At 36.7% G+C, this 58,444-nt stretch overlaps 2 protein-coding genes across 4 annotated transcripts; one reads left to right on the top strand and one right to left on the bottom strand.

Moving 5' to 3' along the window:
* Positions 1-4,365: 4,365 nt before the first annotated feature.
* Positions 4,366-37,580, top strand: LOC129253819 (splicing factor 3B subunit 3-like). 2 transcript variants are annotated; one of them, XM_064095371.1, is made up of 26 exons: positions 4,366-4,478; positions 6,197-6,461; positions 7,581-7,657; positions 9,678-9,944; positions 10,931-11,072; positions 12,095-12,207; positions 13,083-13,145; positions 14,525-14,703; positions 15,201-15,366; positions 16,939-17,034; positions 17,893-17,965; positions 18,651-18,802; positions 20,274-20,429; positions 21,997-22,152; positions 23,401-23,544; positions 23,905-24,027; positions 25,076-25,230; positions 26,241-26,415; positions 28,820-29,025; positions 30,942-31,098; positions 32,063-32,188; positions 32,550-32,762; positions 33,147-33,389; positions 33,927-34,031; positions 35,045-35,140; positions 35,655-37,580. In XM_064095371.1, the coding sequence occupies exons 2-26, from the start codon at positions 6,236-6,238 to the stop codon at positions 35,697-35,699; spliced, it is 3,654 nt and encodes a 1,217-aa protein (XP_063951441.1). In that variant the 5' UTR covers positions 4,366-4,478; positions 6,197-6,235; the 3' UTR covers positions 35,700-37,580. The 2 variants fall into 2 exon arrangements, with proteins under 2 accessions (XP_063951441.1, XP_063951442.1); XM_064095372.1 differs by having other exon boundaries at positions 4,368-4,478; positions 6,194-6,461.
* Positions 37,581-39,378: 1,798 nt separating this feature from the next.
* Positions 39,379-47,803, bottom strand: LOC129253821 (transcriptional adapter 1-like). 2 transcript variants are annotated; one of them, XM_054892247.2, is made up of 2 exons: positions 47,735-47,803; positions 39,379-42,636 (listed from the first exon to the last, which is right to left on the bottom strand). In XM_054892247.2, the coding sequence occupies exon 2, from the start codon at positions 42,607-42,609 to the stop codon at positions 41,596-41,598; it is 1,014 nt and encodes a 337-aa protein (XP_054748222.1). In that variant the 5' UTR covers positions 42,610-42,636; positions 47,735-47,803; the 3' UTR covers positions 39,379-41,595. The 2 variants fall into 2 exon arrangements, with proteins under 2 accessions (XP_054748222.1, XP_063951443.1); XM_064095373.1 differs by having other exon boundaries at positions 47,762-47,784.
* Positions 47,804-58,444: the final 10,641 nt, after the last annotated feature.

The raw sequence follows: 58,444 nt of genomic DNA, 5'->3' as shown, positions 1-58,444 counted from the left end.
GCCAATATTACCTTTGCCATTTTTACCTCTGACATTTTTACCTTTGCCATTTTACCTCTGCCATTTTTACCTCGGCCATTTTTACACCGAGCCGGAGAAAAAGTCATACAAATGTACAAAATCTTTTTAAAATTATAATAAGCCAGTTCGTAGTTCCTCTCTGCGCATGATCAAAAGATTCTACGCATGATCAGAGGAAGGTCATTTGTACTAAAGTGACATGGTGGTTTAAAATCTAATGAGATAAGCACCCACTTTGATGTCTTGATTATTCATATATTCTTTTGAATAGTGGTATTCATTTACATCCACAAAAAACAACAACGCGTCCACTCACGAACGACTGGTTTTCACAGTTTGCCAAGTACATTGTCCAACATGCTATGATATGCATTCAAAGTAGGAATGCAACAAATACCTTCATCTGTTCATAAAGTGTTCATTGGTGTGCTATTCTAGTCACCTGGTCTATTAAATTTCCTCATCCTGCTATGTGTAAGGCAAGCTTACGTAATATTTTGCTTTGAAATCTGCCTATCATAATGAAAGAAATGAAAGGTCATTTGACCGAAAATTGTCCATGAGTAACTACGAACTGGTCTATTAACATAAACATTTGTCTTATACAGAGTGAGTCAGAAAAAATGTCCCACTTTTGTAAAGTTGAATTGTTTAAAAGATGAATATTTTATCATTAGTTTCATGATATGTCTTGATAGAGGTATCCTCCAAGTACATTCAGGTACCATTTTCATTTGATCCCGTGCACGCATGACTGAACATCGGACAATCTTTAGAAGACTGTCAGATCTCACTTGCGCCAAGTTACTGGGTGATGAATAAAACAGTGCTTTAGACAAAGACAGTCAGACAGACAGACTGGCATGCTCACACACACACACAAACACACACAACACACATGGTAATAACTGGTTCATAATTTTCTCTTTTCTGATTAAGCATTGATTTTTAGCAAGATCGCTGAATGTTTAAGTGGCAATTCCCGACAATCTTTACACATTCACTACCACCATCATATCATCATCATCATCCTCATTGTCATCATCTTGATCTTGATCTTGATCTTCATCTTCATCATCATCATCAAGTGCACATAAATCCAATATCCTGGTTATGTCTTTTGTTGGTTAACAATGAAAATTTACAATGGATGTCTGTGCTTTTGTTGCACTTGCCTATAAAAGGGCTTGCCTGATTTGGCAGCAGTCACTTGAGCCTCTTTTTCATTGTTGAACCACAATAAACTACCTCAACAAATACAAAAATTCCCTTTTAATTGTTTGTGTTTTTATTCACCGACGTTTGCAGTAATTGTGTGCTTGTGTGTCTGTGTGTGTGTGCGTGTGCTTGTGTGTGCATGTTTGAGTGGGTCTGCCAGTGCGTGTGCATGTGTGTGTGTTTGTGTGTGTATGTACGTGTGTGTGGGTGTGTGTGTGTGTGTTTCAGTCTGTCGGACTGTCTTTGTTCAAAAGAGTGTTTTATTCCCCACCCTGTAACTTGGCGCAAGTGAGATCTGACAGTCTTCTAAAGATTGTCCGCTGTTCAGTCATGCGTGCAGGGGATCAAATGAAAAAGGTACCTGAATGTACTGGGAGGATACCTCTATCAAGACATATCATGAAACTAATGATTAAATATTCATATTTTAAACAATTCAGCTTTACAAAAGTGGGACATTTTTTCTGACTCACTCTGTAGAAGGCAAGTAATATGGCATCAGCATTGGCTGTTATACCACTATTCAATTAACAGCTCAAAATATTGAATTTCGAGCATAACTTATTTAGAAACGAAGCACAATTTTTTTGCAAAATTATACAAGGTTGGAGCGGATTTCTGTTTTTTCATAATTAAATAGCTGTTTCATTTTTAGTGTATTTGGTCTTTCAGTGTAATATATTCTTCTTTCTTCAGCAAAAGAAGGACAAACGAATAGATAGTGAAATTCCGGCATCACCAATTGAAGGTTAATTGCATAATATATACAAAGCCTCATGTTTCTTTGAAAGTTTTCATATCTTCCTGAGGCAGTAGGAAGTCGATGATTTCCACAACGAAATCTACAAAAAGTGATTCTCTTTTTTTATTCATATTGATGAGGTAACTTTCTAGACGAAGATTTGAATATTCTGTAGTTAACCATACACTGAGAGTTTTCGTTTATAATTAACGTACGTAATTTTGCAACTGTGAATCCTTTATTCGTAGATCTACATGCAGCTTGTTTTACCCAATATCTGCTCGAGGAATCAGAAATGTCAAGTAAATTCGTCATGCCCAATCTATCAAGAGTTTGCTTTATCTTCGTTAACCACCTTGTCTTATATATACCTTGATCAGAAAGTACCTTTACAATCTCGTAAATCATACCAGACATTTTCGTTTTACTATTGTGAACTAATCCATACCAGAAGTTTACCATTCTATTCTCAATATATTTCTCTAATTTGAATCTTCCAAGTTCGCCTAACACCATGCAGTTTGCCGTTGATTTATTAGCTTTAAGAATCTGCTTGCAAAATATGATCATGTGGAACACTTCTAGATCTCTAATCACATCAAAACCCAATATTTCTAACACATATTTTAGAGGAGTATCGGTAAAACAAGTTGATCAAAATGACTCAATTTGGATATCCACTAGTAAATCAAGATGATAAATCTTATTCAACATGCTATATATTGTTCTTCTTGCTTGATTCAGTTGTTTAGCTTGAGCTTTTCGAAATGAATTATTATAATTGAAGGTAATTCCAAGATATACATAGTCTTCTACTACTTCAAGAGCCTGGTCTTTAAATGTAAAAGAACCAGTTTTTCTCACTTTGAGAATATAACACTTATCGTCTTGTCTATATTCACATTTAAATACCATCTTTTACAATAATCTGATACTGCATTGAGCGCAAATTGTGGTTCTTGTTCATATTGTGTCCCCTTTCCAAAAAGTATAGGGGCACGTCCCCTTGTCCCCCTGGGATTTCCGCCAATGCGCCCTGCACACATCAACTCACCCTCTCAAAACGCACACCCACGCGCACGTATGCCTTTGTATTTAGTTTTCTGCTGGTAAATAAATGAAGGAAAAGGAGAGAGAGAGACAGAAAGAGAGAATTAGGGATGGGGGGCCGGCACAGTACCCCCCACTTTTTGAAGCACTGAAAAGGTGCCCTTTTTACGCAAGAAAAATGCCCCCTCACGAACGTGTACTGTGCCCCTTTTATCGGAAGAGAACCCATTTAGGTGTTACCAAGTGCCCTTTCTCGTAGAAGTTCCCATTTTTTTCTTCAAAAAATGCCCCCTCACGAACGTGTTCTGTGCCCCTAGCACCTGAGAAGGACATGTTTTATGTCATCTGCATGAGCAATTGCTCCCTTGCCTTCTTGTATATCCTTTCTTGAATCAGTACCCCTTTTTACCAAAGAAACGTGCCCCTTTAACAAACATGTCCTGTGTCCCTTTCACTTGAGAAGGATCCGTTTTATGCCGTTAGCAAGTGCCCCTTTACCTTCTCAGGGGTGCCCTTTCTCGTATCAAGGCCCCTATTAATTTTTACCTAAGAAAAGTGGCACGAACGTGTTCTAGAACTGTTCACCTTTCACCTGTGAAGGACCTGTTTTATGTCTTAACGAGTGCCCCTTTGCCTTTCTCATAGGTGCATGCCTGTTCTTCATATCAGATAAGTTGTCCTGAAAACGATTTTTTTTTCCCCGTGCTCGATGAGCTCCCGGTTTATTTATTTAACGCCGTACTGCCGGGCGTTGTGCTTCCTAAATTCTGCAAGTGCATAATCAGGGATATTGCATATTCCTGGCATAATGAATAAAAAACTTGTAAAAATAATTCCACGTGCCTTAAGCTTCATGAGTCATGTGAGTGGTGGGGTAGATAGGCAGTGGCGTACCTAGGATTTTCCACAGGGGGGCAAATTCGTCCGCCAAAAAATTTGACAAGCAAAAAAACAAAAACTAGGTCTTCAACCACAAATAAAGGATCTCGTCCGCCAAAAAATTTGACAAGCAAAAAAAAAAAGGTCTTCAACCACTAATAAAGGATTTCGTACCAGAAAAAAATGTTAAAAGCAAAAAAAAAAAAAAAAAGTCTTCAAGACTCGTCAGGGGGGGGGGGGCAGGGATATGTCCCTTGCATGGGTTGTGACTCGTCAGGGGGGGGTACAGTCTGCCCCCTCTGCCCCCCCGTAGGTACGGTAGTGTAGATAGGCCTAAGTCATTTTTTTTATTTGTTTTAAGATCATGGCCGTACGCATGGGGGGGGGGGCGGCCCCTCCGAATTTCGCGAGCTCGTCAAAGACTGAACTGAAAATACGTATTTCCAGTTCAGTGATTAAGGCCCTCTACGTTCGTTAGCGGGAAATCAACATGGCTCCTTACAGGTGTTAGAGTCGAACCAAGAACGATTTGTATGATCAATCCATACTAATCTTGTCAATTATAGAGGTAGATATAAACAATCTTCTGAAAATAATTAGATAGAATGTCGATGAATATGAAAAATTAATTTTTGTTTCAATATTGTGGATGATAAAGTGTTTCAAACGATGTTTTGAAAGGCGAATGTAACGCTAACGTCTATGTTTTGCATTGATAGGCGTGCATGTAGGCTTTTCAATTTTAGTTGGGAGCTCCCCCGCCGAGCGTCGGTGGAGTTCGGGTACGGTGCGCAGGTGCGCTGCATGGACAATGATACTTATCTGGTCTATACCTTCCTGTACTAGACTGATCTTGAGGTTGAGCTGTAACGCATAACAACAAGGTTTATCGTAGACAGCTGGCAGCCGTCTGTTTCGAGGAGTTTTTTAACATTTTTTTTTTTTTTATTTCTCCTCGTACACGGCTCGGAGTCAGACGGCTCGCTATCGTGCAGCCACTGTGGCGCTAATGCAGTTTCGCATCGGCCGATTAATACCAGCATACGTCATACCTCATCAGAGTCATCACCAATACTTGTTCCCAAATGTCACTCATGATAAGTCTCACAGTCACATTTCGAGGTCAATATACCCACCTCTTTTCCAAATATTGCGATCGGGAACGGCTGTATTTCACTATTTTCAGCTTTGATCTCGATGTCGTTCGAATCCTCACTCCTCAGTCTCAGACATCACTTCGCGGATCGCCTGGATTCGCCGTGCGCCGTAATGTTGATATGGACTGAAGTTAGCAACCTAATCATGCGAACATGTGGCGAACATCCTGCCAGCAGAGTGCAGGCGAATCTTTTGGTTGTTTAACTTCAGTCCATATCATCCAGAGTGTCAGGTAGTAATTTTGACACTCTGATGGAATGATTTTTTTTAATTTGAAATTCAGATCTCATTGTAAAATTGTGACAAAGTGAAACAAATAGTGCCAAGCAGAAATTAAATTTTCCGATAGTAAACACATGGGGAAATGGCAATCTCGACACACACAAAAATAAGGATTTGCAATTTATCTCTCAATCCTCATTTCTAATGATCCTATAAACTTGTCTTTAGCATCAAAAGAAGCCCCTGAGTTCTTTTTCCATACGGGTACTGTACATCTTAAATGAGTTGAAAATCAATTCAGATCACATTTTTAAAATTTGCCCCCAACATTGTGCCATTCTTTCCACAAAATCAGCCCGTTTTATGCCAACACTTTTCAGTGTGGCTTTCAGACACCCAAAATTTGCTTTCGTGATGCAATATGGCAGGATGGAAGAATCCTAGAGCTATTTCTCCCTCCATGATTGTAGATCTACTTCTGTGTGGTCTAGGCGCATGGCCAATGTGGGAGACGATCTCCCATATTGAATACTTGCTTTGCAAAAGTACAAAAGAAACAACACCAACAAGAATATAATTTTTTCCACCCAGAATTCAGTTGGTCCGAATCCAGCTCATAAATTTTATGAGAATCAAAGCTCGACCAGGAAGGGCCAGGTAACCTGGAGCAACTGAAACTGATAATTATGGACAGGCAAAAATTCAATGTTTGACCTATTTCTGTTTTTTAAAGAGTGTTCCCATTTTTGGAAATTTTTAGTAATTCCCATTTTTTCGGTCAAAGTTGGCAGCTATGTAGCTGTCATGAATCTGTTTCCTGCTTTCAGTTAGACAGAGTTGTATATAGTTGTAAAGACTTGCTCAGAGAATGAGCGACTTTTAATCAATCCGTCTAATTCCCAGCAGATATACATCTCCTTTGTGGGCTGAGGACAGGCCTGAACCATGTTTCTCTATGCACTAACTCTTCAGCGAGCCACAGGCATCGTCCAGTGCATACATGGAAACTTTGCTGGCACCAAGCAGCAAGAGTTGGTGGTCGGACGGGGTAAACTCCTGGAGTTGATCAAGATAGACCCCAACACTGGCAAGCTCTACACTGTACTGAGTCATGAGATATTTGGGATCATCAGGACATTAATGCCTTTCAGGCTAACAGGAGGAAGTAAAGGTCAGTATAGCACTGGTTCAATCAGCAATCTTCGCAAGGACTGTCACACCATTGGTTTGCCAATATATGCCATGTGAAGCGGCTTTTTTTGTAAATATATCATCAATCTGAATTTCAGAAACTATTCCAGGCCATAAATGATATTTTAAGACCGAGGCCACTTTTTGAAAGGGTACAATTTTATATTTCAGCATATATTGAGAAAATTGTAAAGGGTAGAAAAATATCAAAGGCCAAGACCTTGGATTAATTTAAGCCTACATGTAGTTATTCAGTCACAAAAATTTCAGTTATTAGTGATTGAATATTCTATGAATTATTTTAAAATCAAGTTAAATCTGTTAATATATTACAAACTGTGCTTCCTATGTAATCTCATGATAATTTTCTATGTGAGTTATGGTTCTTGCAACAAATGTGGTGTGTAAGTGTACCAACTTTTCAGCCAAGGTCCATTGATAACGTTTGTTACCTTATATACAAATTATGTTATCGATGACTTGACAATGAGTAACATTAATCCCAATACTAGATTTGTTTAAAGTTTGATGTCATGAATGGTTTCTGTTTTGGCCCACTGGTGTCACCAATGCAAGCGTTTAATGTTATCCTTCTAGTTCATTTATTATATTTTTAACTGTTTTAACTGTTTTAAAGAAAATAACAAAGTATGTGTGATGATTTTAGAGGTGTTTAGTTGATATTTGTCTTCTGACAACATTCTTTGGTTTTAATTGATTAAGAATAAGAAGCACTAGTTGTCATTTCAAGAATTCTGCCAGCCCAGACAATTTGTTATTCTTTGACAGTTATCGTAGTCACAGTCAAAAGCTACTGATTTTCAGTACCAAGGATTTCACTTCTTTAGTCAGAGCTGAAACTTTAGTCAGTGCTGACAACTTTCATTTAAACCTGTAAGTGTCCGACTGTTGCTATGCAAACTGTCAGAAAATGATAACTATTCAGTGTTGTAAACTTTCATTTAAATGTCAATAGAATTCAATAGAATGCTGATTATCTCAAAATTCAGTAAGTTGGTATCCATACTGCTGATTGATGCATGTTTTAACTTTGTCTCATTTTAACATTGTTCCATTTGTATGTTTCTTCTTTGACCAGATTTCATAGTTGTTGGATCAGACTCTGGACGTATCATCATCCTTGAATACAATGCTGCTAAAAACTGCCTTGAACGGGTATGGTATAGGTTACATACTTTAGGATACTTTCAGGTGGGGGGATCAAAGGGATATATATTAATGAAATTTGTCTTTGAAATTATCCGTAATGTGATATTTATCCAATGAGTTGAATCCATGCCCACATATGGTGGGTTTAACTGGTGTGAAATTATTTGATATCACTTTTGTCACATTCAACAGATGCTTGCTGTGAATGTGACAAAAGTGATGTCAAATAATTTCACACAGAAAAAAAGTGATATCAAATAAGTTCACACCAGTTGAATTATTTGATATAACTTTTTTCACATTCACAGATGCTTGCTTAATTTTATTTTGATAAAGAGTAGATACATGTAGGTATGATATCTAATATAGTTCAAGAAAGACTGATTTCATCAACTTTATTTGCTGACTTATTTACATAATATTTTGCTCATTTGATATAAATTCAATGGCTCAAAAGTTGCATACACCGACACCGATCATAATATTTGGTAATGCTACTTCTAGTTTTTTTATGTACCATATACATGAAAAGTGAATGAAGTAATATTCCATTGTTTTTGTGCAGAAATCTTCATGAACATAGTGCAGAGGCCCAGGGAAAAAATTAATTTTTTTTTTTCGGGGGCTCCATTTTAAATTTTTTGTCAAATTTCGGGGGCTCCATTTCTACCTTTCGGGGGCTACTTTTTGCATTTCGGGGGCTCTTTTTGAATGCTACTTTTTTGTATTTTGAGGATTACCTGTTCACTTATTAATGAATCATCACTTTTTGTTTGATATTGTATGATTTTGTAAGTTATTTTTTTCATGCTTAGAATCTTGGGTGTGTGTGTGTGGGTGGGTGTGTGTGTGTGTGGGTGTGACTGTGAGTTGGAATTGGATATAAATGAATTCAATATGTAATTTCTACTCAGTCTATTCCAGTACAATACCCTGTACTCAGCCATGTACATGTAATAAATGCCCACATTATTTATCAAATACCCTAACTTTTTGTGAAGTTCTTTGAAAACGCAGATCTCCATGAAAATTGTATTTCTCTATGGGGGAGTCTAAATTTGGTGAGAATGTATTCATTAAGAACTTAAATATACATGACAATGAAGAAATCATCAAACTTTATTGGCAGTTTTGAATAATATACCCGAAATGTAAACTCTGTCTGAAACAGAAAATCACCATCATTGAGGCCTTTACTGAGCGAATTGTCCCCCAGAGCTCTGGCAGAGAGACATAGCTCAGACTGGCTAGCTAATACAAGCGCCAATGCGTGCGCCTGCCGCCGGCCTTGTAAAATAGATGGAGCTTTGTTTGATGATTTATTGTCTGATATTTACCACATCCCCGAGAAAAATAAAACAAATGATTTTTAAGTTATAATTAATAAATAAGGTAAGTTATTTTGGATGTTAATAGGCCGTTTTGAAAAGCAAAGCCGAATGACAACTCACCAATGATAGGTTACTAGACTCGAATTATTTTATCACAGAATTGTGATAACTGTAGGGGAAACATGTGCATTAGAAATTGCACATGGTGGTAGTCATAATTGACCCCTATACATGCAACTGTTTCCCGACCGTCGCGTTCATTTTTTTTCCATACCTGGTACCATGTGTGTGGAAATACGTGGTACAGGAAAAAAGACGCAACTTCGGAATTTGAAACTGCGCTCCTCGCTATTTTCAAGGCTTATTCATGATTTTGAGTGTGGATTTTGGATGATTTTTAAATGGTAAGCGGAGCTCGAGCATATGGCGCTAGTGGTTGGTTGAGTTGTTATCACTCGGCAATAATTTCGGGGGCGACATTCAGATTTTATGTCGCCCCCGAAAGCATGATTTTGGGTGATTTCGAGGGCGACTTTAGGCATTTCCGGGGCGAATTCGCCCGCCGCCCCCGTGTATTTTTTTCACTGCAGAGGCCCATTTTGACCATATGATGGCTATTATTTGAGATTAAGAAATAGCCCTCACTAGTTAACAGCCACTTTGTAATCCTCACAATTGTTATCTTTCCTTTCAAGGTCCATCAAGAGACATTTGGTAAAAGTGGGTGTCGGCGTATTGTACCCGGTCAGTTCCTGGCTGTAGACCCTAAGGGGCGTGCCGTCATGGTGGGTGCGTTGGAGAAACAGAAGCTTGTATACATCCTGAACAGAGATGCACAGGCTAGGCTGACCATCTCATCCCCTTTGGAAGCCCATAAATCAAATACCTTCTCATTCCACATTGTAGGGGTTGATGTTGGCTTTGAGAACCCCATGTTTGCCTGCTTGGAGATTGACTATGAAGTGAGTAGTACCTAGGGGGTGTTTCACAAAGAGTTAATTATGACTTAGAGTCGCAATTAAATGTCCGGTTGCGTGCCACCATATAAAAGGCATCGCCGCATTGGTCAAATCATGTACAAAGGACACATGCTACTGTGTATTAATGATATTACACGTTGCATATCATGTGCGCGTCAGCACGAAGCATGACTTTAAGTCACACTTAACTCTTTGTGAAACACCCCCAGGGATTGTTTAACACGTGAATAAATGTGCTTAATATTAACAGTTGATTGTAACTTTTTGTCTACATGGTTTGCCAGAGACTCAAGTTATGCTTTGTTGTACAATTTACTGTATCTATTATGTTACAGGCCGCTGGAATGACGTTGGGTTATTTTAAAGTTGATCTTAAAAACTGGTGTTAGTGTTACAGCAATAATTACACCAGCTAAGATATTGAATCTAAAGTGCTGCTAAGATTTATGTGACTTAGGTGTGGGGATATCAATTTCATGATTGGTATCGTATGATTGATATGATATTTTTATGATCCTATATTTAATGCTGAGTGGAGTTTCGAACCTCAAGGTACTGGATTCTAATCTTACCGATATCTACATAAGAATAATCAGCTAATTGCAGTTGGTAATTGCTTTTGTTATTTTCATTTGAGTGCAGAAATGATGTGCTTATGCTTCCGTGTTTCACCTGATCATTGAATTGATTATAAACCTAGCATACTGATCTGCACTTTTGTTAGAACAAAAAAGTCTCTTTTTGGAGAATTTTCGACTGTGCATGATGATTCACCTGTAAACCAATTTGGATTACGATCTTATAATTTGTTTTTCCTTTTTTTTCTGTTTTTCATCCCCCTCTCTGTTATCTCATTTGATATACACTGGCTAAAATTGTAATTTCTTTAAATGATTTTTTATTCATTTGGATGGCTGCACTAATATCTGGTGATAATGTGAATGAATATGATTATTTTTTTGTAATAGGATGCTGATAGTGATCCAACAGGGGAAGCGGCCCTGGCAACCCAACAACTACTTACCTATTATGAACTGGACCTGGGGCTAAACCATGTGGTTAGGAAATACAGTGAACCATTGGAGGAATATGGAAACTTACTTATTGCAGGTAAATATGTGATTTAAAGAGGAGGGGGTGGACTCACACTAGGGGTCCTCTAATAGACTCATGTGCAGTAGGTATAAAATAACACTGTAGCCGTAAAACAAACTTGGATTGAATAGATATGACAGGATAAAGTAGGAAATGTAGTCTATGTCATAAACACTGGTACATGTTGAATTTAGGAGTATTCCTTAGAGAGTGCAGAAATGATGTGCTTATGCTTCCGTGTTTCACCTGATCATTGAATTGATTATAAACTTAGCATACTGATCTGCACGTCTCATTAGATACCTTGTCTTGTGTCTTTCTCCATTTGAAGAGTATATTGATTGGATGAAGTAATTGCCATGTTAATTTCATTATTCATACTGTTATTTGTATAGGGTTATTTAGTTTTTGGATTCAGATCTTACATTTTATTGAAATATTCCCCTTTTTTTGCGACTTGACCTTTGTTTGGGGGATCTAAAGCCTATCCCTCCCCCATTACATTTTTCATACAGTCAAAGAAAATCAGGTTTTCCTTCTATTAGAATTAAACTAAATGTTGATATAACAGTTCCTGTCTGATCATATTTTTTTATGCCTTTGGACTGACTAACCATCTATCCCACTTTTGTTCTTCCGATAACTAAAGAATCCGATTGAGGGATCAATTTCAAATTTGGCATATATGTGAGTGAAAGTGGTCTAATTTGATTCAGGGATTGCAAATTCAAGGTAAAAAAAATCAAACATTCACCAAAGTATCATGTGATAACCAAAGAACAGTTTAAGGTATAATCCGATCAACCTTGTTCATGTATGCATGTGGGAAGGATAATTATATGATTAGATTTTGGGATCACAAGTTCAAAGGTCGCAGAGGTCATCATTTGAAAAGTTGACAGTTTTTGGGTGTGTAATATATGTCTGATCTGGCAATTGCGGAGACACAAATTTCAAATGCATGCAATGAGGAATCCATGGAGTTCGTACCTGAAGTTCAAATAAGATTTATTATGGTCTGTCAACTTTTTCTACAGTACCCGGAGGAAGTGATGGTCCTAGTGGTGTATTGATCTGTTCCGAGAACTACATCACTTACAAGAACTTGGGAGATCAACCAGATATCAGGATGCCGATACCACGCAGGAGGGTAAGGAAGAAAGATGAACAAGCAATTGAAAATATAGGAACATTCTTATTGTGACACATGCAATCTTTCTCTGTAGGTTTCCAAAATTTTATAATGATGATAAAAAGGGAAAAGTGAATATCATTGGCTCAATGATAAGCAAATATACATTTTCCTTGTAATGAAATAAATACAGCTACTGTAATCTTTATTTCTTTATGCCTCTGTCAACAGTGGTCACCAAAAACGTTAAATTTTGGGGACCATTCTTTTCATAATTTGAAAATTGTTCCAACAATTAACTTTAAACTTTTTCTATGGTCAAAGGTCATGTAGATCATTGTATGTATGATAAGGCTGCGCAATGCCATTGCAATGAAATTTTATCAGCAAGAGATACAAGACTTCATATTTTTGCGATTTGATCGCGTTGGTGGGATCCTCACTATTTATCACATGAATAATTGTTCTCAATATCATTTTTGTTTTGGGGAATATAATTCTTTCAATAAATTTCAAATTGATAACTTTCAAGTTTACAAAAACCAAATGATTTCTTGCCTCAATTCATGCTCAGAAACTTTAATTTTCATTCTGGGCCATACTTTTGTACACACTCAGCTTACAATATTTATTCTCCCTTGGCCTTGGTGACTGTGCCTGCGTTCAGAGGCAGTCATCACTGTAGACAGAGGCATACATTTTGAACTTGTTCTTTAATAATTCATTATGTTTATGCAGAAATGATGTGCTTATGCTTCCGTGTTTCACCTGATCATTGAATTGATTATACAACCTAGCATACTGATCTGTACCTTAAACTTATTTGTATTACTTAGTCCCTGATGTTCATTCCTAATAGTTTTCACCTTTATTTCCATTTACTCTTTATGTAGAATGACTTGGATGATCCTGAAAGGGGTATGATATTTGTTTGCAGTGCGACCCACAAAACAAAGGTAAGAACTGTTAATGTTTAGAAACAGGCCAATAATGCATTGACTTCAGTTGGACTAATTATGTATTCATGTGGCCATACATTGGGTCATGTTGAACTGAGTTCTACTAAATTTGGGTTGTAGATGTTTTTCATCATGCTCATCATGGGGGGAGGGTGGGACTGGAGGCTCCCTTCATCACGTTTAACTCTGAAGTTGTTATAGGTCAGTTTTTGTCTCACCTGCATAGCAGAGTGAGACTATAGGCGCCGCTTTTCCGACGGCGGCGGCGTCAACACCAAATCTTAACCTGAGGTTAAGTTTTTGAAATGACAGCATAACTTAGAAAGTATATGGACCTAGTTCATGAAACTTGGCCATAAGGTTAATCAAGTATTACTGAACATCCTGCCTGAGTTTCATGTCACATGACCAAGGTCAAAGGTCATTTAGGGTCAATGAACTTAGACCATGTTGGGGGAATCAACATCAAAATCTTAACCTAAGGTTAAGTTTTTGAAATGTCATCATAACTTAGAAAATATATGGACCTAGTTCATGAAACTTATACATAAGGTTAATCAAGTATCACTGAACATCCTGCATGAGTTTCACGTCACATGACCAAGGTCAAAGGTCATTTAGGGTCAATGAACTTTGGCCAAATTGGGGTATTTGTTGAATTACAGCCATAAATTTGAAAGTGTGTTGGTCTAGTTCATAAAACTTGGACATAATAGTAATCAAGTATCACTGAACATCCTGTGCGAGTTTCAGGTCACATGATCAAGGTCAAAGGTCATGTAAGGTCAAAGAACTTTGGCCACGTTGGGGGTATCTGTTGAATTACCATCATAACTTTAAAAAGTTTATGGATCTGATTCATGAAACTTGGACATAATAGTAATCAAGTATTACTGAACATCCTGTGCAAGTTTCAGGTCACATGATCAAGGTCAAAGGTCATTTAGGGTCAATGAACTTTGGCCAAATTGGGGTATTTGTTGAATTACAGCCATAAATTTGAAAGTGTGTTGGTCTAGTTCATAAAACTTGGACATAATAGTAATCAAGTATCACTGAACATCCTGTGCGAGTTTCAGGTCACATGATCAAGGTCAAAGGTCATGTAAGGTCAAAGAACTTTGGCCACGTTGGGGGTATTTGTTGAATTGCCATCATATCTCTATAAGTGTATTGGTCTAGTTCATAAAACGTGGAAATAAGAGTAACCAAGTATCACTGAACATCTTGTGCGAGTTATAGTAGTTTTCAAAATCAGCACTGCTGCTATATTGAATCGCGTGATGCAGGTGAGACGGCCAGAGGCATTCCACTTGTATGTGGTATATACAATATATTCTAGATTTTAGTGAATGGTTGTTTTCTCTTTCTTACAGTCCATGTTTTTCTTCCTTGCCCAAACTGAGCAAGGTGACATCTTCAAGATCACGTTAGAGACAGATGATGACATGGTGACAGAGATACGCATGAAGTACTTTGACACTGTTCCAGTTGCAACTTCCATGAATGTCCTAAAGACAGGCTTCCTCTTCATTGCATCAGAGTATGGCAATCAGTGAGTATGATATTAGTAAAATGGCCTGAATTATCATTGCATTGATCAACCCTAGAATAACGTAGACCACGCTTTGTGTGCCTGTTGTGAAATCATTCACGTACAGGGGAGCGTTCATGAAACAAATAGTGCTTTTCACTGAACTTGCTCTGAGCCAATCAGATGCAACGATTTTGGTAGTTCAAAATAATATACACTGAATATCACAGACTATTAGATTCATGCAAAGCTCCTCTAATTATATTTTACTTCAGGGTACAGTCAGTTACAAACCTAGACCTCACAGGCCACTGCTTTTGGTAGAAAATTTTGTAATCATTTCGCCAGTGCAAAATTATTTTCAACCCTCAAGTGTTACCAAACCAGTATTTAGCTTACGCATATTTATTTTGTATTTTTCCCAAAATGCATGTAAATTTAATTTGTAAACCCAGCACTGACAAGCCTCTTTTCTACATGGGATTTAAATAAATATTTCTTCTCCTTTTCTTGTTTAGCTACCTGTATCAGATTGCCCATCTTGGAGACGACGATGATGAGCCTGAATTCAGCAGTGCTACACCTCTTGAGGAAGGGGATACCTTTTTCTTTGCACCTCGTACCCTCAGAAACCTTGAAGAGGTGGACCAGTTGGAAAGCCTTTCTCCTATTCTCGCTTGTCAGGTGTGTTTAATAGATCATGGTGGTGTTTCTCTTGTAATGTTATGCACAACTGAAACATGTTCTTGGCTACTACTTGTAAATCGGCTAAGACAGAGATATATAATTTAGCATGGTGCACGACTGGAACATGTTCTTAGATACACTTGTAAATCGGCTAAGACAGAGATATATAATTTAGCACGGTGCACAACTGGAACATGTTCTTAGATACTACTTGTAAATCGGCTAAGACAGAGATATATAATTTAGCATGGTGCACGACTGGAACATGTTCTTGGCTACTACTTGTAAATCGGCTAAGACAGAGATATATAATTTAGCATGGTGCACGACTGGAACATGTTCTTAGATACACTTGTAAATCGGCTAAGACAGAGATATATAATTTAGCACGGTGCACAACTGGAACATGTTCTTAGATACTACTTGTAAATCGGCTAAGACAGAGATATATAATTTAGCATGGTGCACGACTGGAACATGTTCTTGGGTACTACTTGTAAATCGGCTAAGACAGAGATATATAATTTAGCACGTTGCACGACTGGAACATGTTCTTAGATAGTACTTGTAAATCGGCTAGACAGAGATATATAATTTAGCTCAAGAGAGTCACCAGTCCTGTGTTAGGTCTTGCACAATTAAGAACAAATCCCCACCCCCTCCTGGACCACTCGCTGAAAGAGTTGCGTTTTAACAAAACTATGTAAAAAAAATCAAGCAGAAGCCCCTGATAACATGCTGTTGGTTGGTTGTAATCAAAGTTGCGTTTGATTGCAACTGTTTCTGCAAATGGCCTCTCGGCAGTGTATCTCAAAGTCTAGCAATCCATCTCAAAGTTGATTTGTATGATTGATTGCTCATAATTATCAATACAATCTGTTGTAGAATCCGGTCTTACAATCCATCGTCTGCTTTGTGTAACAAAGCCATTGGGTGTATCTCATGATGCAATTTGTGAATTATCTGCATTGATTATTGTCAGGGGCTTCTGAAATCCTCATGGCTGTTAGGCTGAGAACAACTTTAGCAATGATAATCATGGATTTGATTCTTCCATTTTACATTCTGGAAACCTTATTGAAATGACTTACAAAGCTGAATCACATATATCATAGTGCTGGGCTTTGTTTTTGTAATTACAGTTTTGGCAAAGATAACATAACTCATATTTTAGGGCACCAAGGCCCAAATATACTGTATGCAAAAAGGTAGTTGCAAAATAATCGTGATTGAATTATTAGTATCAATCATTGGTGGGATTAACAAAGGTGGGTTACATTTATTTTCATAGTAAAAGTGCAGGTGAAAGGGGGCTCACTTTATGCTTGTTGGATTGGTTTGTAATTAATATAAATGTGTTTTAATGAATTGGATTTGACCATAGCTGAAAGTGTTCATTTTTCACCCTTAAGTGGGCATTCAATATTGAATTTTGTTGAGAATGCATGCTAAATCAAGCATACTTAACCGCAATCTCAACATAAACCATGGGTTAAGGTTAACCCACCTTTTTTTTAATTTGGGTCATAATCAAGAAATAAGTTTGATTTTCATATTTGAATCCTGTAGATTGCAGACTTAGCCAGTGAAGACACTCCTCAGCTCTATGTAGCGTGTGGTAGAGGACCAAGGTCATCCATGAGGGTTTTAAGGCATGGATTAGAGGTAAGTGAAGTTTCTATGCTGAAAGAACATCCCATTTTGTATGATTATTGTCATCACATCTTGATGTGATTGATTTTAAGTGCTTCATATAGTTTAATAATAATAATTATAATGTTTTATTGAAATGATATGAAACTGGGATCATTACTTATTTGTTTATGATAGCTATAAAATGTTTTCAGGTGGGCAAGTCACTTTGAGGAGTTGTAAATTTCTAAGTGGTATGAATAATTTTGTTTATCATTTACTAGGTAATCCTATGTTCACAACTCATTGGTGAAGAAAAAATGGCAGTATAGTTTGAGGGACATTTGTATGGATTCACTATGATATCTTGAGTTACATTCTTTGTATTTTGATATTCCTTTTACTCATTGCAATTTTAAAAATAGTATGGGAAGAACAGGGACAAAGCATGAGAGACAATATTCTCCATTAGCTAACCTCATGTTTGAAGTGTATTGCAAAGAGTATGTATACAAAGTATAGCAGTTTTGAGGATTATTAGAGCAAGCCTTTGATTCTCTGCATAAATGAGCATAATCTATTAGTTATTGATTTTTTTCTCCATTTATTGGTAATGATGTGCTTGCTGGATTTTGTTTCTATTGCGCAGTTACAGCCATGGTTAAGTGGGAGTGGTGGGGCTGAATCACCCACAAGTTATCAAAATAGTGCAGTCTTTAGGGTTACAAAGCAGCATTACAAGTTTTATTCAGCATTTCGCATCAATAGGAAGCAATGTAAATTTGAATTGTATGGAATCGTTATTTTTGAGAAAAGTTGCAGACCTCTACGGGTTAAAAAAAAAGAAAGAAATCTTCGTCCTTTGACTCCTTGCTATCTCATCATCTCTAGGTATCTGAAATGGCTGTATCAGAGCTTCCTGGTAACCCCAATGCTGTATGGACTGTCAAGAAGAAATCAGATGGTAAGTCTATTATGAAACCCTAGGTAACCATTTCATGAAACAAATAGTGACCTTTTCACTGACTATTGTTATAAGCAACTGCAAATCCTTGTATCTGATTGGCTGAGAGCAAATTAGTAGGTGAAAATCACTGACAAAACACTTTTCATGGAATACTCCCCAGGATCTTGTAACACAAATATTTTGGGATCAATATCAAGTGCAATACACATCCCATTTGGTTGATTGATGACACACGTTTTTGGTACGGAGTCCTTGGTCTCGCATTCAAAGGCTAAATCTCGATTGTAGGGAAGTATTTTATGATGAATCACATTAATCATTTTGTGCAAGCAATTTTTTTCCAATCATGCACACAGTCATTTGCCCAGATTTATGTTGCAGGGCATGGTTTGGTTAGTGTGTGAATCTGGATTTTTTTTTGTTCTTGTTTGTTTAAAGTCAATTGTTACTTCTTTCAAAGTATACTAACTGGTACTGGGCAAATGAAAGTAAGATCCCCATGTTTTCATCATACTTTAAATGTAGAAACACCTGTATTTTTGTGTACAATAAAAATTCCTATTTCAGATGACTTTCCTACATGGTTATCAATTCTAAGTAGCATCTCTGCATATGTGGACTTTATAAGAGATGTGTTTTTAGATGATCTGAGTATGGCTTATGTTTTTTTAACTGTGTGTAGATGAGTATGATGCTTACATCATTGTGTCTTTCGTCAATGCCACCCTGGTCCTCTCCATCGGTGAGACTGTAGAAGAAGTGACAGATTCTGGTTTCTTGGGTACCACGCCGACCCTCTCATCATCACTTATAGGAGATGATGCACTCTTACAGGTAAAGATTAACAAAAGAGATGATTTCAAGTTTGTGTCTGTGTAATTAATATATAACAGAAAATGACTGCATAATTACAACATGATCAGTTTACAACAAGCATGAAAATTATACCATGAAATACAATAATTTTTACTCCAAACTTATTGTCTTTTTGTCTTTTTTTAAGTGACTTTTTTTTAAAGTATACACTCTTTTGTCTCTCTTTTGAAGAGATAAATGAGACTGCTCTTGTTCACTCAAAACCAAGCAATTTTTTTTCTTCAAATATCAGTCTTTACTAGTACTTCTACTAGCAACTTAATCCTGAATGAAGTTCAGTAATAGATTCCATGTCATACATCTTCATACCTGCCAACCATTCCGATTTTGGCGGAATTATACCGATTTTTCGACCTCCATTCCGAATTCCGAATTTTAAAACCAAAATTCTGATTTTCGGGTTAATCAATATAGTGTTGAAATTATTGAAACGGCTGTATAATGCGACTAACGCATGCACGGCTGTAAGATGCGACTAACGCATAAACGACTGGACCGCATGGCTACGCAAATGCGCTAGCTACACGATATACACAGAGAGCGACTTTAAACGGCGCGAACACTGCTAAGTGCGCAGTTCCATTGCAAATACATGTGAAAATTAACGAGCATACACGCAACGGCAGCACTTAGGGCGCTACATTTTGAGGTGTTGTCGTTAGCGTTGACTTCCAGAAAAAAATGGCGGCTGACATTGGCTAGCGAAAGAGCCAGTTTTTAGTGAGGACATATTTTCATAATCCACGAACATCGGAAAAACCGTGAAAAAGTAACCTTTTTAGACCCCTTGTTTCCCAAGTACGATGTTAACAACTCTTCAGTCTATGTATTGGTGAGTGGAGCCAACGCGGTTCAGCTGAACAACCAAAATACAGAGACTGAAGCTTTTGGTCTAGCATTCTATGAGAAACACACAACTAATTACCGTCAGTTTTTCAAACCTAATTGACTTCAAAGTCATCGATCACAACAAGGTAAGAAGCCACTTGGTCCTCTCCCCCTCCCCTAAATTTGAGGTGGGGGCAGACCCCCCCCCTCCTAATTTTTTTTTTTTTTTTTTTTTGCTTGTCCAATTTTTTACCTGTGTCCATCCCAAAATTTAAGGTGGACCCCCCTAAATGTTTTCTTGGACACTGACCTGGCCCGCGAAAAGTTTCAGTATTTTTGGAGGACACTTAGTGGCATCCCTGATATACTATCAGGCATAAATTGAGATTATCATAATTATGATCATGTGTGGTGTAACAAGTTATTCATAATTAGGGATTTTATTGTGCATGATCTTATATTAGAACCACATAGAAAATTGTTTTGTCTAAAAGGTCTTATGGAGTACACAAGTATTTTGAGTGGTTGTAGGTTTAGTCATTTGTAAATCATTTCCTTTGATAACAACAAAAACCAATATTGATTTTTTTTTCTCCTTTAGATCTACCCAGATGGTATACGTCACATCCGTGCAGACAAGCGTGTTAATGAATGGAAGACCCCCGGTAAGAAGTCCATTGTTAAGTGTGCTGTTAACCAGAGACAGGTAGTCATTGCACTGACAGGTGGAGAACTCGTCTACTTTGAAATGGATCCAGTAAGTTGAATCAATATCAATAATAATTTGTTTTATATAGTGCTTGATACATTTGAACAGCATCTCTAAGTATTTCTCAGATATAATTTTCTCCAGCGACCCATTTCATAAAGGCTTAAATCCATGGTAACTTTGTCATTATTGTAACATCCATGAAAACCTTGATTGCGATTTCCTGCCCATCCCTGTTACTATGGAAGTTACAATGGAGGCGAATTTTCTAGAAAACCGGCCCCTGGTCATCAAATTCTGGCTACTTTCTCCCGTCCCTGGGGAGCATTCCAGCTAGAGTTTTCATACTCAATGCTAGGCATAATACACAAAGTTTTGTATTCCAAAATTATTTATATTTATATAAAATAAAGACTATAAGTGTTGCACCCTTGAGAAGTTTGGGTGTTGAGCTGATGCTGTTCAAAGTGAATATGGTATACTGACCTTCATATGTGTGCAGCAATGATGTTCAATTTATCTGTCAATCCACTGAATACAGGGTGATGACATTAAGGAGTTTCTGAGCTGTACTTAACCTCTGCTAGGTCAGATAAATATTTAGGCTAATTTTTGAAGCAAAAATACCTCTAAAAATTACCCTCTCTGAAACGCTATTTGTTCAGTTTAGCTTAATGGTATACATTTTATGATTAATGGATGCTTCCTTGTTGCTATAGATCAGTACTGACCACACAGATACGTTGTTAGCGCCAACAACGCGCTAGCAGAGGCCCTGTTACAACCGGTAATGTGGCAGCAAGGCCTCATGTTACAATAATGCATTACTTACACATTGAAATAAATAACTTCACAATCCGAGAGATGTGACTGGGCTTACTGTTAGCGCTCTGTTAGGCTAACAACGTTTTTCTGCGGCCAGCACAGATTGTTTGCTGCTGACCAAATGGACAAATTCCAGTTGTAGAAACAGTATCAAAATTATCTAGAACAGAATCAAATAATAAAGATGAGATGTTTGGATGTAGAGATGACAATAGAATGCCAAATTTTCCTTGTAGAAAGTACATAATTATTCAGAAATGAGCAGTATAAGATGGCATTCCTGCCAGATAATTGGTCTTTCCAAGCAGTAATAATACATTGTCCCATGTGTGCCTATCTGTGTTTGCAATCTTCAGTGTGCCGACTTTCACATTCTCATAAAGTTTTAGTTTGAGTAAACTTTAATACACAATCTATTTTTACAATGACTTGCCAACAGTTAGCATTGATTTTATAGACTTTCTCATGAAATTATTGCTTGCTATGACTACTTCAGTTTAGATGTTAAGATTTGAACCAATTAGTCCTGTTAGAACAAGATATATATGTGGAAAAAACATAAATTATGGGAAATGTTTAATGAAACAAATAGTGATTTTCTCTATTAGTTATAAGCTACTGAATTCCTTGCATCTGATTGGCTAAGAGTCAAATTGTCAGTGAAAATTAATGACTATTTGTTTCATGAAATGCTCCCCATGAATCGCCCTCTCTAGCATCATTCAAATATTCCCGAAATCTAATTCATAAAGTGTAATATGAATTTGTTTTGTATCATCTGAACATTTAGACAGGACAGCTGAATGAATACACTGAGAGGAAGGAGATGAATGTTGATGTGAAGTGCATGAGCCTTGCCACGGTGCCCTCGGGTGAACAACGAGCAAGGTTCTTAGCTGTAGGTCTTGATGACAACACTGTACGCATCATCTCACTAGACCAATCAGTAAGTCTTAATTTTCAATTTGGATTGGATATTTCATACTTTGTATTTATCATTGTGCATCATTATAGCCTTTATAGAGCTGTGGTAAAAAGCTTTCATTATGTGAACTATGTTGTATCATCTAAAATATGAATTTTACAAAAGCATAGTGACTGTTTAATCTTTTTCATCCTGTAATTCTTTGTGAAAATTTTGATATTGTAATTTGAAGATATTTAGCACCCTCTTGATAGTGTTTTTTATTATCATTCTTGATAAAGGGCCCCTTGACTTGATCACTTATTTTCCAGGTTTATTGAATGTTCATCACAAAGTTACAAACACAGATTTTGTCCTGAAATTTTCAACCTGTTCCATTCTTGATTAATGGGTATATCTTTAAAAAAAAAATACTGTTACTCTTAATTTGATTGGCTGCCTGATTAATATGAATATATATATGTAAAATCCCAAAATATATCCACCGAAAAATGTGTTTTTATTACATAGCATCCACACTATAATGATTGTATGACAGACGCAATTGTACAATGTAGTAATAAACTGGTATTGTGAGCAGCACCTCTGGGAAAGATAGCCAACTTAGGACAGGCTTGCAAGTTTCATAAAGGATTACCACATATTCAAATTTGCCATATGTGATAATCACTGTAGTTCTTTTTATTCTAAATTGATTGATATGCCAAATTATGAATAAGTAAAAGTTCTGAAGCTTCTGATATACAGTGGAAGGGATCGCCATGAGCAGGATTATATGTAAAACCAACAAAATTGACTCTAAACCAACCAATTGTATGTCACTGAAAATAGAAAAACGTAATGGATTTGGTTGAGCTGGGGAGCGTTTCATCAATATTTTAGTCCGTCAAGTTGTCAGGTCTGACAACTTTCCTTGACAGTGATTGGCTGAGAGGCACTGTTACCATAGTAACTGTCGGATAAAACAGTACTTGTCGGATAAAACGTCTGACAAGTCCTTTCATGAAAACATATCTTCTACATTAGGACACTGGTGTAGAAAAATAATACATATTTTCATATTTTGAATTGATTCCAAAACTTGTTTTAGGGAGCAACCGTGGGGATCATTCCATTAAAAAAAAAATAGTCAGTAAATACACCGACTATTGTTATAAGCTACTGCACATCCTTGCATCCGATTGGCCGAGAGTAAATTAGTTGGTGAAAATCACTGACAAAATTTTACATGAAACACCAAGCTTATCCTTAAAATAATGTATTTGACAGGACTGTCTTCAACCTCTGAGTATGCAAGCACTACCAGCCCCTGCAGAAGCTCTATGTATCATTGAGATGGGAGGTACTGAAGCCAGGGAAGATACTGGTGAGAGGGGTAGCTCAGGGGGCCTCTTCCTCAACATTGGTCTCCAGGTAAGAAGCTTCAAATACACCATTGTCATTTAAAAAAAACTGTTGTGGATTTGTCTAATAATATTTTGAATCGTTTTAAAATAATTTTATATCATTTATAAGCAAATGTGATTTTAAAATTTCAAAACTTTCTGTCTTTGTGTTTTATTGTGTCTTTGTGTTTTATATGTTTTTGATGTTTTTTTTTAAACAAAACAATGTTAGTGTGCCAACCCTGATGAAAATGTTATTTTCATTCAAATGCAGTACTTTTCATTGATTTTATTTTATTGATAAGAATTTTGAATGTGGTCCCAATGACCCTTCCTGAATATCCCAGTAACTATCAGTTATGTATATTATGTTTGTATCTGTATTCAGAATGGTGTATTACTAAGGATGGTATTAGACTCGGTGACTGGAGATCTTTCAGATACAAGAACAAGATACCTTGGTTCAAGACCAGTGAAACTCTTCAGGATTAACATGCAAGGATCAGAAGCTGTAAGTACACAACTTCAATATTATTTTAGTCTGCTTAGGTATTTTGCTTGAATAAAAGTGCAGGAATGGTGAATGTGATATCTAAATTGCAATAGCAGGTATATTAGCCCATTGGGAGAAAACCTAACCACATGTAATATCAGATAATGCTTTCAAAAGTTCCTTGCCCTGTCCTTAAAAATTTGTATTGAATTCACCATGATCATCACTTTTCACATTAATCCACAGCAATGATGTTATTTTTATATATCTGTCAATCCACTGAAAACTATTTGATGACAATATTGCTCTGAGCTGTGGCTAACATTAGATAATAATGTTAATGAATAGATTCTACTTGCCAGTGTTATTGTTTATAAATTCTTTTTTTGTGACAAAATAATGCCTCTTTGCCTCTGCAACATTTATTTTGATGTCTCCTATCCCATTGAATTTGTACACAAAAGTGTTGATGAGCTTTATCACGAATGTGGTCCTGATATTAATGTCTTCAGTAATCTTTAAAAAATATTGAGCACAGAAACAACACAAAAAATGACAAACTCCTACAAGGCACAAAGAAAAACACGTTATTTATTAGTAACTTAAAGTAACTAATTTGGGGTTCATGAGGTTTAAGTTCACAGTGGTCATACGGGAAATCTCTTGTAGTAATTAAAGAACATTTCGAAGTATCAATTTCAAACTTCATTCATATTAGAGTGAGAGAGGATGATCTGATAACATTTGTTTGGGTCACAAGTTCAGAGGTCAGAGCTCACAGAGATCATCATTTTAACATTTTGGTTGAAAATTCATCTAGTGTCTTTGTGGGTGTAAAATGTTTTTGTCATGAAAATTTTACAGAAATTGTGCAAGAATGTGAAGTAAAAGCATCCAGCCAAAATAGGATTGAGACAAGACTTTTTAAATTAATTTTTAGAATGACCTGACAGTAATTTTTATCTAACAAATTAAAAAGAGAGGGAAGTCTGAAAAGGGAGCGCCTTGATAATGCTTTGTAAGTGCTGAGTTGTATAAATGATGAATATATTTTTTCCTCATCCAGGTGCTTGCTATGTCTAGTCGATCTTGGTTGAGTTACTGGTATCAGTCTCGGTTTCATCTCACACCACTGTCGTACGAAACCTTGGAGTTTGCATCTGGATTCGCCTCAGAGCAGTGTCCTGAAGGAATCGTTGCCATCTCCACAAACACGCTTAGGTATGTGTAACATAGAGACCTGGGTTTTTGGTTTTCTGTCATGCCAATTTTATTTTCTTCTGTGTTATAAACATTAAATCTTGTGTTATTCGGTGACATTTCAAAAAATCAATAGTGACTACATGTCAAAATCTTAGAAAAAGTTTTCATGCAGATATGGAGTTTGGCAAACATATGTTAGGCAATGGAAGTGTATGACAATGATACTTAACTACATGCTTCAATTTTCATGATTTTTACTGTATTTTTTTTAATTCAAATATTTTGGCCTGAAAATTTGTGTTTTCCATGAAATTCTGTGAATTCTGTGTTCCACCAGAAAACTGGGGACTATAGTGTATTAAATCTAGTGACAATTTCATGAGATTTCTACGAACTGAGATTTATGTCAACACTATGTAGGGCTCGGATTTGGGCTAGATATTTTCTGACAGGTGCCTTCATGTACTAGTACTCAATCTTGCTTCTTTGGTGAATGAAATAGTTATAACCATGTCTTTGAAGAATGTGATAAATAAATCTGTGATCATCACTTTACCCATTATGTCCACAGCAGTGATGTTAGTTATATATCTGTCAATCCACTGATAACTGTTTGATGACAATATTACTCTGAGCTGTGTCTGGCATTAGATAGTTGTTAATTCTGTTATTAGCTCTTTTTTATATATGCAACAAAAAAGTTAAAATGTCATAACTTTGTAGAATCTTGGCCTTGATAATACTGGAAATTTAGCCCTCATGACAGCCAAAATCGCCTCTTTATTTTTAAAAGTGGAATACTTTGGGGTGACCATCTTTTCTAAAGTTGCCTCAAGGTATACCTCAAACAATATTCAAGTAAGTTTAGAAAATCAATTTCATACATACAAAATGTTTTTATAGCATAATATCTGGTTGCACAAAAATTTAGCCCTTGAAATGAAAGAAATAGCCCCCCAAAATGAAAATTATTTCCTACTTTAATAATGACAGCTTGACCTAATTCACCATTCATTTTTGCACCCTAGGATCTTGGCCTTGGAGAAGCTAGGAGCTGTGTTTAACCAGGTATCAACACAACTGAAATTCACGCCTAGAAAGTTTGCCACTCACCTTGAGAATAACAACATTGTTGTGATAGAATCAGATCATAATACGTACACAGATTCTACCAAAGCACAGAGGAAACAACAGATGGCTGAGGTAAGTCTTCATATGTACATGTGTATTGTCTTTAAAGTTAGTGTCCCATATTCGGTAGTCAGATTAAAATTAGCCCATGGTCTAAATCTTCTTAAATATGGGATGTTGAAAATGTCAAAAAAAATTATGACATTGTATGTTTCTTATGTTCACTGTGCTCTTTCATCATGCTTCAGTGGCGTAAGGAACTGATTTAGCTATTGTTCCTTGAGTTAGAGATGAGCCAAAATGTTACCATTAAAACATGAAGAGAAGACTGGGTGGAAAGTGGGCAATATTTTGAATCACAGAAATGAACTTGTATCTCCATACAAATCCGGAAAACAAATACAGTCAATTTTACTTCAGCGGCCACGTGTATAAAAGGGCCATATTGCTATAGAGACCGCAAGTGTTTGTTTGCCTTGAATAGTATCTCCCATTGAAACATGTTTGCAGAAACCTGTTCATGAAACCGACCTGCTCATAAAGACTGCATTTCTTGTCTACCTTTGGTAGTTTTTACATATCAGTATCACTCCAGAGATGCCAACCGTTACGGATTCGCCGTATTTGTTCCGATTTTATTCCTCCAATTACGGTGTTACGGCAACAATAAAAAGGTTACGGAAAAAACAACTACAATACATGTGTATTGTGTATTGCTTTGCTGTGCATGTGTATATATGCGTGTATTGTGTATTGTGCATGTATATGCGTGTATTGTGTATACATGTATCGTGCATGCAGCGTGTGTGTGGCCAACGGTAAACCAACGGGAGTTTCTCTACTATAATTTATAAACGCGCGCACTGCCTACTACGTTCATTGAGTTATGCTTTTATCAAGGCTTTCTGATTAGAATTATCGATATCCTGGCCAATCAATGCGAGCGACAAGCTCCGAACGCACGCACATAGACAAGCACAAATCAGCGGCACGAATCGCGGTATAATAGCGACTGGTAAATACGACTGTAAAGATGATGACGTCATCCAAGATGGCAACTTACGATGACCAACGAAGGAATCGAGGATGACTAAGTTTTGATCATCATTTGAAAGGAATTAGCGGTAACTGCGGTCTAAGGTACGATGTTTCTGAATTTTATATATTTTCTCGTAAGTTTGGATGTAATCATTTTTTCATAATGTGACATTTGATGTACCAAAAACGATCCGAAAATCGGGTTTCCGCCGAATGTTAGATCTAACGTTACTGCTGCATGCTGATACGGAACTCAGGGAGCTCCGGCCCGAAAAGCGGGCCGGAGCTCCTTGGGTTACGTACGTATCAGCTAGCCCAGAGCTCCCTGGGTTATCTGATACGTTGTCTTAATGTACGGGCCAACAACTCTTCAGTCTATGTATTGGTGAGTGGAGCCAACGCGGTTCAGCTGAACAACCAAAATACAGAGACTGAAGCTTTTGGTCTAGCGTTCTATGAGAAACACACAACTAACTACCGTCAGTTTTTCAAACCTAATTGACTTCAAAGTCATCAATCACAACAAGGTAAGAAGCCACTTGGTCCTCCCCCCCCCCTCCCCTAAATTTGAGGTGGGGGCAGACCCCCCCCCCCCTCCTAATTTTTTTTTTTTTTTTTTTTTTTTTTTTTTTTTTTTTTTTTTTTGCTTGTCCAATTTTTTACCTGTGACATGTGTCCATCCCAAAATTAAAGGTGGACCCCCCTAAAAAAAAATTTCTTGGACACTGTCCCGGCCCGAGATGAGTTTCAGTATTTTTGGAGGACACCTAGTGGCATCCCTGTATAAACGATGCTACTTCGCGGGATGTTCCTGAGAAACTCCCACTTGTTCCTGACAAATATGGTAAATGTTCCTGACAACCATCCCTTTAGGTTGGCATCTCTGTCACTCTAGTGTTATCTGCAGATTTGATGATTAAACACTACCTGGAATTTAACTATCTTGCATGTAATGCTTGAGAAGTAAAGACAGAAATTCACAAAAGCTAGGTAACCTCGTATAAAAGACAGGGAAACCGAAATATTTTGATTGCTAGTTTATTAGCTCCCATAGTAATAGCCCTAAGCATGTCATACAATATCTGACTTTGTTTCTAAAACAAATGCGCAGCCCTTGTCTTAAAAAGTTTATCAAATTTGCAATGATTTTTTCCCCATTGTATCCACAGCAATGATGTTAGTTATATATCTGTCAATCCACTGATAACTGTTTGATGACAATATTACTCTGAGCTGTGGCTAACATATTTAGAAAATATTTTAATGAATAGATTCTTGTCAATATGATGTTATTCATTATGTCTGATTTTCTGATTCATTATGTCTGATCAAGCATAATAGCATTGAAAACATAATTTGTTAAAAAATAATCATAGAAAAATATTCTAATCCAGATAGAGATGTTCACTTTATAGATGTATTTATTATTATTCCTTAGGAAATGGTTGAAGCAGCAGGAGAGGAAGAGAAGGAGCTAGCAGCTGAGATGGCTGAAGCTTTTATCCAAGAGGAGTTGCCGGAGTCTACCTTCAGCTCCCCTAAGGCTGGATCAGGGATGTGGGCATCTACGATCAGGCTTCTTAACCCGGTACAAGGACAGACTCTAGATATGGTGGAGTTAGAACAGAATGAAGCAGCATTCAGGTAGACAATCGTTCTATGTTATTTGACAATGTTAATGTTAGACCAAGTCTAATTTGTTATAATGTTAAGATTTTGCACATTATGATTTTGAATATTTGTAAATATTGTTCTTTTACCAGATTATTCTGTAAAACGTTATACAAGTCTTTGTTTATAAGACCTCCAAAACAAATGAACACTTCTTTTATCATCTCATGAGTAGGTGATAAAAAGTTAAAACCAAAATAATATGAATTTTTTGTTCTCCAAGTCAATTATAAGAAATAGTCATCGTCAGGAATTTGTGTGTTTCGTAATACGTGCTGACAAGTTGCACCCTTATTTTGAGGTCACTCATATGCATTAATACTTAGAGATTGGTCAACTCTCCAAAACAATGTACTCGGACTCGGCATAAATATATTGTCTGTCCCTCAAAGTGATAACAAACCTCATTTAAACTTGTTTTCCTGAGATCTCACTGCTCGTTCTACTGATAAATCCCTATTCTTCCCTGCTCTTGGGATTTATTGGTCAAATAGATGTTTCCTTTCAGTTTTAAATTCTCACTCGAGCACCAAGCTATCTTGTACAGTCAGACCGCAGGTCCCTATGTTAATGAGCAAAAAGGCCAGTTTCATCCAAATCATCTCGTGGCTGAATCCTCCTTCTTGCAAAATCTCGTGATTCATGAGATTTTCTTTCTCTAAGAATTTACCTGTTTTAACTTCAAGTTAAATGAAATATTATTGCACCATCAGATAGAGTAAAAGTTACTCTTTCATATTGGTCATTTGTTTTGTATACAATATTTTGTTAAATAAGTAAATTTCTGGCCTGAAAATGTGCCTCAAAACGGAATTTTCTTCCTCTGTTTTCATTTGCAAATTGTGCAAAACTTTTTATTTTGAGCCTCAATGATATCTATATCACCATAAAGCTGAACTTCTGTACTTTCTCACAATGCCACTCTTGATATGCGGCACCTTTTAATCGGATCAAGATCACACTTTTCCCACCAAGGTACAAGACGAGATTTCTGAAATTCTGTACTTGCATGAAATACAGAGTTCTGATTGGCTGGATAATTAGGTTCACAGAACAACAGGCGCGGGGTATTTGAGGAGATTACCACATGGGAAGTGTGACCTTCCCACGAACCCAGGCACTGGAACCGTTGGAATTTGCCATTGTGTGGTCTTTTTTACCAATCAGAGTGCAGTATTCTTGTTTTCAAGCTGCTTTATGTACTTGGCAAATGAAAAGTGTGATCTTGACCCAATTAAACCAATTCTTATTTTGAAACCTATATCATTTCAAAGCATACATATTCAGCTTTATCATGATATAACAATCATTTGGGCTCAAACAAAAATAAAGTGTGAAAATAGCAGCTTTTGTCAGGTGAAAATATTTATTTTGTAGCATATTTTAGATCAAAATTTTAACCTATATTACAAAATCTTTAAATAAATCCAAACACATGACCTGAAAGAATGATTCTTCTTCTTTACAATGGTACCAAATTCATGAAATTCGATGCACAATTAGAGCAGCAATGACCGAATGAAAAGAGGTGTTTCGGTCCACATCAAGCTCATTAAATATGCAAAACATCTCAAGTCATGAATATCACTTGGATGAAAGAAGCCACTTTCTTGGGACCTGCAGTCTGACTGTGTATGTCTTAAGAAAATGTTTACTTTGATCATTGGAAGAAAGTTCATTTGCATTCTTTATCACTACACTACATAGATTATTGCACTTTCCAAAATTGAACAGCCAGAGATTGCTTCTATTCAAAATGCTGAATTCCAAAATTCCAACTACTGAAACAATACAGTATACCAAAATAGTAATAGATTTGTTTGAAAATGATGGTAAAATAGAAGGATTATGACATTTTTTATTGTTCTTTGCTCCTTCACTGTACCCAGTCTTGCAGTAGTGAAATTTGCCAATCGTGAGGATGAGACACATGTCTTAGTAGGGACAGCTAAAGATGTGACGTTGAGTCCCAGGACCTGCTCTGGAGGTGCTATACATACATACCTACTCACAGAAGAAGGAAAGAAACTGGAATTTTTACACAAGGTAATGCTTACTCTTGACTTCTTATCATTAGCCTGGTAGGACGGCAATCTCTGTTATGTTGAAAGGAAGCCATTGGTATTTGGAAGGGGTAGATTTATTTATGAAGTGATCTAAACAGATAATTTTGGCTCATGATTCTTTTTTATCATATGCAACACTATCTGAATTGAAGCAGGCATTATAAAGCATATTTTACTGAGAGTTATGCAGATATATGGATTTCCAGAAATCTGTATCGAAGAGTTTTTGTATTTTGAGATTTTAAAGATTCCCATGTATTTCTTTGTTTTTCAACTTTCTTAAATGGAAATTATTAGCAATACTTTACCGATCATATACAACTTGATATTAGATGATTTTAATCGGTGAATGTAAAAATAAAGCAACATTTTCAGATTAAGAATTAAAAAAAGCATTTGATTTGTACATGAATTCAAGATATTGAGTAAATTTGGATCCATCATGGACTTACAAAATATTGTTTAACTTTGAAACCGCATATAGAGGTGTCTCAAATTTGGTCTTAAAATCTTCACAAGACTTCGCCCCCCCCCCCCCCAAGTCTTATTAGTGTAAAAGAAAATAGTCATGAAACTTTGCCGATGAGCTTTTCATATTACAGATATATTCCATAGTATGCTTGATTATTAGGGTTAAAATCTAGGTAGTTGATACAACAGGCACTTGCTGGTGTTTGATTTACATTAGAGTGATAATTGCATGGTATATTCCAGGCGAAAGATTATTTATTATTTTCTGAGGCTCCTTTTTCACAACGTACTGCCTAAATCTGCAACTGGGATAAGCTTTTAACATTGCAGTGAATGGGTATTTCTGGGGCTCTTGTTTGATTTTCCAGGGCTCTTCTGAGCATTTTGGGGGCGAAGTCACCCCAAGCCCCCATGTCCCATTTTTTCCATATTAGAGTTGTATATTTCATGTCATCCTTCCTGATTAATTTCAGACTCTTGTGGACGATGTACCATCAGCTATCGCTTCATTCCAAGGAAGGGTCCTCATCGGAATAGGAAGACTTCTCAGGATATATGATCTGGGCAAGAAGAAACTACTCAGAAAATGTGAAAATAAGGTAAGTTCATACAAGATTAAATGATGTTACTACTGACTTTGAAAATAGATGCAAGTATTTCATTTTTTGCTGCTGTCAGTATCCGATTTTATAATGCTTCATCTTCTCCATTTCTTTTTGATGAGAAGTCATTTTATGACGGTACTCAAACGACCACGATTCAAAATGAACATTTTTTTTTTCCTATGAGGAGCCATGGAAATTTGAATCTGTTTTAAATTCCATTAGTTAGAATATGACCCATGGAAATGTGAATTTGTGAGGATGTGAGGGTAGAAGTCAAAGTTTTGTTGGTCACTTCAGCAGTTATTATATATATATATATTTCATGTAAAAGTGTAATTTTCTTGTACATTTGCAGCACATTCCAAACTTCATCACAAACATCATGACGACAGGTAACCGTATCATCGTGAGTGATGTTCAGGAGAGTCTCCATTTTCTCAAGTATAAGAGGCAAGAGAATCAGATGGTTATCTTTGCTGATGATAGTAACCCTCGATGGATAACAGCCACGTGCCTCCTCGACCATGATACAGTCATGTGTACTGATAAGTTTGGAAACATCACTGTGGTGAGTGATTTGAGAGTTATTGTACATTCAAAGTGCAAAATTTTTCATTTTTGAAGCTCATTCAGTCCACTGAAATGTGTTTATTAGCCATCATGGGGCAATTTGGTAGATCATATGGCCAGGGTAGGGAGTGGGTCGTCTCAGCCGTCAACCAATCATTATAAAAATCAAGACGCATGTTGCTCATGGCATGATTTATGCAATTCAAATTTTTCCAAAAATTGTATAATTACTGAATGAAGCCTTTTTGTAATATTATTTTTGTTTTCATTTGTTTCAGAGCACAGATTACTTGTAAGCATCGTAAAGACACTCATATATTGTGGTATTCTGAATATGGCCTATGTGTAATATTAATGTTTGTTTTCATTTATTCCTCGGTAGCTGAGGTTACCTACAAGCATCAATGACAACGTAGATGAAGACCCTACAGGGGTGAAGGCACTCTGGGATCGTGGTTTGCTAAACGGAGCATCCCAGAAGACTGACGTCGTCTCTAGTTTCTTCATTGGTGAGACAGTCCTGTCGTTACAGAAAGCTACGCTCATTCCTGGAGGATCAGAATCTGTTGTCTATACCACTCTATCTGGAGCCATTGGTGTTCTGGTACCATTCACCTCACACGAGGTAAGACTATATTTTGCCCCACTCTAAACAGTCCAATCCATTCACTCCACCATATGTTTGGTCATATGATTTTGTGTTTCAGTGTCATCCTGAGTTATTTGGAACTGGTTTTGGGATCACTTGGTGCATGTCACTTTATGTTGCATTGAAATAAGGGAAGGTTACATTAATGTCATATCTGTGTTTTGTGACAATATTTCTTAAGTAGATATGAAAGGAGAAATGTGCATTTCTGTATATCAATAACATATCACCTGGCACTGTCATCCTCCACCCCATTAAGGTTGGTTACTTCTGCCGAGAGAGATGGTGATTCTAACTAGTGTCATTCATTGACATTCAAATGTCTTATGATACTGGTGCAAGTTTAGATTTTCACCAATTATCATTTGTTTTTTTCCTGAATCCACTAATGTATGTTTACAGTATTGATAATTTTTATGTTTATTTTTGTTAAAAACGGATTTGTACATTCGGTTTACCGGTAGATGGCTTCCTTTTTAATGCAATTATTTTGTAATTGTTATTTTTCTTCAGGATCATGATTTCTTTCAGCATCTTGAAATGCACATGAGATCAGAGTATGCACCACTTTGTGGAAGAGACCATCTCTCGTACAGATCATACTACTATCCTGTCAAGGTAAGTTAAAAAAAAACATCCCTCAAGATACCTAAGTACCAGTGTTTGGTGTCTGGTATTGAGACAGTGATTGTCTGTTTCATCTCGGTCTTGTACGCTAATGTCTCTGTCTTGATGGTAAATGTCTCATGTCTGGGAGGCTGAAAAGAACTCAAAAATCACTTTATAGGTACAATCTGAGCATGTGCTGATAAGTTTCATTTGAACTCCAAAACCAACTGTCAAAAAACTTTGATAGGATTGTCTGGCATAGCAACAATTTTTGAGAGCCTCATTGGATTGTAAAAAGTAAATAGAAAACAAAATTGCTTCTGTCGCAGTCTCTGTCTTGGGTTTCACTGTCTCATTCATTATCCCTGTTATGCCTGTGACAGTCTTGACCCCAACACTGCCAAATGACCATAGTAGTATATGCTAATAAGGAAGTACAGCAGAGGGGGGGGGGGGGGTGTTTCACAAAGATTTAAGTATCACTTAGAGTTGCACTTGATTGCCGACGCGTACATTATATGCAATGCGCAATCTTATTGATAAATGTGCACGTCCTCTTGGCAAGATCTGACCAATGTGGTCATGCCTTTTTTTAAGGCACGCAAACTAGACATTGAAGTGTGATTCTTAGTCATACTGAAATCTTTGTGAGACACCTCCCTGGTTGATTAGTTGTTCACCTGTTCTACCCAGTATTGCATAAAAACTCATACATGTTTTAAGCAATAAGATTGAATCAGGCTAATTTCACTTCCCATCATAGGGATTGTTATATTTTTTTCTACTCAACGTAAAAAATTGTTTTTCTAAAGTCTCCATGAACAAACAGTGATTTAGCTCCAGGGGCCTGTATGACAAAGAGTTCCAAGTGTATGAATCAGCCATTCTGACAACTACTATGTTAACATGGCTCAGCATCCAATCATTAATCAAGGTGTCCTTGTTACAATAATTGCAAAGTTACAATAGTTTGTATTGTCTTCATGAAACTGGTCCCAGATACTAATATTTGTTTTTATTAGAACGTGATTGATGGTGATCTGTGTGAACAGTACAATTCTATGGATCTATCTAAGCAGAGGACTGTTGCTGAAGAACTAGATAGGAATCCTAGTGAGGTGAGTACTATCCCTTTGTAATCATCATAGATAAATAGATATCAATGTAGGATGATAATGAATGAAATAGTACAGTTTGAGGGAGATAACTTTCTAATTCTTCCTATGATATTTAGGAACATTATAGGAGAACAATTGTCGACTGCAAAGGATTGCTTCCTTAATGCCCAGACATTTAGAATATATCTAAGTGTACGGTTGGGTCAACCATTGTGTGTAGAACCACACATGGATTTCTATGTGAAGTTGGTGTAACTCTGGGTAGAATATTATTTTGGTAATTCCAATACCTACCATCCAATATCAAGTTCAATTGCATTATAAAAAACCTTGTTCAATCACTGATTTTCGTTCAATTGAGTGATTAACAGCGAAAAATGGGGATGTGGCGAAATAAACCTGGGCTATAGATTTTCTTTTCTTTTATATGCTACCCTATTTGATGAATATTGTATACTAGTACCTGACTTAATACGAAATCCTTCTCTTCCATATATTTTGTCTTTTTTTGCAGGTTTCGAAAAAGCTGGAAGACATCAGAACGAGATTTGCCTTCTAAGTATTGGACCTTACTAAATCTTCAGACTCTGAGCAATTGAATCATTGCAAACTTTTAAGTGAACATTAGATCTGCCTGTCTGGGATTCATATCTCCATTATGTAAAAGCCATACAACTCTATCTCCAGTTAGTTCGGTGTTCCATAAAGAAGGATTGATTTCGAGGTCCGACACCTGCTACCAACATTTGAAGCCTTTCATGATCAGACAGGCCCAGGATATGTGTCATCAGTGATCAAAAGCATACCTGCCAACTTTTGCTGAGGAAATATAGGAATCCATATCATGTTAACTGTCCCTGCCAATGATGTCTTCACTGTTCTGCCTGAAACATGAGTCATTGAAGTACTAGGCTGGTTTTGAAGTCTTTGAAGACGACGGCCATGTAACATTAACCGGCGTAACAGGCTTTGTAGACTTTGAAAGGTCACCAGTCTGCATACCAGACTTTTTAGCTCTTAGAATGCTACAAGATTCAGAAGATGATGCTTTCGCTGTTGTCTATAGAGCAGTTTGCAACGAACTTGGTCGCCCTCCATTCTGTGAAGATGTAACTTTAACTGTTTTCTGTGGAACAGTCTGGCTTATGTTTAAAGTCTTGTCTAAAGTTGTGGTATAACTATGGATATCCAATTGTGACATAAGTATCTAACAATAGAGGTTCAATCTATCGGCTCATTTGACACTCAAATAATTCCTAACTGACTTAAAAAGATAAATAAGATAGTTGTCTTTCACCATTAAATAATTAAAGGTCACGGTAAACATAAGAAAAATACAAAGTAAACAGAATTTTGACACCTTTGGCTTCCAAAATTTAGCATTACACCATGGTCTACGTTAAATTGGATTTTGGAATACGGGCCTGTGTCGTTTCTTAAAACTTCTGTTTTAACGGCATTTTTACATTACAAATTTTAATTGTGCCTCTCAAAAGGGGGGGGGCACGGGCCGGCTGTGCCCCCCCCTGGATCCCCCATACTTATCTAAGCGCAATCAGATTTATCATTATCCTGGTCATCAGATTCAGTCAGTCACACAATATATGCACATACTCCACTACCTGGGGAGTATTCCAACCAGTCGCCAAATGAGGCATACGCAATGCTAGACAAGCTACAATTACTTTGATATACATCTTGCTAGGTACCCATTTAGCACCTTGGTGGAGAGTGGAAAAGTGAAATTAAGTACCAAATAATGCTTGTAATCATACAGTTATCTAGGACTTTAATGGGAAGAAATAAATGGACATTTTCCATTTGTGGGACATTCCTGAGATGATTTGTCTCTGTGATCTATTTTTCATATGAAAAGTTGTAATGCTCTTGAATTATCATGGCTTGAATGGTTCATGAAGTGAAGTAAGTATGAAGAAAGAAATATGGGGTCAGACACACAGAATGTGATTATTTTTATGGAATTGCCCATTTACAATTTTTATTGTCTTAATTCACCATTGGACAGAGCAAAAGTGATGATAAAGCCATGCATTTAATGATTGAATCAATTATAGCTTTGATTTGAGTTCTTCCTGATGAACATTTATTTTCCATTAGCCAGGATCTTGGTATTCAATATATTAGATGATAACAGAGTTGGAGAAGGTAGAGAGTCATGGCCTTTTGTTTTACTGATGGTATAAAGGTAAAACACAGATTTTTTGCGGTATTCAACCGAAATGACCCTAGTGAATGACCAGCGAAGGGCATGGTTACATATGAAAATCAAGTTCAACACAATTATTAATGACTCAGAGGTTGAAAGGTCAAATTCATTCCTCATTCTGTACAAAATGTTAAAATTAAATTTGTATGATCATGTAAAATTGTAAATATTGGTTTTCAAAGAAATTTGAAATAAATCTTTCCTACGAAACTACGTCAAAAAAGTTGTGTAATGATTTGATGTGGTTGTGTGCTAATGTGAGAAGAAATCAGTTTTGGTATGGGGAATGTGTGATAGAAAATTTATTGGTGTACTTTTTCAACTTCTTAGGTGGCTGTAATAAGAATGTGGATGGCACGAGGGGACTCAAGAAAATTGCCCAAAATGTGTAAACCCATAATCAGATTACTATTAATTTGTCTTACATGTACAACGTTCACAATTACACAACATCTCCAGCTGCATGCTGTAAACTAGTGTTCCCTATTGCATGTGGTATTTTAGACAGGTGCAACCCCACAGGAGGAGGGGGTGACTGACCTATGACATTTCAAGTAATAGAAATTGATAAGAAAAAATAGAAAGAGAAGAGTGAAAAAAAAAGAGGTCCTATGTTATGACATCTAAAGGTTGTTTTGCCCCTTTATCAAACTGGCGTGGGGCCTCTTTTGATTACAGTGTTTGGTATTTTTACTAGTCTGTGTGTGTGTGGATCTTAAAGGGCAAGTCCACCTCAACAGCAGGTGGATTTTGAAGAAAAAGAGAAAATTAAACAAGCATAATGCTGAAAATTGAATCAAAAGTCAGATGAAAAATGAAAGAAAATCATAGCATATATGTACAACACAGTGATATGCAAATTAAGAGTTTCACTATTTCTTTTGTATTGTATTATATGAAATATAGAATATTTTATTATTTTGCAGATTCAACATTTATGGAAGCTTCTTAATGAATCACAATAGGTTGCAACAAGGCAATCCCATATTTTCAGGGGAAAATCAAACATTGTTTTACATTATGAGGGGAAAAAAATACATTTCATATTTCATAAAATAAGATAAAAAAGAAATAGTGAGTGGTGACATCAGTTCCCTCATTTGCATACTGACTAGGATATGCATATAACCGTTTTGTGAAACTTATTTTGCAGTAAAGAGCAACAATAAATGGCATGCTTTCTAATGGTTGTGTTTTCTCCAAATAAACCAGCACTTGGACATAGTATTAGTCAACATGACAAATAACATGATCTAACTTGCAAGGGTACACCAGACTGAAAATTAAAATAGCTAAAAAAGAAGAGTAAATTTAGTGAGCAAAACACTGAAAATTCCATCAATATCTGATAAAGAACAAAGAAAATATTGAATTTTAAAGTGTGGCAATATTTTGTTAACAGTTACATGAATGTGCATGCCATCAAGAATATGCAATAAGATGGCTGATGTCATATTCCCACCTTTTTCTCATTACATGAAATCATTAATATTTTCATTAATGACTTTGTGTGATATTGAACAAATAAGATTCAGAAATTATTATATTTCACAGTAAAATCAGCAGTCATTCCTACTTATCACTTTCGAAGAAAAAATTTGGAAAAAAAAACTTTTTGTGGAATAAAATACAAAAGAATAAGTGGGTGGATGACATCAGCTTGCTCATTGCATAATCAAGGAAAGGCATAGAACTGCTTCAATTAATTAATGTAAAACATTGACATACTTTGATGTAATTTTCAGTGTTATCTCTCTTTGTTCAAATCACAAAATAATTTTAACCTGGTGTACCCCTTTCATATAATTTCTCCTCGCAAAAGCAATATTCGTGTATTTGTCTGTGACATTAGGTTTGTTTGAAGTTAAGGGCAAAATCAGCACTGTAAACCATGGAAGAATATAAATACCTATGATAATAGGAGATCTATGATCGCTTCTTTCATCACTTTTGAGTTTGTGGTGGGGGGGGGGGAGTAAACATATAAACATATTCAGAGACAACATAATGATAAGTTCATAAATTTTATTATGAAAATGCATTATTCCATGCAGGTACATATAAATACTGCTTACATGCATGTTACATTACCTATTCCTAAGAAGTAACTCAACATAATTTACACTACTACACAATAACAGGGATGTCTATTTGCATGGATCAATAAATTGAGAAAATCAACTAGAGTTGGCATTTTCCTACACACCCAATAAAATAGTTTTCTTTGGAAGAAAATACACTGTACGTTAGAAAAGGAATTCCTAGTTTTGTCTGAGAAATGGCATCTAAGAAACAATTATGAAGGATAAAACAACACATGCCATGTATGTACTTCATCAATTCACTACAATATTCCCAAAATTGCTTCCATAGATCTATCAAAACACTAAATTGCATGTACATGGTGTTGGGGGCACCAAAACATACAAATTTTCTTTTGAACACCAATGTTATGAAAATTTGGACAAATTCTACCCGGGACGAAAATAAACATTAGCATTTAAGTTTTAACTCACTAAAACCAAAAAAGGGAGCTGTTTTTGCCAAACATTTTTCTGTTAATTATTTAAATAGGAACATAATTCTATGTACTTGAATTGATCATGTAAAGAATCTGCATTCCCTGTGTCTCATATTATAAGACCTATATACTACAGTGTTGTTGAATTGAATTGGTAGAATTTTTTTATCCATATCAAGAGAATATATCTCCAAAAACTGCAAACAGTTGAAGGTATTCTCTGCATTTTTAATTGCATTTATCACAGCATGTATGGACATTTTTAATATTCATCACACTTTATAAATTTGATATTTTGCCGACTTTCACAATCTGATAGAGTGTGACTATGTGTTTGTTCCATAAGGGATTACCTGACTTGAGGGGAACAAAATATATCATCTTACATGATCTCGTTGATATAATCTCACTGCAGTTAATAAAAAAAATTATACTGATTATAAAAGCGTAGTTGTAATTTCCATAATGATCTTTTTAAATATTTGAAATCAATGTTCATACAATAAGATATACAGACAAGAGGCAAACCAATATCCTTTACAAGCGTAGTATGAAATTCAAAGCTGACAATAGACACAGCTGCTACTTCTTCCGAGAATTGAGAGATTTCAGGTTAAAATCTACACACACAAAAATACCTGGCAATAATTTCATTCAGCTAAATTCAGGAGTCAATTACAATCAGAAATGAACTCAATTTTTATTCCTTGGGATGATTCCCCCCCCCCCCCACCATTAGTACGTGTGAATTAAGCATATAGTTTTACTAATTTACATACATACATACGTATATTGAACACCCAGGAAGAGGCAACACAATTAGCTTTTCATAAACTGTACCAGAATTAGCATTTCATGACATCCAAGATAAGACTGAATCAGCCGTCCCTGGTGAGACTGTTTCATAAAGTTGTGAACAACTTTACGAATGACTGGAACATTGGGATGCAGCATTTAGAAGGGTCAACAGTCATGCGTTAAGTCATTTGAAACTTACAAACAGCTTTATTAAACATGCAACAGTAGCGAAGTTCATGCTGAGGGACCAAGTAATTTTTAAAGGTTTTCATGGCAAACATTGAATCAATGTACATGCTTCATGGTACACCACGGTTAATCATACACTGTACTTATTATAACACTCTGATTTTGCTTGCCCAAAGATAATCAGGCATTTGCTAGATGAGCTCCATAGTTACCAGTAATAGGGCCTACAATGTACTCCAAGCATACTTTCGTAGACACGAGACATGAAAAATTTCTGGCATGACTTGGCCCTAACCCAAGATAATACACAAATACAAGAAAATAGCTGTTGGTGGAGGTGATCAGACATACTTATGATTTCAGAGGCAGTCTGGATGTAGCTGCCTTTCTGAAAAGAAGCTTTGGAAATATAAGAAAGGAATAGAATGTTTTATGCTCACGCTTCATGTTCAGTCTCAGCGTTACATTTTCTGAGCATGTGGTGATCCATTCAGGCAGCTATACATGTAAACAGTGACCTAAAAATTGAACTCACTTCTAAATCTACATTCAAGAGATGTCTTAGGATTACATTTTTGTAATATATGGACTCCTGTATCTCACTCCTACATCTCATCCCACCATACAAGTTCAGTGAGACAAACTGAATTCAAATTTTCACTGAATCCTGTATAATCTTTCTAGTTCAAGTTATCTCCAAAACACAACAATTGTTGGTTGCTACCGTCTGTCCATGGAAAATGGTTTTGCAAGTTGTTGTCTGAATTTCTCATCCTGGTCAAGTTGATATTGATCGGGATGCCAAAGACTACACAGAACCCTTTCTATTGCTAATGAAGAAACTGTATGAGAAGCCAGCAGTCTACCATTGACCAGCATTGCATCAAGTAAATCTTCTAAAGTTAGCGTCTTGTTCATGGGGGCCATGCCACCGGTAGCGAGTCTATAAACAGCCTTTTGCTCGACTTCATCCACTCCGAGCTTGCTTACGATATTAGAGCTTGGCGAGTCTGTAGAAGACTGGATATCAGCCTTGTTTTCTCTTTCTTTTGCTTGCGGCGTTGTTTCAGTGAAATATTGCCCATTGGCATGCTTGAAGCACCCATCCCGGACCTCGTAGGCAGACTGTCTTGAAAGCATAGCACTGATGATACTTTTGAGGGTGTGTTGGATAGCATGGAGGATAAGAGGGACAGTGGAATCTGTGACACCCTCCAGGCCCCATTCCCAGGTCGTCACAAACACTCTTCCATGAAGCATTTCAGCGTCTGGTAGGCAAGCTGCCTTGGTACAGAAATCAACTTTATCATTGGCTACAGGCTTCGACACCTCGATTGGTAGATACTGCATAGGATCACTGGGCATGAAGCGATTCTCAAAAGTGGCTCTCACAACAGCTTTCTTCTTCTTCGTGCTCTTTGTCTTCTTCGCCACTTTGCTTGGTGCTGGAGTTGGTGGCGTAACAGCGGAGGTAGCTCCTTTACCTGCATTGGAGTCAAGGATGAAGTTGGCAGTTTGGCACTTTGTAAAGATAGCAACCATAAACTCATTATGCAGGTGGACATTCCTCTCTGTCAGCAATCGTATGGCTTCATTGTCAAATTCATCTTTGTCTACTTTCTGGCGATACCACTGTTTCATCACCGTCCAGTAAGCAGGTAGGTTATCACCAAGGGCCTCCTCTAATTTTTTCCTGGCTTGCTTCAGTTCTGCATTCACTGCATTCATTGCCATGGTGTTTTCTTGGCATATCCAATCCCCCTGTATACAGAAAATAAAGACAAAGAGAGGACTTTAATTTGAGTATTTGGGGTAAGGCCACTTGTGTTGTTTATAATTTCTTGTGAAATTTGTGACTTCATGCAGCATCGCAACCTTTGTGAGGGTTTATTTTCAATTGGTCTAATGTCAATTCATCCAATCCCCAACTCGTCTACTATTATTTGGTCTATCATCAGTTCTTCCTTATCCACATACATGTAGTCACACTGCCATTTCGTCTAATAATCAGTTGGTCCAAAAGCCATTCAGTCCTTATAACGTTTGGTCCAATTGGACTCTGTATTAATTGGGTGAAATGAATGAAAATAGAATGGGTATTAGACCAACTAGTTATGAGACGAAATGGTCAGATAGGCTGCAGTAAATCTCTAAATGCAGAGAAAACCCACAACTCTTTGGAATTCTGGAGTTGTACTAGACAGCTGGCAGCCGTCTGTTTCGAGGAGTTTTTAACATTTTAATTTTTTTTTTTTTCTCCTTGTACACAGACGGCTCGCTATCGTGCAGCCACCATTAGGGGGTTAACAATGCAAAATCCCCCCGACGGGGCTCATCGATTTTTGTCTTTATTTCATAAAAATATATGAAAAGAACTGTACCAAAAAAAAAGATTATTATTCCGTTTTGGCCTGAAATGCACCAAAACGGGGGAAAATAAACTTAAAAGGGGAAAAAACAGTGACTTACTTCGGCTGTCGCGCGCAACTTCACTTCCCTGTAAACATATGGCCATGGACTCCCTGAACAGATCGAGCTAGAACTTCGGTCTCTGTATTTGGTGAGTAGAGCCAACGGAGTTCAGCGGAACAGCCAACATAACAGAGACCGAAGCTTTTGGTCTAGAGTTGTACTAGCTTTAATTTCATATTATCTTATAATATGAGCATATTTTAAAAATTGAGGCAAAGGAAATACTATTTTTTTGCATGATAAATCGAGTGCGTAGCTTTAGCCATTAGGACCCCTTCTCGGGCGGTGATATCAAGAGGTGTATGGAAAACACGGCAGGATTTTTTAATTAGTGAGTTCTGTAATATTTTCTTTTTTGTTAGGCCCTAAGCCCGTTAGCCTAAAGGATCTTTAGAATATTTACCACTAATTAGTAATTTAGGTGCGTAGCTTTAGGTCCCCCCATATCATATCATTTCCGTCATTCCTACAATATCAATTTCATATTTAAACAAGAAATCATTTAAAAAAAAGAGAAAAATATTATGATAAATTAATCGACGGCCAGGCCGTCGATGCCCCTATAACTGGCCGTGATGCCTTTACAAAACTGATCAATTAACGGCCAAAACGGCCATGCCCTTTTTTTCTAACTGGCCGACGTGCCCTTTTTTCAAAACTGGCCATGCCCTTTCTCAGTGTAAGATTGAAGTTTACAAAGTTCTCCCATATTTCACAAGCAAAAATACAGAAGAGAGAAAAAACATAGTTAACAACTTCCCTCAATTCAAACTGCAAGCCATTTTCCGTGATTTTCTGGGATCTACACACACCCACGCAAAGTTAGCATACAGTGTACATATACTAGCTGCTGCACATGGCCTGGCCTGCCTGCCTGCCTGTGTGGCAGGCTTGCATGATCGGAGGAAACTCTGAATCAAAGTGAACAATCTCACATGATTAACAGTTTTTCCAACAAAATAATCACAAAATCGACAGGAATTTCTTATAATTACATTTATATGGATACTCAGATTAATGATTTGGTGATGTAGTCGGAGGAGCAAGTTATTGAGTTTTCATTACTAGATCGCTCTAGTTGTTTCAGCTTTTGTTTTGAGTCTTCTCGTGTTCGCACCAATAACAAGAAGACACGACAATGGGAAGAGAGATGCCTAGCCTGTGTTGGTGTGATGCCGCGATGTTCACCTATTTTAAGTTTGACAATGTTTCACTTTGAAATTTTATTCGTTTCTATAACATTTTATTTTTCTAACAATTTTTTTAATATATTATAAAAAAAAAAAAATATCAGTAAGATTTTTGTTAGATGATTACATTTGTTTTGTTAGCTTGAAGTTTGAATTTTTTCCTCTTTATTATAATTCTTTCTTTATTGCTTTCTTTCATTCAGTTTTCTTTCTTTTCTATCCTTTTTTCTTCATCCTTTCTTCTATCCTTCCTGCCTGACTTTTTTGTTCTATCTTATTTCAAATCTTTCCTAGCTTTCTTTCCTGATCAGTTCTCTCTCTCTGTTCATTTTTGTTCTTTCCTTCCTTTTCTTACTTTCCTTTTAGTTCCTTTCTTCTTTCTTTCCTTATTTTTTTTTTTGCTCCCTTCCTCTCCTTTTTCTTTTTATTCTTTCTGTCATTCCCTCTTTCTTCCTTTCTACTTTCATTCTTTTCTTGCTTTCACTCTCTTCGCTTCATTCTTTACTTCCTGTCCTTCCTTTTCTTTTCCTTTCCCTTATTCTTTCTTATCTTCCTTCCTGATATTTTTTCTCTTTCTTTTTTTCCATTCCTCTTCTCTTCATCCTATCTTTTCTGAATTCCCTTTTCCATTCCATCTATCATTATTTCTTATTATTTCCTTGCTTTCCTTCCTTTTTTCTGTGTTCATTTAATTTTCTTCAATCTTTCCTTCTTTACATGTCCCTCATTGTTTTTTTCTTTCTTTCTCTTACTTTCCTTCTTTTTTAAATTTATTTTTCTTTCCTTCATTCTTTCATTTCTTAAAATTTTCTTTGCTTCCCTTTCCCTTCCTCTCCCTTTTCTTTTTGTTCTTTCTCTCCTTCTATTATTTTCTTTCTTTTTTCATTCTCTCCTTCCTCTCTTTCATCTTTTATTTCATTCTTTTTCCTTTTTGCTATTCCTTTCCTTCCTTCCTTCCTCCCTACCTTCCTGTTTTTCTTCTTTCTTTTTCTCAAAGAATGAAAAAAAATTATTTCCTTCATTCATCCTCCGTTTTTGTCTTACTTTCTTTTTTTTCTTTCTCTCCTTTTTTTCTCTCAAACATTCATTCATCATCCCATCCTTTCTTTTTCTTTCCTTTTTTCTTTATTTCAAAGAATGAAGGAAACCTTTTTTTCTTTCCTTCTTTTATTCTAACTTTCTTTCTTTTCACTGTTTTTCTTTTTTACCTTCATTTTCCCCTTCATTTTTCTTTCTTCTCCATTCATCTCTTTTCTTTGTCTCCTTCATTCTTTATTTTACCCATTTGTTCACCTTCCCTTCCTTTCCTTTTCTTTTTTTGCCCCTTTCTTTATATTTTTCTTTCTTTCTTCTTTTATACTTATTTTCAGTGATTCCCTTTTTTATTTTGTGCCACGGTCACAAAAGTACATGAAAATATAAGAGAGAGGAAAATCAGGAAATCATTCAAATAGCATATCAACACACTAATTTCGGTCATGGCCGGGGCGGCAAGATAAAATCACTTTGAAAAAAAAAAACAATTTTACAACTAAAAGTACAAGGTACATCAGTTCATGTTAAAAAGAGGAAAAAGGCGATGGTACATGTCCATAAAACAGCTCTTCTTTCCTTTAAACCGTAAAATCTTGTTTTGAAATATTTTTTGGGGGGCAAATTCAATGAAATATATATTCGGGCAAGTATTTTCCAACTATTCAAAAATAAAAAAAGGTTATCATGTAGCACCCTATATACTTACAAGATAAAGTACATTTGACATCTAAAAAAAAGGATACCGAAAAAAATGGCCTTCGATGCCCTTCTGGCGTTAGTGTAGTTTCGCACCTCCCCGTTTAATGGTTTTCAAACATGTACAATCTCACCCTAAATAATTCACAACCTAAAATACTTGCATCTGAGCCTCCAAAGTCCAGTAGAAGTTGAATATTTGCCGTTTTGACACTTTTTTTACAAAGTTTTACACCTATTTCGGAATCACTCGGTCGCTTGATCAAGCTCAGCGCTGCACATAAAGCAGTCGGTACGCGTACAGTACGTACCACCTAGTGAAGTGCAAGAAGAGTTTTTTCTATGGTATCTTCAAAAAGATTTTTTCCCCTCTTTCAGCTTGCACCAAGTATTACGGTAGTGGTTGTGCAGAGTGGTTGATGTTTATTCACATTTCTTATTTCATTCAAAAAATCACACACACGCACACCCCACACACATACCTTCACACAACAAACATCAACCACTCTGCACAACCACTACCGTTATACTTGGTGCAAGCTGAAAGAGGGGAAAAAATCTTTTTGAAGATACCATATAAAAACTCGCTCTTCTTGCACTTCACTAGGTGGTACGTACTGTACGCGTACCGACTGCTTATGTGCAGCGCTGAGCTTGATCAAGCGACCGAGTGATTCCGAAATAGGTGTAAAACTTTGTAAAAAAGTGTCAAAACGGCAAATATTCAACTTCTACTGGACTTTGGAGGCTCAGATGCAAGTATTTTAGGTTGTGAATTATTTAGGGTGAGATTGTACATGTTTGAAAACCATTAAACGGGGAGGTGCGAAACTACACTAGCGCCGCCCTTCTTTGTAAAAGATTTTGGCCTTGGTCAGTTGGTGCCCTTTGAAGTGGCCTTGGTGCCCTAAAACATACAAGGTATTTCAAGGCCAAACTGGCCTTGCCCTAAAACAAAGGCTAAAAATTACGAAATTTAGGCTTGTGATTTATGAAGACGGGGAAAAATTGCTGCAATGTTTACCTTCGCCATCTCGTTTTTCGCCAAAGCGACAAGACGAATATCGATCGTAAATTCAAAAAGTGATTTGATTTTGAATGTCATTTTTTTTAATTTGTGACGTGATTCGGCCGGTGCGAAACTGCATTAGCGCCCGACGCTCCAGTCCCGGCTACACAGCCACAGCCTCAGGCAGCCAAGCAAGGATACGACCCCGTAGGACGTACGGTACGCTATACGCCACCGGTACCGTACCGTACGTACGGTACCGTATCTGCAACTTGCGTCTCAGCTCAGCTCAGCGCAGCGGCAATTCAATAGAGTATTTAAAAGCCCGATTCTATCTTTCGAGAGAATAATGTCCCACGAAAATAATACAGAGGAACTGCTTTCACTTTTTAGTCAGGAAATCAATGGCAAAACACAATAATTCTAACAGAAATACGGTAAATATAGAATACTTTACCAGAGAAACTGTCCTACCGTCAAATACCGTCAAAGACAAGTTTAGCTTAAACGTACCGGTACGTATAGTGTATGTAATATTGCCAATCGAAAATGGAAATAACTTCCACTACCGTGGGTTGGGGTAGGCCTAGATAGGAATCTACCCCGGCCCACCTCCCCTTCCCCCCCCAAAAAAAAAAAAAAATAAATAAATAAATATATTAAATAGGTAAACGAATGAATGAATGAATAAATAAATGAATAAATAAATAAAATAAATGTATAAAGAAAGAGACAGAATTAAGACAACAAATATCATAATACATATTAAATAATTATATGATGACTATATTTTGCTTGGTAAATGCATATCAAAGGATCAATACCAAATTACTAGTAAACCAAAATTTTGTCAGAATTATTTATTTCTTATAACTTGCTCTTGAATTTCTTTGAAAAGCATAAATCATCTTCATGATTAAAAGCGTATCAGGGCCACCTTTCCTGGGCAGTGGCGTAACAGGCGGGGGGCAGGGGGGCAATTAAGCTGCCCTGGCGGATTTCACCGGGAAAAAAAAAACGGGAAAAAAAAAGAAAAGGGAGAAAGAAAGAAAGAAATTAAGGGGAAGGGGAAGGAAAGGGGAAAAGGAAAGGAGGAAAAGGAAAGGGAAAAGGAAAGGGAAAAGTGAAAAGAGAACGAAGTAGAACAAAATATTTTAATGGAAAAGGAAGGAAAGCGGGAAAAGGAACGAAAGAACATTTGAGCTAGAAAGAACAAATCATTCTAAAATAGGCCTATGTAATGCATGATGCATGATGCATGATGGGAAATGAATTGAAAGATGGGAAATAAATTAAAATGATGGGAAATAAATCAAAAGATGACATAATGGCAAACAATAGCAATGAAGCTGGAATGGAATAAGTCAAAAGCTAAATTGGAAAACAATGAAAAGGGACAAGAACAAAATAACTTAATAACATGACCGGGCTGCCGAGGAGATAAAATAAAGAGCGGGAAGAAAGATGGACTGCATACAACATTGTGCTATAAGCTTGCTAAATTTTATGCAAATATAAGCTACCGGGGCTTTGCCCAAGACCCCACGCAGTAGGGGCTCTTCATCTATATAACTTTCAAATGGCTCTATAACGCCCCCTGTAGGGACCCTTCGTATGCATTAAGCTTTACGTTCTATCACTGGCGTACAGGCGCGGGGGGGGGGGGGGGGGGTCTTGGTTCCACACCCAAGAGGATAATAAAAGAAATTATAGGAGACAACTTATAATGAAATTATAGGAGACAACTTATAATGAAATGAATTGAAACAATGAAATGTGTTATTTGCTGAATATAATGGATATATATCACGTAATTAAAATTTAATTTCAATAGGCATTTTTTCCAGCTCGCTTTGCTCGCTGGCGACTTTTTACAAATTTTCCCACATTGCTATGTTTTGCCCCCTCAAAATATTTGGTTCAACTTGGTTGAATAAATGTGTTGTGTAAAAGCTATATTCTTTATATACCCGCGATTTGATTAAAAATAGCGGCAATCTTCGAGGTTTAAATGGCTTTGATATCAAGAAGTTCCGGGGGCTCCAGATGGACCCAAACCGCATAGCACTCGGATAGCACTGCCGTATATGAGTATGGAAGGGTTGGGCCATGGTCCCCAAAAGTTCTACAACCAAGAAAAAAAGGGAGGAAATAAAAGCAAAGGAAAAGTGTAGGAGATGATTTTATTTACTGAATATAGTGTCAAAAAATATCTCAAAGTTGAATTCTCATGAAAATGTGATTTTTATTTTCGCTCGCTTCGCTCGCTCGGGACTTATATTAAGCAGCGTTTTAGCTTATGCGCCAAACTGCGCCTCTGTTTTTTTACTCTTCACGTTGTATACTGCCGCAACGAATCATGTTCACTGTGGCATACGTCCACAAAAAAGGAATGGAAAGAGAGAAGAGTGAAATATATCATTCTTTGGATATCATGTCAAAATCTATCACAAAATTTGATTTTTGTATGAAAAATGTAAAAAATTTTGCTCGCTCGCAACTTTTTTTTAAAGATAAATTCTGCCTGATACGCAATGTCTGGCCCTTTCAAAATCGTCGCCTCGACACCATTATGCCTGTTCATACCATGATATGACCGGGAAATTTTTGGCTCTTGCCCCCCCCCCCTCCCTGGCCACCACCCCTGTTACGCCGCTGTTCCTTTTTTTAAAAACCTTTTCCCAACTGAAAGATAATGACTCACCGTTTCAACAATCAAATTATAACCCCCAAAAGGAAAGCAAATTAATAAGGCAGCAACAAAATATAAGCCCCAGCATGGCCAATTAAGGTCTTTACTCGCGCCACTTGAATTGGATTAGAATTAGAGAGTGATCGACGGACGGAAAGTTGTTTTCCCGAGTTCCCACCGCGCGGGAGATACTTCAACAAAACAATTAACAGAATCAGATACATTTAGTCCATAACGAAAGCATGCAGGGCCGGGCAAAAGAGGAGGCAAAGTGCATTTTTTCATCCCCCCACCCCCCCCCCAAAAAAAAAAAGAGGGGAAGACAAAAGATCCCTTTCTCTTATTCTCCCTTTTCCTGATTTGCAGGGCCGGGGCATTCATCCCGCCCCCGCCCGCCCCCCTAGATCCGCCACGTACTGTGATGAAATAAATTTGCCGACAGACTACTCGATAGATGGTGCCCTAAATTTGTTTTCACCCATATTTTCCCCGATCAGCCGCTCAAACTTGATTTTTGTTTGTTTCTTTGAAGGGGTAGACCTATAGCAGTATATAGCTTTATTCTTTTAAAACGACATAAATATATAATAATCTCATATGTGAGATTATTATTATTATTTTTTTTAGATTTCATGTATTTTGTCCTAAAAATGGATCATTCTGGGCAATGTTTGTGATCCTGCACGAGATAAAAGCGCGAAGCGCGAGTAGAAAGTTTTGATATGCATTCTAGCCTGAAAAAGAGACCTGCAGTTATAGCCATGAAGACAATAGTGGAAAGTAGGGGTAAATTGGACTACCTAACTTTGGCTCGTCCTATCTCTGCCATATAAAATGCCCCAAGTTTTCTAAGGGCAACGCAGGATAGGATTGGGTAAAACCTACAAAGGCCCTTTTCATTTTCTTCTGATCCCAATTTTTTTTCTTGAAAATTGAGCTCAAAGAATTTTTGAGTGAAGGTCCGTTTTACCTCGTGGTCTGGGTAAAAGGGACCCAGGTATATGGACAAAACAGACCACTTTGCATCCGTATCACCGTCCTGGATTTCATGAGTTCCTCGTTGATCTCCGTGTACAATCTCTAGGCATTGTACAAAATGGTCTTCAAGTCAAATTTGCTATGCAATACATTATTCAAACAATATTTTCCCAAAAAAGTGTTTTTCGTATCAACAAGTTTCTAAGTAAGATAAAGGGGCCTAGTCATCGTCTTATAATTAGGTTTCATTGTCAGATTTCATCACGGGTTCTTAATTGCCCAATCTATCTTATACCTATATTGAAATTAATGCAGGGGCTGATCCAGCCTTCGCCAATTGGGGGGGGGGGTGCGAATTTTTTCCACTCATATTTTCCACCGATCGGCAGCTCAAAGTTTATTTTTGTTTGTTTCTTTGAATGGGGTATAGTCCTACAGTCACTTTTTAGCTTTAGTCTCATAAAAACTTAAATAAGCAATAATCTCATATAAGCACTATTTAGATTGTACGAGCGCGAAGCGCGAGTTCTTTGTTAAATTTCATGTATTTTTATCCTGAAAATGGAACATTCTGGGCAATGTTTGGGATCCTGAACAGGATGCATAATGTAACTAGATATAGCGCAAACATATTTCTAATATAGGTTCTGGCCTGATATTATCGGGACCTGTTAACGACTGTTTGCAGTTACCCTTGAAGACGACATATATTTAAACACTTAATGCGAGCGGGAAATTGTTGACATTCCGACCTAAAAAAAAATGGACATTCTATAAGCACTATATTTGTAATCATGAACGGGTGGGTATATGTGAGCGCGAAAAAAAAAGAGATTTCAGACCTGAAAACTGGACAATATTCATGTTTTGTAAATCATGAAAAGAATAAAAATAATGCGAGTGCGAAGCGCGAGCAGAATTGTTTTAATATTTTTCATCTGAAACTGGATAATTAACACATTTTAAATGAAGAACAAGCTGTGTATCTCAATAAACATGCGTGCGCGTGCTGGGCATTCTTAATACCGTTTTGTTTTAATCATGAAAATCAATAATGCGAGCGCGCGAGCTGAAAATGTTTGATATTCCAAATTGAAAAGGGTCTGAGCCTAACACTTTGTAGGAAAATTGTGAAGTGGATGTGGATCGCACTTAATAAATGATGTGAGCGCGAAGCGCAGGCTGATATTTTTTATCATAATGGTTAGTCGCGTGTATTTTGAGTGTCCGAAAGTCTACACACACAGCTTCAACACAGGGAACAGTGGTTTTCATGAACGTAATATTGCAGAAATCCGGGTATATATCTTTACGACTATTAATAATCCGTCACACCAGATTGATAAAAGTGTGAAAATTGTATCCAATTCCATTAATTTGATGTAAATATTATTACAATTAATTCACTATTTATACGTCTCGCTGTTCATTTGAAAGTGTCCATGTTCACAACTCTTGCTATGGCAAACGGTCTGAAATCACCCATATTTTCGAGACACTAGCACCTTTGTTTTCCCATTGGAATATCCCTGAGCCGGGGTCATAAAGGTTGAGATTGATTGTCATCTCAATGCTAAATAGATTACCTACAGTTTGATGTATAATACTTTATGACTGGTATAATGGTTACATCTCATTTCCCCCAATACTTTGAGATCGAGCAGGCTGAACATGGCATATTTCTGTGTACAACTGAAAATGTTGATATTCAGACCATAAAACGGACATTTTTACAAAGCACTTTTTTTCAAATTAGTTTGTAAATCAAACAAAATAATGAAAGCTCGATGTCCGAGTTGAAATATGTTTTGTATATTGACTTCAAACGTGATATTTTAAGCTCTGTATCAGCCTATATACAGAGCAAGATGTGTAGCGATCGATCAGGCAATGCTATATAGCGCGAAGCGCGAGCAAAATGTTTATTTAGTATCAAAGATTTTTTTCCCAAGTCTTCCCTTCATCTCGTCTTCTTTTCATTTTCCCCTCTCTTTTTCCTCCCCCCTTTTTTTTTTGGGGGGGGGGGGGGGGCTGGATAAGCCTACTATATGTCTTGGAATAAGGTGATAACATGCAGTATATATTACTCGATCGGTCTTTATTAAGGAAAGTCTACATAATAACTTAATTCATCATAAAGGCATGGCTATACTCTCATGAACGACGTTTTTGAGTAAATCCATGGCTGCCATGAATTTTTATTCTTGGGTAAGATTTGAAATTTCCTGAAATGTTGAAAATACCGGGTGAAAATAGCAATGAACCTTACGAAATTTATCATTTTGAAGATCCGAATTCAAATTAATTTAATCCCATTTTATTTTATTTCATTTAAATCACCAACCTGTTGTGACCAATGCTCCGGTACCCGCCAGAAACTGATAAAGCGGGGAAAATACAACATTCTCCAATGAATCTTGAGCATCATTCTCGTGAGTACCGCAGGTGAGCAACCGCGTAGCCAGGATTTCATTTTGGAGGGGGCGGTAAATGCACGCGAAGCATGCCAACACTTACAGAGCGCGCGAAGCGCGCTCCCTAGGGGGTGGGTGCAGGGAGGGGGAGTTTCCCCCTCCCGTGCGAAGCTTTCGGTGTTTCATAAATTAAAATGAAAAGGAGCCGTCTCTCTTGTCTCTAGTACCTATATCAGCTCCAATTTAGTTGACTATATTGTAATTTTGAACCTTGTTTTTATGAACCTTGTTTTCAAAAAAGATTGTGAACGCACAAAAAAGGAATACAATGGAGGAAATTAAAATAATAATAACCCCGCGCGAAGCACGGAAGCTAAAGCGTTTTATCAATTTTTTTGCCATGAAAAGGGTCCCGAGAAAAGGGTATTCTCAAACATATATACTTGCCTTGGAAAGATCAGATTTGATTACAAACAATTTAGCGACAGTGCACATCTTTAACTCGCAAAACAGATCGAGGAGAAGAAGTGTACATGCCGGGAGGAAGATATTCCTCCCCGCGCAGAGCAACGAAACTCTGAAATTTCAAAGGGCGGACGTTTCATCAAATGCAGATATCTCGATCCAATACCCATCGGCTCTAATTCAATTAATTTTATAAGATTATTGAACTTCATTACAAGGAAAATAGTGCGCAAAAAGTTGAAACTTCTGTGATTTATAGCAATTATATAAAAAGGATGCCTAATTTCTTTGAATTATCCTGAAGCGCTTCATTTTTAATCATAAAGAAACTTAAGTGTCATTCAAAATTTCAACTGAGGGCGCAAAACAGGACAGGAGATGAATGCGCAGGGAAATGACATGAAGTTAATAGACTTGATAAAAAATATTGTACGACACGAATTTTATACCTTCCTCTTTTTAAATTAGGAACCAGTTTGCCCCAAAAATGGTTGTTTAGTATTATAATGAGCTGAAAAGCGGGAGAAGTTGACTTTATTGAGGTGACGGCAGAAATTGATATAAAGATTTTACCCGCCCGGAGCCGACCGGACCAGCAGTTGCGCGATCAATTAAAAAAAAGATAACTTCATATACTTCGGCCTAACCTTACTCTAATTTCATGCCCTAATGTATACATTTGAACTTTAACTGGCAAGAAACACATATAGCTAAGGTGAAAAAGCAGGTTTAGAGAAAGGGTGGGGGAAACAATGGAGATCTTCAATATTGTCATTTGAAGCAAACTTCATAAATTTAGAGCAAGAGTGAAGGAGTTTCTCTTTTGAGAAAAAAAATAAAGAATAAAAAGAAAAAAAACACAAAGCTACCTTTCTTCCCTTTCCTCCCTTCCCTTTTCCTCTTCTCCTTCGGTATTAAAACCCTTCACTCGAGTTAAGGGTCTGAATATAATGTGCAGTCATGCATTGTGGACTAATTACTAGCAAGTTTTTTATATGTGCTAGTCTTTTGCGTGGAGACACACTTGCTGATCAAAGTTTCAATCAGGGACCGTGTCTGCAGACTAAACCGATGGTGAGTAAATGTTTGCCCGATAGATCAATCGGTTTGGGGCTCCTTTATGGTACCATGCACTGATCATCATGAGGATAAAAGAGTTGAAACATAGAATTTTCATGTCCCTGGGAATTATTGCAGCACCCCTTGGAAAGGTTGGGAGCAAAAAAAAAGAAAAGGCAAAAAAAGGTGAATATTTGCTCAATATATAGGAGATTTTTTTTTTTTTTTTTTTTTTTGGGGGGGGGGGGGGGGGGGCTTGTCATTTTTTTCTGAACAAAACCCCAAGCACTCCCTATCAAAAATCGTTCCCCTGTCCCTGCATGAGTATTTTGAACCTATATTATAACAAAATAATTTGATCTTTATATATACCGTATATCCGGCCGGTACTTTTGTTTTGTAGTGATCTTTATTATTCATTCAAATAAATTTCATACATACATAATCAAGAAAATATAGAACAAAATGATAATTGCAGCAGTGCAATACACAAATTAAATAACAGTGTAATAAATAAACATAGCAGGCAAATTGTATCAGAAAAGAGACATAATCCGAACTCATGCAAAAATAACATTTCAACAACTTATGTATGCAGCTATAAAGCAAATAATAAAACAAAGACGTAACAACTACGCAAATTTAAAGAATGAATGTATATGAGCATTCTCCCGTCCCATGAGCCCCCCCCCCCTATCAGACCCCGTACGATACCGTACGATACCGGTACCGATCATCAGCGCTGCATTCCAGACAAATATCGATCAGCTGACCAGATTCAGGAACGTTTGATCCACTCGCTCCTCTAGCTCTGCCGAAAAATCATCAAAATTAAGGTAAAGTTACTGAAGAATATTTTCAATATTCTAAGGCTTACCTCATATTCTAATTTACCTCAGTCATTCGAAAAATAGGTACCAATTTAGGTCGATCGAGATCTACCTTACTTTTTCCACGCCGCGCGGTAGTCTGCCATTGCCATTGGCATTGCCACCGCCTAGCTCTCCCGGCAGCGCGTTTCCGTTTTACACCCTGGCGAAGGCATTTTCCGCAAAAATAGCCACAAAGCGACTAGTGAAGAGTCTACACACGTCGCTGGTTGCAGCGTGCGACACAGGCGAGTCCCACACCACCGCATGCAATCTGAACAGTTACTGATCAGGGGTGGTATTCTGAGATCCATTTTATCTCAGATAAAATAAAATATTTTATCTCCGTTAAAATCAGTGAGATAAAATACCCTTAAAATCTCTCCGAATTGGTATTCTGAGAACAATTTTATCTTCATTTTATCTCTGTAAGACACACCTATTTTTTAATCAATATCCAATTAGAAATGCGCTTTTATAGCTCTCTCATATCACTCAACCAATGAAAATCCATTCCGCCAGGAGGTGTGGCAAAGGAGTGAGATTGCGTCAATCTATTGACTTCAAATACGCTTGCAATATACGCTTGCGCGTCTTTACAGAGATTTCTTTTTTTAAAAATGACAATACTCTCATCTTTTTTCGAAGTCTATATTTCCTCTTTTCAAGCATCATTTCAAAGACAATATTAGTCAAGAAAAGTCTCATGAAATACTTCCTGATTGTACAGGAATAACGTTAAGGTATTATTCTCAATAAATATATAATTTTTCTTCATTTTCATGTCAACATTTGTAGTTAATTCACCAAGAAATAATGATGAAATCAACGTCGCGGAGATAAAATAGCCCCTACCCTCTTTTAAGTTTATTTTATTTTTCTTCAAAGTAACATGAGCGCAAGCACATCATCCGCGTTGCAATGGCCAGATACGCGAAGGGTATGTCTACGCAGGCACTCCCCTGTTGCGTATTATCTGTAGATACGCAAGATAAAATTTCTACGCAAGATAAAATTTAAAATTTTATCTGAAAGATAAAATGTCATCTCAGAATACCAATTTCATTTTAAGAGATAAAATAAAATATTTTAAAGATAAAATGACCTCAGAATACCGCCCCAGAGCATAGAGTTCCTCGGCACTTCATGTACAGAGAGCAGTCATATGAGTAAAATCCGAACATGCTCTTGCAGTTAGGTTTTTTTTATGAAAAGTTAAGAAATTTTTTTTCTTCTAAATATAAATTATTAACCTAATGAATAGAATGACAGACAAAATAAAAATAAACAGATACATATAATAGAAAGAAAATTGAAGTTTGATGGATTGATACACTTAGATGCCGAAAGATAGATATAGAAGACTGATAAATAGATAGAGACATATATAGATAGATAGATAGATAGATAGATAGATATATAGATAGAAGTAGAGAGGGAGAGAGAAAGACAGAGAGATGGATAGATAGATATATGGACGGATAAAGAGAAATAGAGAGAGAGAAAAAAAAAGACAGACAGATGGATGGAGAGAGAGAGAGAGAGAGAATCTGAGAGATAGATATATGTTAGATAGATAGATAAAGAATGAGAGAGACAGAGAAGATGGACAAATTAACAGATAGATAGATACTGTAGTTACATAGATAGATAGATAAATAGATAGATAGAAGATAGATAGATAGAGAGAAATAGAGAAAGACAGACAGATGGATAGATAGATAGATAGAGGGGGGAGAGAGAGAGATAGAGAATTTGAGAAATAGGTAGATGTTAGATAGATAGATAGATAAATAGATAGATAGATAGATAGATAGATAAAGAATGAGAGAGACAGAGAAGATCGACAAATTAACAGATAGATAGATACTGTAGTTACATAGATAAATAGATAAAAGATAGATAGATAGATAGATAGATAGATAGATAGATAGATAGATAGATAGATAGATAGATAGATAGATAGATAGATAGATAGATATATATAGATAGAAAGATAGATGGGGGGGGGGGACTTGAGAGATGGATAGATGTTATAGATAGATAGATATATATATGGACGGAAAAAGAGAAATAGAGAAAGAGAGAAGAAAAGACAGACAGATGGATAGATAGATAGAGGGAGAGAGAGATAGAAAATTTGAAAGATAGATACATGTTAGATAGATATATAGATAGATTGATAGAGAGAGAGAGAACTAGAGAAAGACAGATGGATAGTTAGAGAGAGGGAGAGAGAGAGAGAGAGATAGATGTTAGATAGATAAAGAATGAGAGAGACAGAGAAGATTAACAGATAGATAGATACTGTAGTTACATAGATAGATAGATAGATAGATAGATAGATAGATAGATAGATAGATAGATAGATAGATAGATAGATAGATAGATCTATATAGATATAATTTGAGAGATAGATATATAGACGGATAGAGAGAAAAAGACAGACAGATGGATAGATGTTGCTTCATTTAAAAAGGGACTTAAAACCTTTCTTTTTTCCAATCCAGATTTTTAGGATTGTAAGGTTTCATTTTTATAGTTGTAACAATTTCTTTTTCTTGTTGTAAGCGCTTTGGGCCATTCTGGGAAAAGCGCAGTATATAAATAATAATAATAAATAATAATAATAATAATAATAGAGAATTTGAGAGATATATATATATATATATATATATATATATATATAT

The sequence above is a fragment of the Lytechinus pictus genome, chromosome 2 (genome assembly GCF_037042905.1).
Source record: "Lytechinus pictus isolate F3 Inbred chromosome 2, Lp3.0, whole genome shotgun sequence".
In the NCBI taxonomy this organism is placed as follows: Eukaryota; Metazoa; Echinodermata; class Echinoidea; order Temnopleuroida; family Toxopneustidae; genus Lytechinus; species Lytechinus pictus.
The sequence above is the reverse complement of the archived record's forward strand: the minus strand, read 5'-3'. Positions and strand labels throughout refer to the sequence as shown.

Bases quoted from the DNA above. Each gene is read 5' to 3' on its own strand.
- LOC129253819 (XM_064095371.1), top strand. From the start codon at position 6,236: ATGTTTCTCTATGCACTAACTCTTCAGCGAGCCACAGGCATCGTCCAG. The intron at 14,704-15,200 runs GTGAGTATGATA...TTTCTTGTTTAG, and splicing joins GCATCAGAGTATGGCAATCA to CTACCTGTATCAGATTGCCC. The intron at 32,189-32,549 runs GTAAGTTCATAC...GTACATTTGCAG, and splicing joins TCAGAAAATGTGAAAATAAG to CACATTCCAAACTTCATCAC.
- LOC129253821 (XM_054892247.2), bottom strand. From the start codon at position 42,609: ATGGCAATGAATGCAGTGAATGCAGAACTGAAGCAAGCCAGGAAAAAA.